At 37.4% G+C, this 72,089-nt stretch overlaps 1 protein-coding gene across 1 annotated transcript; it reads left to right on the forward strand.

Moving 5' to 3' along the window:
- The first annotated feature begins 37,411 nt into the window (after positions 1–37,411).
- LOC100713017 (arylacetamide deacetylase-like 4) lies at positions 37,412–45,892 on the forward strand. The gene is made up of 4 exons (XM_003471414.3): positions 37,412–37,579; positions 39,565–39,784; positions 42,141–42,204; positions 45,118–45,892. The coding sequence occupies exons 1-4, from the start codon at positions 37,412–37,414 to the stop codon at positions 45,890–45,892; spliced, it is 1,227 nt and encodes a 408-aa protein (XP_003471462.2).
- The last annotated feature ends 26,197 nt before the right edge of the window (positions 45,893–72,089 follow it).

Raw genomic sequence — 72,089 nt, forward strand, 5'->3', positions numbered from 1 at the left:
AGCCATACCCCACACCTTACCTCAAACTCACCCCTATTGGATTGCTGTCTCCATTGCTGTCTATGCTCTGTTAAATGTTTCTGTGTGCCTGGCCACAATCAGAGGGTGATATTTGTTTGCATTTACTGTCTATCTGCCACAATTTAGAATGTGAATTCCAAGTATGCAAGAAACACTTTTGGATTCATTTGTTCCTGGATTTCCAGTACTGACCTAGTGTGTTATTGCTTGAATGAATGAAAGAATGTATGAATCACTGGGTGAATGGATGGGTGAATGATTGTGTAAATTGATGGTTTAGCAAATGAACAGCTTTATAGGCAAGTGGATACATGAAAGAAGATGGAAATGGAGACATCAAAATTTGTCCAAATATAAAGGCAGACTTACCCAAGTTGAGTCCCTCTCTAGGGTGACCCCAGGTCTCAGGGTTTAAAATACCTAAGATGATCCAAAAATGCAGATTTCTAGTACAGATTTATGTCATACATACTGTCTTATCCGCTGAGCCCTAAGTGTGTCTGTCTCCATCTCTACTCAATCATCAGTGAACACTCCACCGATGGGGATGCCTGTGTTCCCTTACCACCTTCCCTGAAAATCATCTAGTGAGATTTAAAAGATTCTGATGTTTGAGCTCCCACACCTTGAGCAGAGGGGTTGGAGTCAGCTCAGCAGAGGATGGGGTCAGAATCCTCAGTATATTTGTATGCTGACAGCAGTACAGGAGAAAGACCAGCTTAGAGTTTTTGGTGGGCTCTGGGATCAGCATGAGGCTGAGGTGGACTGCCCACTAATGTGAAAGGGCTGTTTTCTAGAATTTGAGATGTATACAGACACATCCTGTCCAGCAATCTCTTATATTGTAAACAATATAAGTACACAAAGTTTTTAATAACCCTGGGTTGGCACATCCAATTGACCATGTAGTAGCTTCTCTCATTTTAGATCTCCAAGCCTGGTTAGTCCTCCTTTACTCCAGGGTATAATTAACCCTTACAACAGGTGAAGTATAAAGTCCACATCATCTTTGATATTGGGGAGCTTGGCCAGACATTTAGCTTTTCCAGGGAAGCACCCTGCAGGGTCACTTCAGCATATGCCAGAGTTGTTTCAGAGAGAGGACTTCAGGCAATACTTGCAGGGCAGCTGCTGTCCCTGTGACTATGGTGAGAAGTATGAGGCTCCCTCTGTGGGCCCCGGTGGGTCTGGCCTTTCCTTTGCAGCCCTGGAGATAAATTCCATGATGCTCTCAGTGTATTGAGTTCCAAAAACTTTACCTGGATTTTTGCAGGGCTAAGGAGATGAGATGACTTTGGAGCAGAGAGCAAGGCCCCAAACATGAGAGTGCTTATGTTTGGTACACAGGCACAGTAACCACTCAGAATATTTTGTAACCTCGAAAGTTACTTGCTGCAGGGGAGTACAGATGAGCAGTGTGAGTATCCATGGTACTTCCCAAGGCCCCCAGTACTGTGAAGTATGACATGGCCTTTAGTAAATAAGCCACAAGTGTGTTCCATGATGGGAATGAATCTTAGTAGTGCAATGTTACATGAAAAGACTTAATAGAGTCTGATGATTTAAAAATCAATTACTGAGGGCCAAGGGGAACCTTGAATCCCTGCAGGGCAAATAACAGAAAATAAAAAGAGAGAAACAAATCTAAGGTGCAAGGGTGGCCAGGACTGGGCTGTTACCCAGTTGGCTCTCTTTTATTGGCTAGTACAAAATGTAGACAGAGGTGTAGCAGACACTGGTAGCTGTATAAAGTGGATAGATAAGGATTAAGTTAATGAAGAACCAGGTTTTCTCTAAACCCAAATGCCTGTGTTTTTGGCAACTGTTCCTAATATGTGATACCTTGCCTCAGAAGAGCCTAGTTATCAACATCCTGTCAGTAACCAGGGGCCATGAGGGATTCCCTGTACTGAAGCATGGGAACATTGACCTCAGGATTATAGGGAGCTTAAATCTTATAGTAAGGATTCTGACATTGTATCACATAACTTGGTCTCTGACAATAAAGATAAAAATGTAATTTTTTTCTAAAAATAGATATAGACTCAGTGATGGCAAATAAACAGGAAAGAAAAGAAACAATGGCTTCAGGATCCAGGCTTAGCCTTGCTCTTAACTGGCATAGCATGAAGTTGAAGGGTTGGCTGCAGGTCATGGTCCATGTCCTGACCAGGTCTGGGAGTTAATTCTATCGGGGCTCACTGCATTGTTTAGATAATTGCCAGATGTGAGTACCATGGCACAAGCAGTGGAAGGCAGAACCAGGAGAATTACAAGTTTGAGCCCACCCTAGGCAGGGTAGCAATTTAGGGAGACCATTTTGCAAAATAAGAAATAAGAGGTATGTGCACTAGGAGAAAGGACTTTGGTTGAATCCACTAGGGGAAAACAGCATAAACCAAAAACAATACAAAATAACAACCAGTTTACCTACCTGCCTACCTACCTACTTACTGCCAGCCAAATAAAAGCAATATGGAGAATGTCTTAAGATGCAACATTTAGGCGCAGGTCAGAGATGTCTACTCCTTATACCTGGTTCTTGTTTCCACAGATGAGAACATAGCCTTAAAGGTAGGCTGAAAAATTTTATTTATGTGTTTATTTAAGAGAAAAATCAATCAGAAAGGAAAACAAAGAATAAAAGAGACAAAGAAATAACAAATCCCAAACAATGACAGTATAGAATTTCAAAACAAGATGATAAGAATTTAACAATGGTTGTAATGTTGCATATTGTTCCCTTCAAAGGGGTGGTCAGATTGTCAGATATAGACATGTATGATTGATCTAATATATGAATATTAACTGTTCTATTTGAAGAACTAATAGAATTAGTAGTACAGCCTATTTAACTGCCTTATGTATAAACACACACATAACACACACACACACACACACACACACACATACACACACACACACACATTTATGTGTTTTTCCTTTTCCCTTTCTTCTTTCCTGCTTTGCCCTATCCCAGTTACTTTTCCTGTTTGAGTAGTTTCTTACCATTACATAATATTTATTGCAGATTTTGGATCTTATTGCCTTTTCCATTTCTTACACTGGGAGACAATATGGTATTTCCACATGTGAGTTTGATTTATTGTACTTATGAATGTGGTCTCAAGTCATGTCCATTTACTAAAGTCTCAATGCAGTCTTTGTACTTGAATGGTACTCCACATGTAGAAAAACACCACATCTTTTTTATGTAATCCTCAACTAACGGGTACTTGAGTTGTTTCCAAAATTTGACTATCACAAATTGTGGTGCTATAAACGTGGGTGCACCTGTATCACTACAGTATAATGTTTCCAGTTCCTCTAGAAATATACTCAGTGGCAGGACAGCTGAGTCAATTGGAATCTGTACTCCTAGTTTTCTGAGGAATCTCCACATCGATTTCCACAGTGGTTGCATCAACCTACACTGCCAGCAAAAGTGGAGAACTGTTTCTTTTCCCCCACAACCTGTCCAGCTTTGGCTATTCTTATTGCAGTGAGAGGGAATCTCAAGGTTGTTTTAACTTGCATTTCTCCAATGAGCAATAATGCTATACATCTTTCCATGTATTTATTTCCATTTGTATTTCTTCATCTGAGAAGGCCTATTTTTGGATTGGGTATTTGAACTTCAAAGGCCAGATTATTTAAACTTATTTATAAGTTCTAGATAGAAATTCTCTCTCTGAGGGACGGTTAGCTAAGATATTTTCCCAATTTGTGAGATTTCTTTTCACTCTGTTGGAGATTTCTTTAGACAAGCACAAATATTTTAATAAGATGAGATCCAAAAAATATTTCTTAGATAGCTTGATTTTTGTTCAAGAAATCTCTGTCTACTCTTTTGTCATCAAGATTTCCACTATTTTGTCTTCCAGAAGATTTAGCGTTTCTGTTTTAATATTTAGATCTTTGATCTATTTTGACTTCAGTTTCTTGTATGGTGATAGGTATAGCTCTAGTTTTAGTTTTCAGCATATGGAAAGCCGGTTTTTACAGCACCACTTATCAAAGAGGCTACCTTTTCTTCAAGTGAACATATTTGTCCACTTTGTGAAAGATAATGTGGCTGAGTATTTTGTAGTTGTGTGTGTATCTTATAATCTATTCTATTAATTTTCAGTTCTGTTTTTATTCCAGTACCATGCTGGTTTAATACAATATCTTTGTAGTAAAATTTCAGGTTGGGTATTGTCATGGATCCTTCTTTGTTTTCCTTGATCGCTCCTGGCTTGCCTTTGTTGCCCAGAAGTGCCTATGCTATTCTAGGTCTCTTCTGGTTCTAGATAAATTTTAGGAATTATTTCCTAAATCTGTGTGGTAATGATATTTTGCTTGGTATTTTAATTGGAATTGCACTAAATGCATAAAACAATTTTGGGAGAATGTTCTGTTTCACAATGTTTGTTTTTCCTGTCAATGAACATGTACTGTCTTTCCACTTTCCAAAATCCTCTTCTATTTCCTTTTTCAGAGTAGTATAACTTTCAATGTATAGATATTTTACTTCCTTTTTTATTTTTATATTTTTTATTTTAAAGAGAGTAAAAGAAGACAAAACAAAACAAATCAGAACTAAGCAAATCAGAACAGAACAATGCAACAAACACAGGACTTGAAAACAAGACAGTAGAATAATGTCTCTTGTTTTCTTTTTTTAGTTTTATTTAAAGAGGAAAAAAAGCCAAACAGAAAAAAGGTAGAAGTAATCAAGAATTTAAAAATAAGTAGTAAGGAATCACTAGTTGATCAATTACATATTGTCCTCTTAGAAAACATTGTTCAAGTTACAAAATTAAAGCATATAAAGTGAACATTCAAACAGTAAGACTGCAAACAGTTCTGCTCCATGATCTAACAAAAACTTAGTAATATGTTTACCAATCCTGGGCAGTTAAACATACATGCACAATTATATTCTTTGGAGCACATTCTTTTCCTCTCTTTTTTACAATAGCAATTACATATTTGGGTTTTATTACTTCTGCATTTAGTATTACTTTTTACACTGAAGAGACAATATGATGTTTATAAATACGATTCTTTTTTATTTCACTTATGAGGATAGTATTAAGTTGCTTCCACTTACCTATAAAGGCCTCAAGGTCATTCTTTTTATAGCTGAGTAATATTCCAGTACATGAAAACACAACATATTTTCATATACTCTGAAGTTGATGGGCATTTTGGTTGTTTTCAAGATTTAGCTATTACAAATTGTGCTGGTATAAACATGGGTACATATACATCACTGTGACATGATCTTTTCAGTTATTGTAGAAAAATACCTGGGAGGGGAATAACTGGATTGAAGGGAATTTCCAATCATAATCTTCTGAGAAATCTCCCTACTGATTTCCATAGTGGCTGCACCAGTCCACACTCCCACCAACAGTGGAGCAGTGTTTTGTTTCTCCACAGCCTGGCTAACATTTGTTATCACTTGATGGCAGCTATTCTTTCCAGAGTGAGATGAAATCTCAATGCTATATTAATTTCAATTTCTTAAATAACCAAATGATGGTGAACATTTCTTCATGTATTTATTTACTATTTGTATATCTTCATCTCATAACTGTGTGTTCATCTCAGATGCCCATTTTTGAACAGGGTTTTTGAATTTGGGGGGCTTCATATTTTTCAATTCTTTGTATATTTTGGGTATAATGCTTTGTCTGAGGGGTTGCTGGCTAAAATTCTTTCCCATTCTGTATGTTTTCTTTTCACTTTGATAGTGATTTCTTTTGAAGTGCAGGAGCTTTTCAATAATATGAGATCCCAGTTGTTGATTCTTTGAAGTGTTTCCCATGCAATTTGCATTTTGTTCATGAAATCCCTCCCTACACCTATGTCTCCAAGACTTCTACCTACCTTGTCTTCTAGGAGATTTAGTGTTTTTGTTTCAATATTTAGATCTTTGATCCTTTTAGACTTTAGATTTGTGCATGGTGATAGGCATGAGTCAAGTTTCAGTCTTTGGCATGTGGAGAGCGAAGTTTTCCAACACCATTTTTAAGAGTCTTTTTTTCTTCCAGTGCACATGTTTAGTACCTTTGTCAAATATCTGGTGGCTGAGTGTCTGTGTAGTTGTGTTTTCAGCTTCTAATCTGTTCCATTGATCCTCAGGTATATTTCTTTGCCAACACCATGCTGATTTTATCACTGTGGCTTTGTAGTATATATTTAAATCAGGACTTGAGACGCCTCCTGCCTTGCTTTTATTGCCCAGAATTGCCTTTGCTATTCTAGGTTTTCTTCTGTTTCCAAATGAATTTTAGGAGTGTTTTCTCTAGATTTGTGAGGTATGTTAATGGTATGTATATTGGGTTACATCAAATCTGTATAACAGTTTTAGGAGTATAGCCATTTTCACAATGTTGGATCTTCCTTGCCTAGAGCAAGGAATGTCCTTCCACTTAAATGTCCTCTTCAATATTCTTCTTTACCATAGCATAATTTTCAGCATGTAGGTCTTTTACATTCTTAGGTAGATTCCTAAGTATTTCAGTTTTTTAGATGCTGTTGTGACAGGAAATATTTCCACCATTTCTTTCTCCGTGAGTTTTTTGTGTGTTTACAGGAATGCTATTGATTTTTGAGCACTGGCTTTGTATCCAGCTATACTGCTGAATTTGTTTATCACCTTTAAAAGTCTTTTAATGGAGCTTTTAGGGTCTTCTATGTAGAGTAACATGTCATCTTCAAATGATGATAATTTAACTTCTTCCTTTCCTATCTTTATTCATTTTATTTCTCTCTTTTGTCTGATTTCCCTGGCTAGTATTTCCAGAATTATATTGAAGTGGAGTGGTGATAGTGGACATCCTTGTTTTGTTCCTGATTTTAAAGTGAAAGCTTTAAGTTTTTGTCCATTTAGTATAATGTTGGCTCTTGGTTTGTCATAGATGGCGTTTTTGAGATTGAGGTAGGTACCATGTATTCTCAGTTTCTGAATGGTTTTTGTAATGAGCCTGGGTTGGACTTTATCGAAAACTTTTCCTGCATCTATTGAGATGACCACGTGTCTTTTGTTTCTGGCTATGTTGATGTGGTGTGTTACACTTATTGATCTGCATATGTTAAACCATCCTTGCATTCCTGGAATGAATATCACTTGGTCATGATGTATAATCTCCTCAATGATTTGCTGCCCTCTATTTGCCAGTATTTTATTCAGAATCTTTGCATCTATGTTCATTTGTGAGATTGGCCTATAGTTTTCCTTTTTGGTTGGGTCTTTCTCTGGTGTTGGTATCAGAGTAATACTTGCCTCCAGGAATGAATTGGGGGGATTGCTTCTTTTTCAGTTTCATTGAAGAGTTTAAGTAGTATTGGCATCAAATCTTCTCTAAGTCTCTTGTAGAATTCAGCCATGAATCCATGAGGACCTGGGTTTTTCTTTGTTGGTAAGTTTTTAATTATGTTTTCAATTTTAATAGCTCATATTGGGTTATTCCAAATTGCTATATCTTGGTGGGTGAGCTTTGGTAGTTCACATGTTTCTAGAAATCTGTCCATTTCCTCTGTGTTTTCCACTCTATGTGAGTAGAGATTTTCAAAGTATGCATTCATGATCTTTTGAATTTTCATGGTATATGTAGTAATTTCCGTCATTTCAGTCCTTATCTCATGAATTTGGATTTTTTCTTTTTCTTGATAAGTTTAGCTAGAGGATTGTCAATTTTGTTTATTCTCTCTAAAAACCAGCCTTTTGGTTGATTAACGCTTTTTTTTTAGTTTCAATTGCTGTGATTTCTACTCTAGTCTTTACCATTTCCTCTCTTCTATGACCTTTGAGTTTAACTTGTTCTTTTTTCTAGAAGCTTGAGTTGAAGCATTAGGTTGTTTATTTGTGCTCATTTTGTTCTCTTGATATGATAATTTATTGCTACATATTTCCCCGTTAAGAATGCTTTCACTGCATCCTACAGATTACAGTATGTTGTATCCACTGGTTCACTGAGTTTTAGGTATTAATTTATTTCTTCCTTATTTTCATCTGTAGCCCACTGGCTGTACAGAAGGTTGTTATTTAATTTCCATGCATTTAATCAGGTTTTGCAATTTCTTTTGCCATCAGTTGCCAACTTCATTGTACTCTGGTCAGATATTATGCGTGCAATAATTCCAATAGCTTTGCGTTTATTTAAGAATGTTTTATGGGATAATATAAGGTCTATTATTGAAAATGTCCCATGCACAGCTGACAAGAATGTGTATTCTAATGTGGTTGGGTGGAACAATGTGTAAACATCTACTCAGTCCAATTGCTCACAGGTACGGTTCAGTTCTATCATTTCTTGGCTGACTTTTTGTTTAGTTGCTCTATCTCTTTGTGACAGTGAGCTTATGTGTTAAAGTCCTCTGATATAACTGTGTTCTTGGTTTTTCATGTCCATTAATCTTTGTCTTATATAGTTGGGTATTCCTGTATTTGATGCATATATATATATATATATATATATATATATTTATAATTGTTAGTTTTTCCTCTTGAATTTTTCCACCAACAAGGATGTAGTGACCTTCTTTAACTCTTTTGATCATTTTAGCTTTGAAGTTCATATTGTCTGCAAATAGAATATTTAATCCTGCTTTTTTCTGGGTTCCTGTTTCATGAATGCTGTTTTCCATCCTTTGATTTCTAATTTATGTGTTTCCTTTTTGGTCAGGTGTGTTTCTTGTATACAACATATTGTGGGATCATGTTTATTGATCCATCCTGTCAACCTCTTTGATAGGTGAATTTAGGTCATTTACATTTATGGATATCACTGATATGTGCTGGTTTGACTTTGCCGTATTATGTTCCAGTTTTTTGTTTTCTGCTTTTCCCCCTTGTTTAATTGCTTGTCCTAGTTGATAGTTTCTTTCTGCTCTTGTTCTGGAGACTGTGGTCGTTTTTATCTCCCATTGGTATGTCTTTAAGTACTCTTTCTAGGGTTGGTTTGGTGGACATGGATTTCTTCAGTTGTTCTTCGTCGTGAAATATCTTGTTTCTCCATTAAATTTGAAAGAAAAAATTTTTTGGTTACATCAATCTGTATTAAAAGTGTTTTCTTTCAGGGCTTGAAACACCTCCCTCTAAGTTTGTGTTGACTTGAGGATTTGTGCTGAAAAGAATGCCAGGATTTCTCTAATGACCAATGATGATGAGCATTTTTTCATGTATTTATTTGCCATTTGCATTTCTTCATCTGAGAATTGCGTATTCAACTCAGATGCCCATTTTTGGATTGGATCTTTGAATTTTGGAGGTCTGAGTTTCTTTAATTCTTTATATGTTTTAGACAAGAGGCCCTTGTCTGAGAGAGAGTTCACTAAAATCTTTTCCCACCTTGTGGGTTTTCTTTTCACTATGCTGGAGATTTCTTTTGACATGCAGAAACTTTTTAATAAGAAGTGGTCCCAGTTATTGATTCTGGGAAGTATTTCCCGTGCAGTTTGAATCCTGTTCATGAATTCTTTACCTACTCCTATGTCTCCAAGGTTTCTACCTAATTTGTCTTCCAATAGATTTAGTGTTTCTGTTCTAATATTCAGATCTTTGACCCATTTAGATTTTAATTTAGTACATGGTGATAGACATGGGTCTAGCTTTATTTTTCGGCAAATAGAGAGCCAGTTTTTCCAGCACCATTTATTAAAGAGACTGTCGTTCTTCCAGTGAACCTGCTTGGCTCCTTTATCAAAGATAAGGTGGTTGAGTGTGTTCGTAGTTGTGGTTGTATCTTCTAATCTATTCCACTGATCTTCGGCTCTGTTTTGATTCCAATACCATGTTGATTTTACTACTGTTGCTTTGTAGTATAACTTCAAGTCAGGGATTGTGATGCCTCCTGCTTTGTCTTTGCTGCTTAGAATTGCCTTTGCGATTCTAGGTCTTTTCTGGTTCCAGATGAAATTTAGGAGTGATTTCTCTAGATCTATAAGGTATGTTGATGGTATTTCTATTGGGATTGCATTGAATCTGTATAACAGTTTTGGGAGAATGGCCATCTTCACAATGTTTGTTCTTCCTATCCATGAGCAAGGGATGTCTTTCCATTTTCTGAGATCATCTTCAATTTCCTTTTTCAGTGTATTATAATTTTCACTGTATAAGTCTTTCACTTCTTTCGTAAGAGTAATTCCTAAATATTTCATTTTTTTGCTTGCTAATGTGAATAGTCCAGTTTCTCTTATTTCCCTCTCTGTAATTTTGTTGTTCGTGTATAGGAATGCTATTGATTTCTGAGTATTGATGTTGTATCCAGCAACATTACTGAATTTATTTATTGTATCTAAGAGTATTTCAATGGAGTTTAGGGGGTCTTCTATGTAGAGTATCATGTCATCTGCAAACAATGATAATTTAACTTCTTCTTTTCCTATCTTTACCCCTTTTATTTCTCTTTCTTGCCTAATTGCTCTGGCTAGTACTTCCAGTACTATATTAAATAGGAGTGGTGATAAAGGACATCCTTGTCTTGTGCCCGATTTTAAAGTAAAGGCTTTCAATTTTTGGCCATTTAGTATGATGCTGGCTGTTGGTTTGTCATAAATGGCCTTTATTATATTGAGGTAAAGACCATTTATTCCAATTTTCTGTAAAGTTCTTATCATGAATAAGTGTTGGACCTTATCAAAGGCTTTTTCTGCATCTATAGAAATGATCATGTGATTCTTATTTTTGGCTTTATTGATATGGTGGATTACATTTATTGATTTGCGTATGTTGAACCATCCTTGCATTCCTGGGATGAATCCCACTTGGTCATGGTGTATAATCTTCTTGATGATTTGCTGGATCCTATTTGCCAATATTTTATTGAGGATTTTTGCATCTGTGTTCATTAGGGAGATCAGTCTATAGTTCTCTTTTATAGTTGGGTCTTTCTCAGGTTTTGGTACTAGAGTAATATTTGCTTCCAGGAATGACTTAGGAAGGATTGCTTCCCTTTCAATTTCATTGAATAGTTTGAGGAGTGTCGGCATTAGGTCTTCTTTATATTTCTTGTAGAATTCTGCAGTGAATCCATCTGGGCCTGGGCTCTTCTTGGTGGGTAAGGACTTAATTACATTTTCAATTTCATTAGCAGAGATTGGGTTATTCAACAGTTTTATATCCTCTTGATCTAGCTTTGGTACTTCATATGCTTCTAAGAATCTGTCTATTTCTTCTGTGTTATCAAACTTTTGAGAGTAGAGGTTTTCGAAATTAAAACCACACTGAGATACCATCTCACTCCTGAAAGAATGGCCAGGATCAAGAAAACCACAACAAATGCTGGAGAGGCTGTGGGGAAAAAGGAACTCTCCTGCACTGCTGGTGGGAGTGTAGACTGGTACAGCCTTTGTGGAGATCTGTCTGGAGATTTCTCAAAAAGTTGGGACTGGAAATCCCATTTATTCCAGCTATTCCACTTCTAGGCATATTCCCAGAAGAACTGAAAGCATCATACCACAGTGATATATGTGCACCTATGTTTATAGCAGCACAATTTGTAATCGCCAGATCTTGGAAACAACCCAAGTGTCCATCAACTGAGGAATGGATAAAAAAGTTGTGGTATTTCTATACAATGGAGTATTATTCAGCTATAAAGAAGGATCACATTGAGATATTTATCAATAAATGGGCGCATCTTGAGACCATACTCATAAGTGAAATAAATCAATCTCGCATGTGTGAATACCGAATAGTTTCCCTAATATAAGTAATGATTCAAATATATAAAAATATGTGGTAATCATGATTCCCCATTAGGTGGCCTTGGAGCCTTATAAAATTTTCACTCATTAATTAGAAAGGCTTTATTCTGGGCTTCTTGATATGAAAATATTTGAAGGTAGAGTATATGAAGTTTTATCCAAATATTTCAAGGAAAAAGACACTATGGTAACTACTATTAAGTCAGGTTATATGGTGGTGAAGTACTAGGTTGTTGAAAAGTCATGCTGTGACCTCTATTGATATTGTTATGTCCTGTTTTATCTCAATCTCTCCCTTATTGTTTTAAAAAAATTATTTAGTCATTTCTTATGTTTGTCTTAATTAAAGAAAAAATTCAAAAAAATTAGGATATATAAATAGTAACTTTTTTATTTCCTATTAACTTGTTTTGAAGTCCTGTAGTACTCCCACGATCTTGTTTTGACTGATTAGACTCTGTTCCATTCTATATGATTGTATCAAGTTTGAAGACATAGGCAACTACTTTGAAGACAATAAGATTCACTAAGATACCCATTCTGGTTTGACTATTTTCTTCTTTGGAAGTCCTGTAATGTTTACAATGCCTAAGTTTTATTGGTCTTGTTCTCTACTGTTTTGTCCAACTTTATAATATCTAATGAGATAGACAATTCTTTTTTAAGGAAACAAGGGACAACGTTGATAACCATTGTTGATAAACTTGTACTCTGTTCTACACCATGTGCTATGTCTATCCTTGGTATTGACTGACAGCTTTGTTTTGCCATATTTGACTGTATTCTCCCCCCCCCCCAAAAAGTAATAAGCACTAAGGAGTAATAAAATCCAAAATGTATAAATTTTGTTGTAAAAAAGAGAGGGAAAAGAAAAAAGAAAAAGAGCTCTAAGGGATATAACAGCAAGTGTGTTTAGGGGTGTTAAATAGCTGACTATATCAATGTTTTTGGATCATTGAACCCAGCTGTTTGCAGTCTCCCTGTTTGAATGTCCACCTTGTGTTCTTTGATACTGTGATTTGAGGAACTATTTTCAAGATGATAATATGTAATCTACTAACAGGTGATTTCTTACTGTTATTTTTTTTTTGTTTTTTTTTTTGTTGTTGTTGTTTGTTTTTTTTTTTTTTTTTTTTTTTGTAGTTCTGTATTACGTGTACCCTTACACCGCTTTGGTTTGTTTTGTGTTTTTCTCTTTTTCCTCTTAAATTAAAAAAAATACTAACTTTCAGCATTTGGTGAATAAATCTATGCTCTGTATAAAAAAAAAAGAATGCCATGATTCTAATTGGTTTTCCTTGTTAGTTGAGTTGTGTCTTTTCTCTAACAGCTTTTAGGGTTCTGTTTTTATGTTGTATGTCTGGGATCTTTATTATATGTCTGTGTGTATATTTATTTTGGTTGTGACTGTTTGGCATTCTCTATGCTTCACTTATCTGCATATCAGATTTTCCCCATGTTTGGGAGATTTTGTAGTATTATTTCTGTGAATGGTTTACTTATGTCATTTGCATTGACTCCTGCATCTTCATTGATGCCTATTAATCTTACGTTATTTCTTTTGGCATCATCTTGAAGCTGCTGGGTTGTCATTTTGTGCTGCTTTGTTATTTTTAAGAGTTCTATCATTTCATGATTACTAATTCAGATCCTGTCCTCAAGGTCCGAAATTCTATCCTGAGCTTCATTTAAATGATTCTGTCAGGTTTCAATAGAAATTTTTTGTTTCTTACCTGTCTCTTTGAGTTTGTTTCATGAATTTTGCTTGTTTCCTATACTGTTCATTCAAGGTTTTGAATCAGTTTTCCATGTTCCTATACTTTTTTAAAATCTATTTCTTCTCTAGTTGGGCAAAGCAACTCCTTTACTAGGGCTGTTATTTCTGTCTTTACACAAGAGATTACTTCTAATTTGATTTCTTCTATAGCCTCATGGAGTTTTTTTTTATTATTTCATTTGCTATCTTTACAGAGATTTCTGGTGTGTTACTTTTGAAATCTTCTATTTTAATGTTTCTTGTACTTGCTCCTGATGGACTAGATGTTTGAGATTGCATTTTACTTTTTCATTTTGCCATTTTCCCCTCTCAGTTTAATATTTGGTCCTTCAGTCCCACTAATGTCAACTGTTGGTAATGTGTATCTTGGGGTCCTACTGTAAGGTTGATGTTTGTCCAATTGCTGGGTCCCAGAATTAGGAGGTGGGCCAGTCAGCTGAATTCCCTCTCAGGGGCTATGGGGTGTATCCTATATTTTTCCTAGACTGACAAGCCTAGGAACATTGATGGAAATCAATGCTTAGTTCCTGCTGTTATTATGTCTTCAGGTTGTTCAGTCACCAGATCTCCCTGTTTATGTTGTTTGTCTTGGGGTGGGCCCTACTGTGTTTCTTGGTGTCTCATAGGCCCATTTAATTTTCTCGAGACATGGGAGAGGCCTTATTGGCATCATCCTCAACCTACCCAATATTCTATGTGTAGAGAAAGGACTCATCTACTCACTTGCCAAGCTTGCCAAGAGCTACTTGTGGAGGGAGCTTCACTGTTGCTCCTGTTTACCCACTGAATGTAGCCAACTCTATTTCTATTTTAGGGGCAAAGTCACCTTACTGATGGAAACTTGTTGAGTTCTTTTGTTTTGATGAGGGGTTACTGAGTCTTCCCTCAAAACTGCATGGTTTATCCACTGAAGTCCAAGGTTCTGGGGGGTTGTGTGGGATCCAATTATCAACAACAATCCTAGGTCCAGGAAGAATGGCAGTCCCTGATGGTAGTAGTGGGACATCAAGGGTGCTCCTTGTGGGCTGAAGTTTCTAGGTACTGAGGTGGGTGGCTGAGGCTGCAGGGTCATGGGAGGAGCTCAGTTCTGGCCCAGCCAGCCCTCGCCACAGGCTGGAGTTCCTGGGTCCTGCAAGGTGGTCTGCCAGGAAGGCAAAGGTCACAGGTAGAGCCTAGGTCCAGTGAAGCCCAGCGTATGTCACTGGTTGGAGTTCTCAGGTCCTGCAAGGTGGTCTGTTGGGATGGTAGGGATCATGAGAGGGTCTCAGATGTAGGCCTGCCTTGTGTGTGCTACTGGTGTGAGTTTCTGGGTCCCACAAGGTGGTCTGCCAAGAAGGCAGAGATAGAGGAGGAGCCCAGATATATCTCATCCCCGTGGGCCACACTGGCTGGGGTTCCTGGGTCCAACGAGGTGGTATGTTGGGAAGGTGGGGGTCACAGGAGGAGCCTGGGTGTAGTCCAGGCCCATGTGTGCCACTGGCTGGAGTTCCCAGGTTCTATGAAGTGTTCTGCTACTTTCTTTTTTGGGTTGATCCTGAAGTATTTCATTCTTTGGCATGCTATGGTGAAGTGTAGTTTCCATTATTTCTATCACAGTCCATTCATTGTTTTTGTACAGGAATGCAATTGATTTTTGAGCATTGACCTTGTATCCTACTACATTAATGAATTTGGTTATCATGTGTAGAATCTTCCAATGGAGTTTTGAGGGTCTTCTATGCAGAATATTACACCATATCATCTGTCAATAATGAGAATTTAACTTCTTCCTTTCCTAACATTATTCCTTTTATTTTGGTGAGAGAAATTTTTAACTGCCCTGTAGGTGTTTATCTATGTAAAGAACCTCCTCTAACCTTGACTGCTCCAAGGCTTTGGAGATGGCATGGCTGTACGACTTGAATATGGAACATAGAGCTTCTGATCTTTTCATATGCGATTGACCAAAGAAGCATGGTTCCAATACTCAGTGTTTTAATTCCAATTCATACTGTTTAGCCTGAAAGTCCATCTCTGAAGCCCAGCTGAAAGGCCTTGAGCATAATGAGGATCCACTGGATGGAAACATGCGAGTGTCCGTGTACACCTGTACCTTTTGGGAAAGGGCTAGGTTCCTTCTTCTGCCAGATACTTGCATTGAGGTGGCCTATGGGACAGAGCAGTTCCAACGGATCAGCTGGTAGAGTGAGTCAATAACAGGACTTCAGTGCATAGAGCTTAGGAGGAAAGGCTAAGAAATGTTGCCAGCCAGAGTGTCCATGTTCCCTGGTTTATATACAAGATATGAATTGAAAAATCTATTAAAAACCAGAGGAAGAATTTCAGTTCAGATCCTTTACCTCTCCATAGATTTCTTAGTCCACATGGGCTGCTCAAAGAAATTCCCATTGGCAGTGCAACTTATTTCATTAAACAGGCTTGAATCACCATAGTAAAGGCGTAAGGTAATCATGGTATGAAGAATAATGCTTTGGCCTCAGTTGTTTGGATCGATGGTAGCATGTTATTGTGGGAGAAGATGACAGAGCAGAACCACCCATATCATGGCAAAGGAGTGAAAATGAGGGGGGAGGAAAGGATAGTGCATTTCAAAGACATGCCTCAGTGACCTAGATATTTCTTATTGAAGTGCACCTCCTAAAATTTCCACTTCCTTGCAAAAACCAAACCTCTACCACATAGACATTCAGGGAACAGTTAAGACCCAAACTATGTCATTCTTACCCCCAATGGTTCATATTTTTCTCACAATGGAAGGTATGTTACATCCATCTCTGAGAGTTCTAATATTCTAAACTGATCTAGCAATGTTCATCTCTCCAAGAACAAAGTTTCTGTGAGACTCAAGGTAAACTAAATTCTGAAATCATCTATGAGTCAAAAGGAAGTTGATATCTTTGTAGATACTATGGTGACACAAACGGAAGATAAACATTCATATGACTTAAAGAAGGAAAAAATAGCAAGGATGGATCAGAATTTAAAAAGAGAGGAAACCTCAGTAGGGAAAAAATGAAATTCCACCACTCCATTTCTGGCATTTAGGGCATTCCACAGGGACATGTGGATTCTCAATGGCTTGTATTGCTCTACCCATTGTGTGTATCCCAAGGAGCCACTCTGTTGGGTCAGCCCTGTTCACAGTTCCCAAATTACTCTGACAGGTGCTTCTCACTGTATGCTTCTCTATCTTCTATGCACTGCCACACTGCACTGCATTGCACTGCACTGCCCAAGTGGATTCACCTCACAGCTAACAGTTTCCCTATCAGGAGGATCTCAGGGATTATGATCTTGCAGCACACTTTATAGCATCATAGACGTTGCTTTGAAATCTTGATGGAAAGCTTCACGATTCCACTGCGTTGATTCATAAAAGCAGTATCACATGTGCTAGACATCAGCCAAGGTCTGCTATTTGCTCATATCAAGTATAATTGTAGTACCCTTTCAGTACCTGGCTAGGGCAGGAACAGTTGGGCAAGCAAAGAACATTGGAATTCCCTTCTTAAAACACTTTTTATGATTATGTCACTATGCCTGAGGTGGCAATATCTTGGAGATTTCTGCAATTTTCTCTAGGCATTTCCTCTATTTTCCCTGTTCTGGCTTCTTCCACCTCTTCATCCCTTAAACAACGGAATATTTGTCCTTTGAGTTACATTCCCATTCCATTTTCTATTTTCTAACCTCTGGAATCAGCCACCCATAGGGCTGGGATTACATGTTTGTGCCACCACAGCAAACTTTCAGCTTCTTTTTAAAAATGACAATCATTTTATAACTGTGTTCTGTTTGGTTGCACCTTTACAAATTCTCCATTCCTGTACAAACTGCATATTTGTGACTGCTTGTTATACAAATATGGCTAAATGTCTCCTGTAATGGTTATGCTATCATCTCAAAGCTGTGAAGTCTTGAAATTTTCTTTCTGAAGATAAGTTAGTTTGTCATCTTTAGAACTGGCTTTACACAAAATGTCATGGTAGGGACAAAATGCTTTATCCTTCTTTCCAACGTGTAGTATGGTGGCCACTTTCCAATACAATCATAAATTTCCATTTGAAAACAAATCAGCATAGCCTTTACCATCCACAGTCTTATCAGGTTTCTGGTCTGCTGAGCCCACATATGATTTGCCTCCGAATATCTGATCAGAGAATTCGAGACTTTCTCTACCTTGTTCCACCAAATTTTCTGAAACTTCTGTAAACTTCCACCAAAAGCCCTTTGGCACCATTTGAAATAGCTTCAAGTATCCCAGTTCTGCTTCCAATTATCGGGCCTGTAATTTGTGGCTGACCATAAAAATTATTTGAGATAATCATATTATAATGACATTTGTTTTGGTTTACTACTTTAGAGATTTATAGCCAGTTGGCCACACTGCTTTGCGCCTGAGGCAGCTCCTCATGGCAGTAAAATGCACCAGGATAAACTTCACTTCAGGGCTGGGGAACAAAAAGCAAGACAGAGAAAGTGATAAAATTCTCTTTAAGGGTAAACTTCCAGTGACCCAAATACATGACAGTTACATAGATCTCATCTCTTCAAGTAGTGTCAGGACGAATAACAAGCCTTGAACACACAGGCATTTGTGTGAGTCATAAAATTGAACTAAAGGTCTTATTCAACAGATTTAAATTTCTCATAGTTGTGGAGGCAGGAAATTCCAGCTCAGGGATCCAGTGTGCTTGTGTGGCAGTGAGAATTCTCTTCTGGGTTGCTGATTGTGAACCAGGCAGCATACTGAGAACTCTATATATTTCCTTTCATCAGAGCACTGATTCCAAACATAAAAGCTGCAGCCTCCTGATTTAATCACAGCTCCTAGGCCCCACCTGCTAATGGGATTTCAACATCTCATGAAGTAAGAAGAAACATTTGGTGTATAACAGTATCCAAGAGAGGAAGACAGGGAGCCTAGGAACATTTCTGCCTCTTTCCAGGAAGTTGGGGATTTCCCCAATAGGAAGAGCATACTCTTCATTATTTCTTTCATAATGCTGGATTTGTATATTCAACATGTAATGCAGAGTGTTGCCTTTTAGAAATGGAAATGAAGCTGTGCTTGTTGCTTTCAAATACTGCAGTTATTTCACTGCAAACACTTTTTAGTTAGCAGGTGTATGCTTGAGTTCAAGTGGCAACTGGTGATGTTCATATTTGCTTACTTTGAACACATTGTTTGCCAAGAAGGTGGCACAAGGTTATGCTACACAATGAAACCCTATCTTTAAAAATCAGAGTGTGGAATAGTTTTGAATGTAAATTCAAAGTGTGATAGAAGACAATGGATTGGATACTTCAAGTAGTACCACGTGTTTCTTTGAGAATACGCTCACTTATTAGAATTATTTTCTCTATTGCTCTTTTGAATTCATATTTTCTATACATTGCTATCATATTTATGTATTTTTGGTGCTCCTAAGGATCAAACCCTGAGCTTTGAAAACATTATTCAAGTACGGTGAAACTGAGAAACATTCCCAGATCCTGCTAATTCTATTGTGAGAAAAAAATTGCTAGATTTCAGAGGCCTGCCTGAAAGTCATGATCCTCTTGCCTCAGTTTCCTGAGAAGCTAGGATTACAGATATGTGTCATTATGGGTAGATCAAGGGTTCTTTCAAGTGGAAACATGCTTTTGAATCCTTGTATTAAATTCACTTCTGTTATTGTGTGTTTAAATTTATGACTTCATTTTAAAAATACTTTCTAATTATTAGCTTATCTTTTTAGATGAAATGGGGTATACTATCGTAATTTTTAAGCACTATTTTCTTTCTTTAAAAATTATCTCTGTAACAGCAAGTTTGAAGTGTTCAAAGTCTTGGACTTCATTATGGCAATTTTTAATTATGTTTTCTTTATCTGATTCATACATTCTTATTCCTTTGCATGTGTCATCATTTTTGGTTTTAAAAGGGAAAATTTAAATTAGTATTGCAATTCTTAGGGATGTTTTGCTTGTTTGTGTTTGACTCAAGTTGTCTTCTTGCAGTCCAGTGGAGCCTGGATTTGAATATTCCCCTGACCCAGTCTCCTGGGTGGAGGAAGTACAGGTGTGCACTACAATACATCTTTGCAATTACTCTGGATACTAATTTCTCACTCATTCTTCTTGGTGAGTATTGCTTGCTGTTTATTTATTTGATATTTGAGTATCATATTTCAGTAGCCTATTTCCATCACATCACAATGCTTCTGGAATCTAGACTCATGTGTACAATCATCTTCATGTGATAACATTTTTGGCAAAGCTGCTTTTACCTTCTTGCCTTGCTGATTCCTTTGTCAAGGTGTCTGTCACTGTTGGTGTCATGCAGAGATGTCAGTCTGTACTACATGTGCTAATGGCTCTACTCTATTCTGTAGTGATCTGGGGACAAGATCTTTCTGTTTGCTTCCCTACATTCAGCCTCTGCATTATGTTTAGCTTTGCTAGTGCCAGGTGCATTCAGTGCATGGAGTCCAATCTTATTCACCTCTTGGGGTGTTTTCATTTTGCAATTCTAGAAAAACACATATCAATGACTGAATGTCTTCTTCAACCTTAAAAATCACATGGTATGGCTCCCACTCTGCCTTTGGACCCCAGATCTCCAGCCTGCAGGCAGACCATTTCTGTGCCTGCAGTCTGACCTAGGCTTCGGGGACCCCTAAAACTGCTGGAGTTAATAATTCTATTGATATTCAGCTGTGCCTTTTCCTCCCAGAACATTGCACAGCAGTGGATTAATCTTTCTGGGTTGGTAGGAGACTCAGTAGTGCCTAACCAAAACAAAGGACTTCAGCCATCTTCTGTCAGTGTGGTTAGTTTGCCCCTACAATTGAGATCTTCAGTGAGTAAACAAGAGCATTAGTGAACGTTCTTCTAGTTTTAGAACGTCAGCAAACATGGCAATAGTGTGAGTGCATCTGTCCTCCATATGAAGAACATTAGGTGCATTTAGAAGTGTACTGATAAGACCCCCCCCAACCTGAAGAAAATTAAAACTGCTTATGAGTCACCCAGTGACACAGTAGGGTCCCAGATGAAACAAACACTATAGACAAGGAGATCTGGTGTCCTGGAATAATCTGAAGACATAAGAACAGTGGGAACTAAGAGTTGACTTGCATCAATACTCCTAGACTAGTCAGCCCAAGGACAATATAAGACTCACCCAATGTGCCCTGAAGGAGGAATCAAGGTGACTGGCCCTCTCATCACAGTGGTACCCAGCAATCAGACAAACATCAACTACACTGTGGGACCCTAAGACACACACTACCAACAGTTGAGACTAGTGTGATTGAAAGACCAAATAATACTCTGAAATTTGAAAAGGACAAAACAATAAAGCAAAATGCAATCTGAAACATGTAGTCTATCAGGAGCATGTACAGGAAACACTGAAATAGAGGACTTTAAAAGTCAGACACCTGAAATCTCTGAAAAAATAGCAAGTAAGATAAAGAAATAAATCCACAAGACTACAAAGGAAATCAAATTAGGAATAGTTTCTCACATAAAGACAGAAATTACAACCTAAGTAAAGGCGTTGCTCAGGATAGCTAAAGAAGAAATAGATAAAAAAAGTATAGAACAATGGGAAGCAGATTGAAACTTTGAATTACCAATCTAGAAAACAAGAAGAATTCATGAAATGAATTCAGAGATATCATCTTAATAATAAAAATTTCTTTTAATAGCTGGTAAAATGATTTAAGTGAAACCAAAGAGAAAATTTTGGACTTTGAGGACAGGATTGCAGTTAGTGATCATGAAAGGAATAACTTTAAAAATGACAAAGCAGCATGAAAAGACAATTAAGCAGCTTAAAGATCATGACCAGAGAAATAATACAAAACTAATAAGCATCAGTGAAGATGCAGGAGTCAACGTGAATGATATTGTTAAACTATTTACAGAGGTAAATATACTAAATAAAATAAAATCTAAATGGATCAAAGATCTAAATATTAAAACAGAAACACTAAATCTATTGAAAGACAAATTGGGTAAAAACCTTGAGGACATAGGGGTGGATAGAAAATTCATCAACAAGACTCAAACTGCACGGGAAATACTTCCCACAGTCAATACCTGGGATCACATCTTATTAAAATGTTTCTGCACATCGAAAGAAATCTCTAACGTAGCGAAAAGAAAGCCCACAAACTGGGAAAAAATCCTAGTGAACTGTCCCTCAGACAAAGGACTTCTGTCTAAAACATACAAAGAATTAAAAAAAATAAGACCCCCAAAATTCAAAGTCCCCATCCAAAAATGGGCATCGGAGATGAATAAACAATTTTCAGATGAAGAAATACAAACAGCAAATAAATATATGAAAAAATGTTCAGCATCACTAGTCATTAGAGAAATGCAAATTAAAACCACACTGAGATTTCATCTCACTCCTGAAAGAATGGCCAAGATCAAGAAACAACCAACAACAAATGCTGGAGAGGCTGTGGGGAAAAAGGAACTCTTCTGCACTGTTGGTGGGAGTGTAGACTGGTGCAAGCATTGTGGAGGTCAGTCTGGAGATTTCTCAGAAAGCTGGGACTGGAAGCACCATTTGACCCAGCTATTCCACTCCTAGGCATATTTCCAGAAGAACTGAAAGCATCATACCACAGTGATATATGTGCACCCATGTTTATAGCAGCACAATTTGTAATAGCCAGATCTAGGAAACAACCTAAGTGTCCATCAACTGAGGAATGGATTAAAAAGTTGTGGTATTTTTATAAAATGGAGTACTACTCAGCTATAAAGAATGATCACATTGAGACATTTATAAATAAATGGACGCAGCTCAAGACCATACTCGTAAGTGAAATAAATCAAACTCACCTGTATAAATACCGAATAGTTTCCCTAGTGTAAGAAACAATAAGAATACACGAAAGTACATGGTAATCGTGATTCCCAGTCACACTGGCTTGAAGCCATAGAATGTTTTCACTCATTAATTGGAATGGTTTTAATTTGGGTGGTTTTATTTTATTGTCTGTGATACTACAAATAACTATTTTGAAGAAAATAAGAGAATAATAGCTAGCGCTGATTTAATACCATCCTGTTTTGAAGCCCCATCAAGTCATTGTTCATTTGGTTCCATTGGTTCTAACATGTGGTACCTTATTATATCTTAATGTAGCCGATAGTATAAGCAAGTTTTTTATAGACAAAGAGATAATATAGAAATTGATGTTTGGTTTCTGCTAGATGGTTCTCAATACCCTGCAATAATTTCATTCTCTTGAACGGTCTCACACTGTCTTGATAAATTTGATGCTATAGTATATGAAGTTAGATTCAAATATTTCAAGGAAAGAGTCACTATGGAAACTACTATTAATGTCAAGATATCTGGGGATGAAACACAATGATGGTTAAATTTTTTGGTTCTGACCGTTGTTGTTCTATTGATATGTTCTTTTTTTTATCTCAGTCTCCCACCTTTTTCTTTCCATTTTTTAAAAAATTAATTCATTTCTTAGTATCTTTTAACTAAGGGAAAACTAAATTAAAAATAGTGCGATAGATTATAGTAATATTTTTGTTTCCCTATTAACCTGATTTGAAACCCTGTAGTGGTCTCCACATCTTGTTCTGACTGATTTTATTATATTCTGTTTCACTTAATAGTATCAAGTTTGAAGGTATAGGCAACCATTTTGAAGGCAACCAGATATTCTATGATGCCCATTATTATTTGACTATTATCTTCTTTGGAATCCTATAAGCTCTCCAATGTGGTTTTATTGGTCTTATGTACAGTTTTTTTTTCAATTCTTTTATACTAGCTGATATAGGCTACTCTTTTTAGGATAACAAGAGGCATAATGGTAACCATTGTTGATCACCTAGTAATCCCTTTTTTTTCATTTTATGCTATGTCCATCCTCCTTATCTAACTAACACTGTTTTGCTTTGTCACATTGGGTTTTTCTTTGGTCCATCTTGTTTTGTTTTTTGGCCTTTTTAAAATCTTTTTTCTTTTTTTTTCCCTCTTCAAAGAAAAAGTTAAAAAAACTGTGGAAGTAATGATAACTAAAATGTGTGATTGTTAGCGTAAAAAAGAGAGGAAGGAAAGTGATCTAAAGGATATAACTGCAAGTTCATTTAAATGTGTAGGATAGAGAACCATATTGCTCAGTTTTTCTTGGATCATTGAACATAACTGACTGCAATCTCACTGTATTAATCTCCACTTTGTATGCTGTAATTTTGTAATCTGGACAGCTATTTGTAAGATGATAATGTGTGATCTATTAACTGGTGAACTCTTACTGTATATTTTTTCTCTTGAAATTCTGTATTACTTCTAGCCTTTTACTGTCTTGCTTCATTTAGTTTTGTTTTTCTCTTTAAAGAAAAAAAAAGAAATAATATAACTCTAATAAGCATCAATGAAGATGCGGGAGTCAACGTGAATGATATTGGTAAACTATTTACAGAAGTAAAAGCAGAAAATTTCCCAAACATGGGGAAGGAATCTGATAAACAGGTAAGTGAGGCATATAGAATGCCAAGCAGTCACAACCAACATAAATCTACATACAGACATATAATAATTAAGATCCCAGGCATACAGCATAAAACAGAATATTAAAATCTGTTAGGGAAAAGACACAAGTCACCTAACAAGGAAAGTCCATTAGAATCACAGCAGGCTTTTCAGGACAAAACCTGAAGTTAAGATGAGCTTGGAATGAGGTGTTTCAAGCTCTGAAGAAAAACAAATTTCAACACAGATTGATTTATTGTGCAAATCATTCTTTGAAATTTAATGTGAAATAAGATACTTCCATGGCAAAGAGCAACTGAAGAAATTCATGTCCACCCAACCAGCCCTAGAAATAGTACTTAAAGACATACTAGAGGGAAAAAAATGACTGCAATTTACAGAACAACAAGAGAAAGAAACCACCAGATGGGGCATGCAATTAAATAAGGGGGATACCAGAAGAGCAACTGCATGAAAATAACATGACAAAGATGAGCCAGTACCTATCAGTTATAGCCATCAATATAAATGGCCTGAATTCATCTATCAATAGAAATAGGTTGACAGAATGGATCGAGAAACAGGATCTCATAATATGCTGTATGCAAGAGATACATCTGACTCAAAAAGAAACTCATAGACTAAAAGTTAAAGGATGGAAAACAATATTTCATGCAACAGGAACCCAGAAAAAAAGCACAAGTAGCTATTGTCTTTGAAGAAATTTTGAACTTTAAACCTGAAATGATCAAAAGAGATCAAGAAGGTCACTACATATTTATTAGTGGATGCATTCAAGAAGAAGAACTAACAATTATATATATATATATATATATATATATATATATATATATATATGCACTAAATGCAGCAGCACCCAACTACGTAAGAAAAAGCCTAATGGATATGAGAAACCAAATACACAAGAACGCAGTTATAATAGTGAACCTTAATACCGATTGTCACAAAGAGATAGATCAACTAGACAAAAAGCCAACAAAGAAAAAACAGAATGAAATCAAACTTGTGAGAAAATGTACTTACTAGAAGTTTACAGAGTGTTACACCCAATCACACCCGAATACACATTCTACTCAGCTGTGCATCACATGTTCTCCAAAATAAACCATATATTAGCCCATTAAACATTCTTAAGTAAAATCAAAGGAATTGAAATTGTTCCATGCATATTATCAGAACATAGTACAATTAAATTGAAAATTAATGGCAAAAGAAATTGCAAAACCTACATAAAAACATGAAAATTAATTACAAAGCTCCTGAACAATCAATAGCTTACATGTGAAATCAAAGAAGTAGGTAAGCAATGCCTACAATTCAGTGAAAATGCAGATACAACATATTGACTCTTGTGGGATGCAATCAAAGTGATTCGAGGAAGGAAATATATAGCAATACACTGTTACATCAAGAAAGCAGAGTGAGCACAAATAAAAAACCTAATGCTACAACTCAAAAAAAGAAGAGAAAGTCAAACCCAAAGCTCATAGGAAGCAGGAAATTATAAAGATCAGAGCACAAATTAGTGCAACCGAGACAAAATAAAACCTTACAAGGAATTAATAAACCAAAGAGTTGTCTTTTGATAGAATAAATAAATTTTTAAAAAATTTTATTTAAAAGAAAAAAGAAAAAAAAAACCCAAAGCAGTTTTAAGGGTACAAGTAATACAGAACTACAAAAAAAGTGAGAAATCATCAGTAAATAGATTACACATTATCATCTTAGAGATAGTTGCTCAAGTCACAGTATCAAAGCATACAGAGTGAACATTCAAATAGTGAGACCTCAAACAGTTGTGTTCAATGATCCAACCAAAAACATTAATACTGTCATCTATTTAACACCCTTAAACACACGTGCAGTTGCATCCTTTAGAGCACTTTTTTTCCTCTATTTTTTACAACAAAACTTACACATTTTGGGTTTTATTACTCCTTAGTTCTTATTATTTTTTTTGGAAGAGAATAAAGTCAAATATGGCAAAACAAACCTGTCAGTCAAAACCAAGGATAGACATAGCACATGATGTAAAAACAGAGTACAACGTTATCTTCAATAGTTACCATAATGCCTCTTGCTTCCTTAAAAAGAATTGTCTATATCATTAGGTATTATAAAGTTGAACAAAACAGTAGAGAACAAGACCAATAAAACCTAAACACTGTAAACTTTACAGGACTTCCAAAGAAGATGATAGTCAAACCAGAATGGGCATCATAGTGCCTCTTATTGCCTTGAAAGTAGTTGCATATACCCTCAAACTTCATACTATCATACAGAACGGAACAGAGTCTAATCAGTCAAAACAAGATAGTGGGAGTATTACAGGACTTGAGATCAAGTTAATAGGAAATCAAAAAAGTTACTATAATATATCCTGCTTTTTTATTTTCCCCTTAATTAAAAAATCACTAAAAATAACTAAATTTTTTAATGAATAAGGGAGAGATTGAGATAAAAGAGGACATAACAACATAACAATACAGGTCAAAGCATTACAGTTTCAGCAACCTAGTGCTTCACCAACAAATAAGGCATGTGTCTAGCTTTAGATTTCAGCAAATGGAGAGCCAGTTTTTCCAGCACCATTTATTAAAGAGACTGTCATTCTTCCAGTGAACCTGCTTGGCTCCTTTATCAAAGATAAGATGGTTGAGTGTGTTTGTAGTTGTGGTTGTATCTTCTAATCTATTCCATTGATCTTCGGCTCTATTTTGAGTCCAATACCATGTTGCTTTTACTACTGTTGCTTTGTAGTATAACTTAAAGTCAGAGATTGTGATGTCTCCTGCCTTGCCTTTGCTCCTTAAAGTTGCCTTTGCTATTCTAGGTCTCTTCTGGTTCCAGATGAAATTTAGGAGTGATTTCTCTAGATTTATAAGGTGTGTTGATGGTATATTTATTGGGATTGCATGGAATCTGTATAACGATTTTGGGAGAATGGCCATTTTCACAATGTTGGTTCTTCATATCCATGAGCAAGGGATGTCTTTCCATTTTCTGAGATCATCTTCAATTTCTTTTTTCAGGGTATTATAATTTTCCCTGTATAGGTCTTTCACTTCTTTCGTAAGAGTAATTCCTAAATATTTCATTTTTTTGCTTGCTAATGTTCAGAGTGTGGTTTCACTTATTTCCATCTCTGTGAATTTGTTGTTTGTGTATAGGAATCCTATTGATTTCTGAGTATTTATTTTGTATCCAGCTAGATTACTGAATTTATTTATTATATCTAAGAGTCTTTCAATGGAGTTTAGGGGGTCTTCTATGTAGAGTATCATGTCATCTGCAAACAATGATTTTGTTGTTAGTGTAGTGGAATGCTATTGATTTCTGAGTATTGATTTTGTATCCAGCCACATTACTGAATTTATTTATTATATGTAAGAGTCTTTCAATGGAGTTTAGGGGATCTTCAATGTAGAGTATCATGTCATCTGCACACAATGATAATTTAACTTCTTCTTTTCCTGTATTTACCCCTTTTATTTCTCTCTCTTGTATAATTGCTCTGGCTAGTACTTCCAGTACTGTATTAGATAGCAGTGGTGATAAAGGACATCCTTGTCTTTTTCCTGATTTTAAAGTAAAGGCTTTCAATTTTTGGCCATTTAGTATGATGCTGGCTGTTGATTTGTCATAAATGGCCTTTATTATATTGAGGTAAAGACCATCTATTCCAATTTTCTGTAAAGTTCTTATCATGAATGAATGTTGGACCTTATCGAAGGCTTTTTCTGCATTAATAGAAATGATCATGTGATTCTTACTTTTGGCTTTATTGGTATGGTGGATTACATTTATTGATTTATGTATGATGAACCATCCCTGCATTCCTTGGTTGAACCCCACTTGGTCATGGTTTATAATCTTCTTGATGATTTGTTGCATCCTATTTTTCAATATTTTAGTGAGGACTTTTGCATCTGTGTTCATTAGGGACATTGGTCTATAGTTCTGTGTTTTAGTTGGATCTTTCTCAGGTTTTGGTACTAGAGTAATATTTGCTTCCTGGAATGACTTAGGAAGGATTGCTTCCCTTTCAATTTCATTGAATAGTTTGAGGAGTGTCGGCATTAGGTCTTCTTTCTATTTCTTGTAGAATTCTGCAGTGAATCCATCTGGGCCTGTGTTCTTTGTAGATAAGGGCTTATTTACATTTTCAATTTCATTAATAGAGATTGGGTTATTCAGCAGTTTTAAATCCTCTTGATCTGGCTTTGGTACTTCGTATTTTTTAGGAATCTTTGTATTTCTTCTGTGTTATAAAACCTTTGAGAGTAGAGGTTTTCAAAATAGGTGTTGATGATCTTCTGTATTTGTGTAGAGTCTGTAGTGATTTCACCTTTTTCATTTCTTATTGTATGAATTTGAGCTTTTTCTTCCTTTTTTAATAATGTTGGCTAGAAACTTATTGATTTTATTCTTTCAAAGAACCAACTCTTTGATTCATTGATTCTCTGGATTGTTTTCTTCATCTCTATTGCATTGATTTCTGCTTTCATTTTTATAATTTATTCCTGCTTTTGGCTTTGGGCTTGACTTGCTCTTCTTTTTCTAGCTGTTTGAGGTGTAGCATCAGGTTATTTATTTGTATTTTTTCTGTTTTCCTGTTGTGGGAACTCAGTGCAATAAATTTTCCTCTAAGGATGGTTTCATTGCATCCCACAGATTCCGGTAAGTTGTATCTGTATTTTCATTTCATTTATGTTGTTGGGTGGAACATTCTGTATATGTCTATCAAGTCCATTTTTTTACAGGTGTGGTTCAGTTTTGTTATTCCTTTGCTCAATTTCTGTCTGGTTGATCTGTCCCTTGGTGTCAATGGCATATTAAGGTCTCCTGTTACAATTGTTTTACTGATAATACGAGTTTTCATTTCTGTTAATAGTTGTTTAATATAACTGGGTGCCCTGGAGTTTGGTGCATATATATTTAAGATAATTATGTCTTTCTCTTTGAATTTTCCCCTAACGAGTATGTAGTGACCTTCTTTGTCCTTTATGATCATTGTTGGTTTAAAGTTCATGTTGTCTGCAAACAGAATGGCTATTCCTGCTTTTTTTTTTTTTTTTTTGGATTCCTGTTGTGTGAAGTATTTTTTCCATCCTTTGACATTCAGTCTGTGAGTATCCTTCTGGGTTAGATGGGTTTCCTGTAAACAGCACGTGGTTGAATTTTGTTTCTTGATCCATTCTGCTAGTCTGCTTCTTTTGATTGGCGCATTGAGACCATTTACATTAATGGTTATTACTATTATATGCTGGTTTATTGTGGACATGTTATCTCCCTGCTGTTGCATGTTTATCTTTCTGTTCTGTTTAATTATCTGCTTTGCTTAGTGGTATTTTTCCTTTGTGTATCTGAACTGTCTCTCAATATTTTTTGCAGGGTTGGCTTGCTGTTCCTGAAGTTCTTCAGCTGTTCTTTGTAATGGAATTATCATATTTCACCATCTATTTTGAATGATAGTTTTGCAGGCTACGTCAGTCTAGTTTGGAAATCATTTTGCTTTAGTACATGGAATAGCTCACTCCATGCTCTTCTTGACTTTTTGGTTTATGCTGAGAAGTCTGCTGTGATTCTGATAGGTTTTGCTTTATAAGTGATCTGTCTTTTCTCTCTGACAGCTTTTAATGATCTATACTTGTGTTGGATTTCTGGGATGGTGATTATTATATGTCTGGGCGTAGTGTTATTTTGGTTATGACTATTTGGAGTTCTATAGGCTTCACTAATCCTGATGATGGTTTCTGATCTCATGCTTGGGAAATTTTCAGCTATTGCTTCTCTAAATATCCTCTTGACATCCTTTATGTTGTCCCCTTCTTTTTCATTAATCCCTATAAATCTTATGTTGTTTTTCTTTGCATCATCTTGCAGTTGTTGAATTGCTATTTCCTGATTTTTTCTTATTTTAAAAAGATCTTTCCTTTCCTGTTCACTAGGTGCAATCCTGTCTTCAAGGTCTGAAATTCTATCTTTACTTTCATTGAGGCAGTTTGTACAGCTTTCAGTAGAGTTTTTGATTTCCTGTATATCTCTTTGGATTTGCTTTATGTATTGTCTTTGTTTCTTATATTGCTCATCTAGGGATTCTTTTGGTTTAGTTCCTTGAATTTTTAACTGTGTTTTCTTTAGATATATTTAGTATCTCTTTCATTTCTTTTATCATTTCTTCTTTTACCTGGGAGATTATTTTGAGTTTGAATTCCTTTAAAGCTTTCTAGAGTTGCTTGTTTATTTTGGTAGCTATTATGTCCAATATTTGAGGTGTATGGCACATATTTTCTTCTATATACATCGCTCCTAGGGTTTCTTGAGATGGGCTGGAAGTTTAAGGTTATAATTTGGTCTTTCATTTTGTCATTTTCCTATATTTCTGTTTTTCAAGTGTTATTCAAAAGCTTCCTCAGGGTCTGTTGAAAATCCACTTGTATGCCCTCAGGTCCTGGGACTCTGGCACCCAGTTCCCTTAGGCTGCTGGGCCTCTAGAACCAGTGGCCATCTTCTGCCTTTTTGGAACTCCATGGTTCCAGATAAACTGAGCTCCAGGGACACTGTGTGCCTGCCTGCTTGCTGGAAACTCTACAGTTCTCCGAGTGCAGCCAAAATGGGGAGGCAGATGTAGGTGCCTGGGGTCCACTGAGCCACTTCACTGCACCCATAAGGCTCAAGGGTCCCAAACAGTTTGGGCTTGGGACAGAATGCACTTGGGCACTTAGCACAGGCCATGGGGCCTCTGGAACTGGTGATGTTCGCCTGCTTACTGAGAAATCCACAGTACTCCAGACACATGGGGAGGTGGATGCAGGTGCCCCAGATCTGCCCAGCCCTTACTCTGCACCCAGACGGTGCAAGAGTCCCAAATAGGGTGGGCTCCGGGGATAGTGTGTGCCCGCCTGCTTGCTGGAAACTCCACAGTTCTCTGAGTGCAGAAAAAACAAAATTAATAACAGAATTGATATGGGATGAAAAGAAAGAAATTACTACAGATCCCATGGAAATTCAAAGATTATAAATACCTGCTTTGAAAATCATTATGCACAAAGGGTGGGAAACACAGCAAATATGAACAGATTTTTAGAAGCACATGAACTACCAAAGCTCAATCAAGGAGACATAACAATTTTGAATAATGCAATATCAGCTATTAAAATTGAGAACATGATTTAAAAACTTACCAGCGAAAAAGCCCAGGTCCTGATGTATTCATGGCTGAATTCTATAAGATATTAAGAGAAGATTTAATGTCAATACTCCTCAAATTCTTCAGTGAAATTTAAAGGGAAGCAGTCCTCCCCAATTGATTCCTGGAAGCCAATATTACTCTGATACCAAAACCAGAGAAAGACCCAACTGAAAAGGAGCATTAGAAACCAACCTACCAATGAACACTGATGCAAAAATTCTCAACAAAATACTGGCAAATAGAATGCAGCAAATCATCAAGAAGTTTATACACCATAACCAAGTGAGATTTATCCCAAGAATGCAGGGGTAGTTTAATATATGCAAATAAATGAATATAATAAACCACACAACATATTCTCCAAACTAGGACCCAAACTGCATAATTACAGCCACTTGCCTGAGGTCACACAAAGATCACATCATCATCTCAACAGATTCAGAAAAAATTTTGATAAAGTTCAACACTTGTTTATGATAAAATCCCTACAGAAACTGAGACTATGTGGTAAATATCTAAATCTGATAAAGGCCTTATACAACAAAGCAACAGTCAACATTATACTAAATGAAAAAAACTAAAAGATTTCAATGTAAAATCAGAAACAAGACAAGGATGACCACTATCACATTCTTATTCAATATGCTTCTAGAAATATAAGCCAGAGCAATCAGACAAGAGTGAGAAGTAAAAGGAATAAGGATAGGAAAAGAATAAGTTAAATTATCATATTTGCAAATGACATGAGTCTCTACATGTAAGACCCCAGAAACTCCATTAAAAGACTACAACAGGTAATAAAGAAATTCAACTGTGCAGCAGGATACAAAGTCAAAACTCAAAAATCAATAGCATTCCTGTATAAAAACAAAAACTCACTAAGAGAGAAATTATGGAAATGTAGCCTTTCAGAATAGCATCTAAAAACATGAAATACTTAGGAATCAACCTAAACAAGAATGTAAAAGGCCTATATGCTTAAACTTATAGTACTCTAAAGAAAGATATTGAAGACGGTATTAGAAAATGGAGTGATATTCCTTGCTCCTGGTTAAGAAGAATGAATATTATGAAACTGACTAAACCCACAAAACAGTTATATTGATTTAATAATCCCAAACAAAATGCCATTAACATAACTTATGGATCTGGAGAAAAAAATGTTAAATTAATTTGGAAACAGAAGAAACCTAGAATAGCAAAGGCAATTCTAGGCAAAAAAGGCAAGACAGAAGGCATCTCCTTTCCTGACTTGACATTATACTGCAAAGTGACACAGATAAAATCATAGTGGTACTGGCAAAGAAATAGACCTGAGGATCAATGGAACAAATTAAAAGATGCAAACATAACTACAAAGACACTCAGCTACCTTATATAGGACAGAGATACTAAACATGTTCACTGGAAGAAGTATAGCCTCTTTAATAAATAAGGTCAGAAACATGAGTTTTCCACATGCTGAAGACTGGAACTAGATCCCCGGAGCCCAACCTGTTTCGGACTGCCGCGCCTAGCCATCAGTGTGCAGAGGAGGGGCTGGGCAGATCTGGGGCGCCTGCATCAGCCTCCCTGTATGTCTGGAAGATTGTGCATATCTCAGCAAGCAGGGAGGGATCCCAGGTTCCTGAGGCACTGCGGCTTGTGGTGAGTGCTCAGCGCACTCTGCCCAAATCCCAGCCTAAATGGCCAAAAACTGAAAGCCTTTACTTTAAAATCAGGCACAAGACAAGGATGTCCTTTATCACCACTCCTATTTAATATAGTACTGGAAGTACTAGCCAGAGCAATTAGGCAAGAGAGAGAAATAAAGGGGGTAAAGGTAGGAAAAGAAAAAGTTAAATTATCATTGCTTGCAGATGACATGATACTCTACATAGAAGACCCCCTAAACTCCATTGAAAGACTCTTAGATACAATAAATGAATTCAGTAATGTGGCTGGATACAAAATCAATACTCAGATATCAATAGCATTCCTATACATGAACAACAAAATCACAGAGAGGGAAATAAGAGAAACTGCACTCTGAACATTAGCAAGCAAAAAAATGAAATATTTAGGAATTACTCTTATGAAAGAAGTGAAAGACTTATACAGTGAAAATTATAATACACTGAAAAAACAAATTGAAGATGATCTCAGAAAATGGAAAGACATTCCTTGCTCATGGATAGGAAGAACAAACTTTGTGAAAATGGCCATTCTCCCAAAACTGTTATACAGATTCAATGCAATCCCAATAATAATACTCTCAACATACCTTATATTCTAGAGAAATCACTCCTAAATTTCATCTGGAACCAGAAGAGACCTAGAATAGCAAAGACAATTCTAAGCAGCAAAGACAAAGCAGGAGGCATCACAATACCTGACTTGAAGTTATACTACAAAGCAGCAGTAGTAAAAGCAACATGGTATTGGACTCAAAATAGAGCTGAAGATCAATGGAATAGATTAGAAGATACAACCACAACTACAAACACACTCAACCACCTTATCTTTGATAAAGGAGCCAAGCAGGTTCACTGGAAGAACGACAGTCTCTTTAATAAATGGTGCTGGAAAAACTGGCTCTCCATTTGCCGAAAACTAAAGCTAGACCCATGTCTATCACCATGTACTAAATTAAAATCTAAATGGGTCAAAGATCTGAATATTAAAATAGAAACACTAAATCTATTGGAAGACAAATTGGGTAGAAACCTTGAAGACATAGGAGTACATAGAGAATTCATGAACAGGACTCAAACCGCACAGGAAATATTTCCCAGAATCAATAACTGGGACCACTTCTTATTAAAAAGTTTCTGCATACCAAAAGAAATCTCCAGCATAGTGAAAAGAAAACCCACAAACTGGGAAAAGATTTTAGTGAACTCTCTCTCAGACAAGGGACTCTTGTCTAAAACATATAAAGAATTAAAAAAAAAAACTCAGACCCCCAAAATTCAAAGATCCAATCCAAAAACGGGCATCTGAGATGAACACATATTTCTCAGATGCATATATACAAATGGCAAATAAATGCATGAAGAAATGTTCACCATCACTGGCCATTTCAGAAATGCAAATTAAAACAGCATTGACATTTCATCTCACTTCAGAAAGATGAGCTGCCATCATGAAATCAACGCATACCAAATGTTGTCGAGGCTGTGGAGTAAAAGGAACACTTCTCCACTGTTGGTGGGCATGTACACAGATGCAGTGACTATGAAAATCAGAACAGAGATTTCTCAGAAGACTAGGATTGGAATTTCCATTCAATCTAGCTATTTTTCTTCCTGCATATTTACCCAGAAAAATCGAAAAGTCAAGTCTGAGCAATGTACGTGCACCCATGTTTTTAGCACTGTAATTTGTAATAGCTAAATCTTGAAAACAAGCAAAATGCCCACCAACTACACAAATGATAAAAAAGTGGTAGTTTTATACAGTGGAATATTACTTGTGTATAAAAAAGCATGATCTTGAGTATTTCATAAGTAAATGGAGGCAAATTGAGACTATTCTCATAAGTGAAATATATCACACTGACATTTGCAAATATTGTATCATCTCTCTAGTATAAAAATAATAATAAAAAACTGAATGAGTAATAAGATCCAAAATATATAATAGATATTATGATAATCAAAGGGAAAGAAAGTTCTCTAAAAGATATAACTGTATGTTTAAGTGTGCAAGAAAGAAAACCATACTACTAAGTTTTTGTACTATATCAAACTGAATGGTTTGTACTGTGATTGTTTGATTGTCTACTTTTTGCTTTGATTTTGTGATGTGAGCAACTACTTCTAAGATAACAATATGTAATGTATCAACTAGTAATTTATTACTTTTTTTAAAGTCTGTATTATTTTTATCCTTTTTTCTCTAAATAAAAAAATAAAAAACTTCACATGGTGTGGCATCAGATCATAATATTTGAAAGGGAGGGTGTCTTTTGTGCCCCTTCTAAGACGGTTGTGATTATAGCCCTTTCCCATGGAAAATGCAATCTCCTTGCGGTTCTGCCTCTGCCGCACAGATAGAGGTTGTTACTTATATCTGACACTTGGATGTTCATTTGATGTCTTCTGCTTCTACCTTGCCAATTCCTTTTACCCCAAAACCCTGCTAATATTTATAATTTCTTTATAGTAAATGTTTCCTCTTACCCTGCAAAAGCTGGATGCTGGCCAAAGTTGCCATAATGCAGAAGTATGTTGTATGAGTACCAGCAACCAATAAACTGAATGTTCTTTGCTGCAATATCCTATTGTAAACCCAAGTATAAAGCATTGTAATCCTTTTCCAGTCTTCCTCACAATCCCAAAAGTTGTACTTATCACTCCATCAAGATGTTATTGGAATCCCAGCAAATTAATTCCTATCTACCACCTCCAGTGCAACCCATGGCAAGAGTAAAGACATTAAGACATATTCAAAATTAATGATAGCCAATCCCCAGGAGAATGTGCAGACAAAGGCACTGATCCACGATATCTCCTAAAAATTATTGTCTTGTGAGGAAGGGAGTGGCTCGAGGATGAGTAATACAGAAGATAGTGGGACCTAGGTGAGTAACTTGAGCTGGCTAGCCAAGTAGGGAGAAAAGCACTTTGCAAATGCAAAGAAAATGACATGGAGAGCACCAGTGTGCATAATTCAATTAAGGAAGTGCCATGGTTTGTGTCATTGGCCACCAAACCTCATGAATTATGGACTCGACCAAATCTAGCGTTTGTGATTGGTTCATTGTCTAACACTCGGATTGGTGGTGTGATTGCTACACCTGCCTAGGTGTGGAGTCAGCATACTATATAATAGCAGGAAGAAAGTGTGTCTCTCCCTTTTCAGTTCCTGCCTTGCTGTTTATGGCTGCCATAGACTGTATCCACACCACACCACCATGCCTTGGTGCCAACTGAGAATGAACTGAAACCTCCAAGAACTGTAAGAAATAAAGGTTTCCTTCCTTCATTGTGGACTTCAGATGTTTTGTTTAAGCAACAACTAAAAATCAAGTAAGACAAAAATTGGTACCAGGAAATTGGGGTGTTTGCTGTGTTGTTATCTCGCCATGTGATTTAAGAGCCTTGGAAATTAATTTGGAAAGTTTTTGAGAGACTGGCCAAAAAGACAGACCTTCAATGCTGTCAGCTACATTAAAGACTCAGACAGAGCCTGGAAAATCAAGAAGACTGATGGAGACGCTGCCAGTTAAGATGAAGCTTGGGAGGCTTGTGTTGAGAAGGACTGCAGCCTCTGCCATGGGTAGTATATTGTAGGTAGTATGTTGTGCTGCAGCTGAAAGTTGGTCTTCCTTTTGTTTGTCTTTAGAGATATTACCTGGAGGCAGGAAAATTCCAGTGCAGTCTACTGTTGGGATGGTAGCACAGTTACTTCAGAGAGCTTTTGACAAGATTCAGTTGCTGAGGATGACTCTGGTGCATTTTAGGGAAGCCCTGTTTCTTACTTTGAGTGTGACTTCTCAGCTACCCCATAGAACACTCAACTGATGAGAACAGCTCCTTCACCTCACTAGCATGGACTTGTTTGCTTCTGCAGCTGACCTTTGGGCCTTCCCAGCATGGATCTATAAAACACACTGATGGGAGTCCATCTCCTGGGTTCTAGACCTCCAGCTGGATTTGAGACATGTTATATTAGGTTTTCATCTGAACTCCTGCAGAATATTACTGTGTGATTCAGGCTTTTAACTGAATACTTTCTGTCTTTAGTGTTGTGGACAGATTACAACAGGTAGAAATTGAGGTTTTTTGGAGGCTGTTGCTTCACTGTTTGAAATGTAAACTTTTGTTACCTGGGTACTCACAGGCTCTTCATTTTGAGGCTCATACCCAGATTCCATCTATAATGAGTCAGAAGCTCAGCATAGGTGACCCTCTATGACCTACATGAGATCACCCAGGAGCTGAAATACCTTGTGGGCCCATTCCCTTCTGATCTGTGGGAAGGCCTCATGTTTGACTTCCCCTGGGGTTTCCTGGACACTGTGTTCCTTGTGGAGCAGGTTTCTTGAGCTCCCTTTGTGTAGCTGACTTCTATGAGGTCATGTCACTCCACTGTGTCAGCTAAAACTAGAAAATGTGGGTGGAGCTGGAGCCTTATAATCAGTCAAGTTCTCTTCAGCCTGTTTCCTCGCTGGTTTCTCCGGGAGCAGCTCCTTGCACACTCAAACATGAGTGTCCTATTACTGGTGCTGCTACTGGGCCTCTCCACCTTTCTCCTAGGACTCCTTGTCTGGAGCATCTGTAAGCACTTGCTCACCACAGATGTCCCCTCTGCCTTGAAACATCCTCTCAAGCTCAGAATTATGCATTGCATGTTTATATATGCGATCACCTTGGTGAGTGTTCTTTCAGGTTCCACCATGAATCGGGGTGCAGTCACTCTACCTCCCTCTCTTCTCTTTTCATTTCCTTTTCCTCTCTTTCCAGATTCCCCCAAGACAGACAAAGTAGGATTTGCTACACAGTTTTGTATCCATTTTTATGTTTTTCCCTTTTTAGTGCTTCCCTCCCTTCTTTTTTCTGTATTTGTTATGCTTTTGTCTTCATTTCCATGTCTGTTTGAATCTTTCCTTTCCTGCTTTCATTGTTTATACTCTTTTTTCTCTTCATCTTTCCTCTTTTCCCTTTCTTCCCTTTTTCTATATTTCTTACCTTTGTTTCCTCTGACCTACCTACATTCTATACTTTAATCCTTTTCATATTTCTTGTTTCTTTTCTTCTCTCCCTCTCTCCACTTTCCCTTTCTTTGTTTCCTTCCTCCTTGCTTTTTCTTACTGTTTTTCCTTCACAGCTTCTTTCACTCTCTCTTTCCATGTTTTTGTACTTCCTTCTTTCCTTCCATCTGTTTCTTTCAGTAATTTTCTTTGATTTCTTTTCTTTTCATCCTCTCCTTCCTATCCTCTGCCATTTCTTCTCTCACTAACTCTATCCCTCTATTCTTTCAGTGTCAAATAATTCAGAAATATAATCTGTGAACTCTTTCCTGAGGACTGAAACTCAGTCCTTGTCCACCAAAGGCATGATGGGGATGGATGCCTTCTTCAGTTTGGTATTTTTCTCCCTCTATGCACTTATCTTTCCACAGAGGTTTTTTCCTACAACATTAAGTTCCTCAAAGGTAGAGTTGCTGTAGTCAGCTTCAAACAGGGCTCTAAGCACAAGGTCAAGGACCTCACAAGTTTTCTTCATTTATGAAATCTTAAGTAAATTCAGCCACCATTTCAGGGTGGCCATACCTGCCAGTCTCTTCATAGCACTTCAGGGTGATATGGTGATAGCACATCAAAACCTGCCTAGAGTTGCATAAGGGGATAGAAGGATTTTCTCCATATAGGAGGCAGACAAAGTGAGTTAAGTCCAATTTCACAACTCTGGGCACCTAGGAATGGACAAACAGTTCACACTGATTATCTGTGAGTGCAACTGTACAGGAGGTGAGGAAATCTAATAGCAAGAAGTATCAACTGCAGCCAGTGTACATTTTTTATACTGCCTCTTACTAGCTTTATAATCATGGGCCATTTGCAAGACTTCTTCTTTCACAGTTTCATGTGGGAAATGGGATGATGAGATCTGTCACCTTAGTTTGGTAACTATATTAGATGATGTGTGACAGAGATGAATAGTTTTAGGAATGTTGGATTAAAGATTCTGTCTCTGAAATGTTGGTGGATTTTTTTTGTTTGTTTTACTATTGACATGAATCACTTCAAGTCTGAACTTAAGGCATGGAACAACGTAGAGTTCCAACCCCAGCCTTGTCTCTGCTGCTCTAACACAGAGCATGTAACTTATAAACAAAAATGTTTTGGTTCACACTTAAAGGGTTTGGGAAGGACAGGAATATGGCAAAAGCAATGGGTACTTTGCAATATGACCTGGCAAAAAGGCAAGCACGCCTATAGTTGCAAGACAGCAAACAGAGTGAACTCATCCTTTTATTTAAGGAACTCACTGCAGAGATAACTAATCGATTTCCTTCACAGCAGATTGTGTGAATCTTGAGAGGACATTGCCAAATCACTCAGAAAGATTTTTACTTCTATGATGTCAATGAAATTTCAACATGAGCTTTGAAGAAGACAGAGTTTTCAGTCATATCAATATCATTATACAATCAAGACCATGTACCTGCGGGACATGAAAACCCAGCTCTCTACTGCTCTATGTTATCCAAAGTCCACAAAGATGCAATGAGTGAAATAAACATGCAGAGGCAGGAGAGAAACCTGGGATGCCTTAGCAGGGGTGGTGTTGGGGAGCCTGCACTCTGGATTCTAATCCCACCTCTACTTTATTTTCCTTCTCTTGCCTTCCACAGGGAAACATACTAGAGAAGCTGAGCATTTGCTCCATGCTCAGCTTTCTCCGTTTTGTACAGAACAGATTGGTTCAAAAGACAAAGAACCCTAAAGTGGTGGTGACAGACCTGCACTTTGGAACAATCCCTGTGAGGCTTTTTGAGCCCAAGACAATGTCGTGCAGCCCAAGGAGAGGCATCATCTTCTACCATGGTGGAGGTGGGGTGTTGGGCAGCCTGGGTAAGGAGCCTGCCTGATGTGTGGAAGAGGAAGGGTGGGTCACATGGATGATTTTGTGTGAGATCACAGAAGACTCTCATGGAGTGATTCAAAGGAATCGGCCATAGGAGTTTCTTCAGAGGAGCTTGTTGGGGCTCACATCATTTAAAGGCATTGCTACCTCCAGTAATGGTCTCCATTTGTGTGATAGTTTGAGCCCCTTCATCACTGATCAGATTTTGACTCCTGCTTTTCTTACTTACAATATGGCTGTTGGCCCATTTTGTTTGGCCCAGAGTGATTTTCAACTGGTACATTGTCCTCAGTTCTGCAAGGCCATAGGGATACAAACCCCCCTGCTCATGCTTACACCTTTTACCTCCAGGAGAATTCTTCTAACTGGTTCTGAGCCCTTGTAGCTCTCTCAGCCTCACAGATCTTCCTAAGGCTGTGGATGTATTCCAATGGTGGAACATTTACTAACATGAGTGAAATCCTGGGTTCCAGCCTCAACACTACCAAAAAAATTCTTGAGACATGAACTGAGAACTCATCCCATCTGTCAGTCTTATCTTTGTGAATAGCTTTCACTTTCAGAATCCCCAACACTCCTGCCCCAGATTCTGTCCAGAGATCAGTGACAATGAAATTTCAAAACTTAAAGCAACATGGGACAGCAAATAGTTCCTAAGCACTTACTGTGAGGCCCTTTCCACACATGGGGCACTCAGAATGCAAGAAATACCCAGGCCTTCATCTCAAGTGCCTGTCAATCAGTAGGGAGCTGGACAATGCAAGCAGTAGAATTCACACGGTGAGAGCTTCATATGGTGGTATACTAGGATGCGAGAATAGAGAGTGTCTCAGAGTCAGTGGACTGGGTTCCTCTAATTAAATCAAGTTTCTTTTAGAAGTTAACATTGGAGCCCAGCCCCAGCTGATGATGAGGAGTAGGCACTAGTCATGGGTAGCAGGTCATTCTGAGCTGGGTGGGGACCTAAGGCATCTCAGCCAAACAGGTGCCTTAGGCTCTAAAATGACAGACAGAAAAACCCTCAGTTATCAGGATAGTACTGTACATCAGAGGAATATTTAAAAGAACAACACAAATGTAACAGAGTAAATCGACTTAATATCAAAGAATTAGTAGGTAAGGTTGAGAGACTTTTACAAGTGCAAAGTAGAAACCTGTTTAGAACTTTATTTTGCTCATTGCAGCATGTTTAGCATTAGTTTTGGTTTGTAATAGTTTGCATCAATACATTGTCTATCAGAAAGATTTTGCACCCAATTGGATGCCTCACTTGCTCCTTCTAACCTGGCCTTATTCCGTCTAGGCTACAGGGTTTCAGGAGCAGAGCAGTACCAGCTGATTAGGCCCTGATGGCAGAAGATCAGGGTGGCAGAGTGGTTGATCAAGCTGGTTAGGGCTTCATGGCCCAGGCCATGGCTTGCAGCGGTTTTGACATTGGCTATCTTTAACCTCCCTTGGGAGCTTTAAGGTCCAACTAATCCAAGCTCAGCTCCAGGCTTACTACTGAGTCTCTATGTAGGGTGGCCACAGGTCTTAGGATGGTAAAATTTCCTAGACCACCTGTTGTACAATGGGTCTGAGAAGTGAAGGTCTCATATGTGCCGATCCTCAGTTCAGCTGGCCATACAGGATGTCTGCTTCCCTTGTGCACTGTCATCTCTATTACGTGCCACCGTTCCCAGCTGCTTTCTGGATCTGCACATGGGAATCATATGATGTGATTTAGAAAATCTCAGTTTCCAAGCCTTCATCAAGAGATCCTGATACCATGATTTGAAGTCAGCCCTTCAGAGGATGTGGATGGGCTCCCTGGTGCCTCTGTCTGAGAGCAGGGGCTGGGAAGGGCTGAACAGAAGCACGTTTGGCAGAATCTGAGACCCATAGTGGGCTACTATGGGTCTACTCAAAGTGCAGCCTACTCAAATCAGTGGATCTTCTGTTTAGAACTTCAGATGATTCGCCTTCTTCATAATATATCCCATCCAGCCATTGCTTATTTCTCCATGAATATAAATACACCATATGGTTAATCTTTCCAGGAGCCATGCTCAGCTTGACTTTCCCTGGTTTTGTCAATTTCTGATCCCTAAGCCTTCCTGGTTCCCAGTATAAAATTAATTGATATAAGTGAACCCCAAAGTCTCCTTCCTCCTTGACAGTAGGGAGATTGGGGATGATGTCTTAATTTTCCAAGTCTGTGCCTATCAAAGTAGGAGGATCCCAGAATAGGAACAGAGATAGGACATACCCAATGCCTACCTACCATGTGCTCTGCCTGAGGCATTTGGGGAGTGCTGGGCCCTTCTCACTAGCCACCTTGTGTTTGGCTTTTTTTTATTGCAGATTCTTACCACAACCTGTGCCTTTTCCTTGCCCTGGAGACCAATTCTGTGCTGTTGTCTGTGGGGTGAGTTTCTGACACAGTTTTATGTTTTTCCATGGGATGAAGAATGTGGCAGGGAGTTGCTGGATGATTGTAGAGTGGAGAGGAATCCTCAAACCAACAGATGCTCATGGACACACACCCAGGACACAGTTGCAGCTCCATGCAGAGTGGCACAAGCCTGGAAAGATGCCAGCTTCAGGGGAGTGCACAGATCAGCCCAGTGAGTGTGAATAGGATATTACAGTGCCTGAGCTGCCAAAGACTATTACATGGTGAACTGGTTAACAGTATCGCAGGATGTATTATGACATGAATGAACTTTTTTATTTTAAAGTGTATAAAACCAAGGAAAATAAATCAGAATAAAACCAATCTAATCTAACCAGTCTAAGTGATACAGGACTTCAAAGCAATACATAATCAACAATCCTTACCATATTGCCTCTTGTTGTCTACCAAATAGCTGCAGATATCTTCAGACATAGTAAAAATCCAGCAGAACAAAACAGAATGGAACCAATAAAAAATAACGAATGCAAATAAAGGACCTCAAAAAACAATAGTAAATCCAAAGTGGGTTCCATAATATATCTTGCTATCTGTGAAATAGCTGCTTATGCCATTGAATATAACAAAATCAAACAAAGGAAAATAGAACAAAACCCAACCTGACAAAACAATGAAAATGATATAGGACTTCAAAACAAGATAATAAGGAAATAACAATGGCCACCACCTTCTTAAAGTCATCTCCTTAGATGCTACAATGTGTACCGCTTTCCTCTGAAAAAAATGATCAAGCCCCCAGTCCTAGACTTGCAAGGTCAGTGAAACACAAAAACACCACAGGCATGCAATTGGGTTTCACCTCAATAGGTGTCATCGCAGCCTGTATTTCTCTGAATCAGATGGTTGCTTATGGTGGTGGAGAGGGTATGGACTGGCTCTTCTTGTTTGCCAGATCGTGCATGGGAAGAGCTGGATCTGGCTGTCCCACTGATAGAGGAGGTGCAGGGAGTGCTTGCTTCTTGGTCATTCCTTATCCTCTCCCCCCACACTCTGCCAAAGGCACTGACTCATGGGAAAAGGCTTGGGTCTGGCTACCTCCTGCCCACAGTGGTCTGCATGTGGTTGTTATGAATGAATCGTAGTAGAGCATTCATAAGGAAAATGATAAAAAATTATAGACAGCCTAATGCCTTAAAAATAGTGTTATGATAATTTAAATCAAACTAATACTTCTAAGGATTCTCATGGTTAAAACCAAAAAATTTAGAAAGGAAATGGGAAGGGTGATGTATCCAGAACTTCAGCAAAACCTCTTCTGGGCAGGGGAAGAACTGAGGTGAGAGAAGATAATGAGGTGCTCAAAGTTAGTTGAAGGTCTCAGTCTAGGTTCTGGGTGTGGTTGCGATGATGGTTCAGTAGATTCTTATTGTCTCTTTAAGTGACTTCCTACTTATCTACCCACAAAGCAAGGCTACTACAGGACAAAGGTGGAGAGTGTCTTAAAACACAATCCTGAATCTCTGGATGCAAGGACAGTGGGGGTAAATCATGAGAATTCTGCTCCTTTTCCCAAGAGATCTCAACAAGGAAGAGAACACAGTTCAGACAGGGTAGGAGAGAGAAGCAGAAAACTGCCCCTTTGCAGTGTGAATAGCTGATGTCCCCCACTAATCTTGGTTTCTCCTACTGTGAGTATAGAGTGTAGCTGTGTGACTCCAGCAGGCCTTTTTGCACCACTGACTTTCTGTGGAGAGACTTGGACCGTGGAGTCCTAGTCAGTTTTGTGTAGGCATCATTCTCAAGTACAAGCAACCTGACCCTGTACTTGATGGGTGAAAAGAGGCTCAACACTGCCTAGGAGCTTCTGGGTTACTTTTCCATTTCTCTGCACATATTCTAATATGGATAAAGGCCTTTCACTACTTGATGGCTGAAGAAACAACATGGTGGTTAGAAAAGACACATAACAGTTCTAAGGGACAATAGGCAAGCAAATTTTGTGTCATATCCTCGATCTAAGCATTTCTTAAATAATCAGTATTTAAGACCTCTATATGCATTTTTCTATGAGATCTGTTTGTGATCTGTCTATGAGACAGATCACTAGGTAGGATATGTCTCAGGAATAGGTTAAAGCATCGGAGATAAAATGTGAAGAACAAGGCCCCATGTCTTTTATTCCACTGTAGTAACTCAAAAATATCTGCAGTCTGAAGGGAAGAGTCCATGTTCTCAGTAAAGCAGCCTTCAGGTCTATGGCTATACCCCACAGCTGTTTCTGTAATCCAGGCAGTGGAAGTGGGGTCAACAGCAAAGCTACTAGGAAACTAGCAATGTATACCCCAGACGTATGAACTCCACAATTAGTTTTGTCAAATAGTCTCAGGGAAAGGGAAGGCGAGATCTTATTTAGGACATTTTTCTAGGTGAGAATTTCACAATTTTTACAACACTGTGCCTCTGCAGCTTTATGTGAGTTTCAGCTTGAGTCTGTTAGAATGGGTCCAGCTACAAACAGAAATAGTTTATTGCAGTGGTTTGTCTTCTCTTTCCAGGCTTTTGTCTTGGCACGTGGTGCCATGGTTGTTCCTAAATGTCTGAGGACCAGCAGGAGGCTCATATTGCCATTTCTCTGGCATTGCTGCTTGTTCCTCTTCCAAAACAAGTAGCTTTCCACTCCTATGGGTCTCTGCATGCATGGAAAATGGAGCCTGCACCAAGAATGTAGATTCCTGCAGAGCCAGATTTTGGACATACACTTTCTATTATCATAGGAAATCAGTGGGGATGCCCACAGTTACTTCTGAGAGGCTTCATGAAAATGTGACTGAGGAAGGTCTCCTAAGTACTGTAGAGGATGCTAAAGATAAGATGACCTGCAGGACACCTGTGAACAGGGTTCTTTCTTTCCTCCTTACACTTTAGGTACCGGAAGCTTCCCTACTACCATTACCCTGTCATTGCCAGTGACTGCCTGAATGCCACCATCCACTTCCTGAAGAGGCTGAAAACCTATGGTGTAGACCCTTCCCAAGTTCTGGTCTGTGGAGAAAGCGTTGGAGGAGGGGCTGCTGCCCTGGTCACTCAGGCCTTGGTGGGTCACAAAGATCTCCCCCAAATCCGGGCTCAAGTCCTGATTTATCCAGTTATCCAGGGTAACAATTTCCAGTTACCATCTACTCAGCAGAACCAAAATATTCCATTTCTCAACTTGGACTTCCTAATAACATGCATTTGTAAATATATGGCCATTGACATCTCCTGGAAAGATGCCATGCTGAAAGGCTATTGTATACCCCCAGAAACCTGGGAGAAGTACAGGAAATGGCTCAGCTCTGACAATATCCCTGAGAGATTCAAGAATACATACCAAGAACCCCAGTTTCCTGGGACTTTAAATGAGGCTGCCTATCTTGAAACCAAACATATGTTAGATGTACAAAATTCCCCCCTCTTAGCTGATGATGAAACCATTGCTCAGCTCCCTGAGGCCTTCCTGGTGAGCTGTGAGCATGATATCCTCCGTGATGACACCTTGCTCTACAAGAAGCGCTTGGAAGACCAAGGAGTCCCTGTGAGCTGGCACAATGTGGAAGATGGCTTTCATGGATGCATACTTCTATTTGACTGGAAGTCTTTCTCTTTCCCCTGCTCTGAGAAAATTTTAAATGCTGTGGTCAGTTATATAAAGGCTTTATGACAATTATACTGTGCCATGAGTAGTGTGAGACCAGGATATCTCTGCTACAGCTGGTGGTTATGCTGAGTTTTACTTTCCAGAAGAGATGCTAATACATCATGGCCAAGGCAAGGAGAATACAATGGAGTACAGAGTTCTCCAGCTGTAACTTCAACAAAATAAAAAGTCTGTTTCCTTTTACTGTTACGAGAGTTTAGTTTTGCTTGGAGCCAAATTATATTGTGTTTAGAAATAAATATCATTGGAATAGAAAATCGTCTTGCAATTTTTCTTGAAACCTTAAAGCAGAAGATCTCTACACCTGACACCACCATCCATGGAGGGCCTATATCTGCGATGATTAAAAATTGCTGGGTTGAACTCTGCTGGAAGGAGGAGGTGGTCACCACACAGTCCTTGGAGTCAAGGTCACTGATCACATGCCAGCTCAGAATATCTTCAAACTGGCCTGAGAAATATTTCTTCAACTAATCATGGCTTGTATCAAGCCAGCCTGAAGGTAGATTTAGAAAAATTTTTGCCAAAGATATACACAGGGCAGAGTCCGGGTAAGGGGCAAGAGGAGACAAGTAGTATATTCTGGGGAGTGAGGAGGTTTATCTGGACCCAAGACTTTCGCAGAAATCCCCAAAACAAATCTCTGGCTGCCATAGGGAATTTCTCAGAGGCTAGGCTGTGTTGGAAAGCTGTGGATGCTATGTGGATGTGGAACGTGCATTAATTCTATGAGGGAGGAGATGTTGCCTCTTTTCTCTGGTAAGTTTCTCTGTTCTTCCAACTTCTATATAGCACTTTCTCTAGATGGTCAGTCTCGGTGTCTGTGCTCATAGGGATAAGGATTCTCTATTTCTCATGCTGCTAAGGCCCATGGTAGCTACACACGGCAATGTTGATACAATGCATCTGAAAGAGCCCTATGTACCATTATGGTCCAGACTCATCCAATCGATGAAGGTGGACTTCCTTCCATCTATGAAAACAATCTGGTGGGGTACCAACCCTCTCACTTGTGATTGACAAAGGAAGGTTCCTATGTTGGCCCTTGATCTTTGGATTGAGCACTGATATTCCACAGACATCTGTGAAATATCAGCTGCTGGGTTTTTGGAACCATAGTTGGCATCATGATTATATGTTATATTTTAGGATCTTTCATAGCAGGAGTTTTCAATTTTTTGTTTCCTCTAATGGTAGCACTACAAATGTCCTAGTGTATCAGTACACATCTAGTACCTCATAGTTTGAAAGGGCCAGGGTTCTGCATATAACTTAGGTGGGCACTTAGATTCATGGGACATGATATCACGGTGTCAGATACCATCACATTTGAGGTTCAAATGGGAAGGCTCTGCATCAAATGTTGTCAGGTTGGTAGGAGGAAGGTAGCCTCTTCACATTGGAGACTGATGTAATCAGTGGCCCATCAGAGTTCTCCACACTGATTTTTATGGACATTCAGTGTCATATCATATCACTTTAAAAGGTTAAAGCAGTCAAAGAGAACAGATGGGACCTAGTGTCCCACATATCTGATATAATCAGTGCAATAGAGTCAGGTACACAAATCTCATCTGATTTGACACCTTTGCAAGATCTCATCTGAAGGAAACCATGGATCTTCTTCAGACGTGGGGATCATAAAGCTTGTAACAGCACAAGTAAAGGCCAGGGATCATTGCAAAATCTGCCATATGCAGAAAGATACAGAAGATGACAGGAAGACCAGTAAAACTGACAAATCAGCCTAGAATAAAAAAGTTATTGTGCACCCATGAGCTCCACGTTCTGATGCAAGTGACAGCTCATTTCCCCAGGAGGGATCCTCTCACCTTCTTTAGCTCTACTTCCCTTCTGTGAAAAAAAATCCCTCTCTGATTTTTCCCAGGGGTCCTCAAAATCTTCCTGCAGCCTCTTACTGTAGAGATCTCTCTCCTGTCCTTGCTAGGATCCAAGAAGTTTGTATTTGCAATCCCTTGGAAACGTTATTGGAATTCTACCACTCTATAACTTAGAGTGATTCCAGTTCACCACTTTCTGTGCAATGCACAAATGAGAATGAAGGCACTAACACATATTTATAATTGCGGTAGGCCAAGAGATACTAAGTCCAGCCAGGATGATGGTTCATCAGAACAAAGTCTTCAACCCAGAGATTAACCCAGATTTTTTTAATTCATGAAAAATGTGGTGTGAGGATGAGTGACTGTGACAATGTTGGGACATACATGAGTACTGTGAGCTGGGATATGTAGGAGGCCTTAAAGCACCTCTTCAATATGTAGAGAGAATGATATGCAGAAAGACCAACCTGCAAAACATAATTGAGATACCATTTAGTGTTTAGTGACACAAGGCTTTGACTATGATATGCAAACTTTTCTGTCCTGAAAAGTCATAGTCTCTTATCATGTGGCAAGAACCTAGGTGACAATTTTAGCTCTATATCCTGCTGGGTGCAACCATGTTTTGATGTGAGTCACAGGGTGCCAAACAGCTACTGTCAACTAACTTCAAAGATTTTGCACCAGCACCTCAGATAACCTTATTTACACAGCTTTGAGCCAGTTGAAGGGAAGAGGAAATGACTTAGCCAGCCCTGTACATAACTGTACTTGGAGACAGGGCCAGGTTTAGCTGAAGTGTACATAATTGCTCTTTGTTCAAGGAGAGTCTTCCATCCTCCAAATCTACCGATTATTTCTGACACTCTGCTCTCAGGCCAGTCAAGGTCTCATCAGAACAGAGAGGAACAGATGGTTTTGTTCTTGTTCTCTCAGACTCGAAAGATAGCAGAGTGCTCTTGAAATTTCTGAATTCCATGGATCGGGCTAAATCTTAATCCAGGACCTGTAAGAAATCTTGGAAATGAATCAGTGACCCAGACAACTTAAAGTCACAATGGAAAATTGGATTAGCAAACCCAGAGCTGTAGTGAGTGCCAGAGGAGAGTTCAAGACCAGCTCATGTAGCCTTCACTGCTGATGCTCAGAGACCTGTAACCAGTGGGAAGTCCAGCAGCATATAAGGCCTCCAGCTAGAGTGCACAGGCTGGAGAGGTTGGACTACTGATATGTAAAATCTGAAGCAAAATAACAATATGAACTAACAGGTGGTAAGTAAGGTGAACCAGTCATGTGCTTGTGGACAAAGACATGTGGAGCAGAAGTAAGCAGGTAGGGTGCTTCCTTCTGTTTTATTTAGTGTTTTCTTGTCTTGCTTTTCTTTATTAAACAGCTGAGGAGAACTCCAACTGATCCGCCCCACGTTGCGCGCCACTTGATGCCGCCTGCAGACCAATCCGTGGGTCTCTGGACCATGGAGAGGGGATAGGGATGGGGGCGGGGCAAGAGAAAAGAGAGATGGAGACAGGATGCGTTTCCAATCGAGGCTCGTTTATTTTTAAAATGGCTACAACTTATATAGGGTGGAGGCGGGCCAATGGGGGAGGAAGAGGGCACAGAGTGTTATCTGATAGGTCATCATCACATCCGGATAGATGAAGTAAGCAGGAGAGGATTATGGGTAATGTAGGTGGACATGAGGCTCATGGGAAATGTAGGCTGACACACAAAATGCCCTCAGGCAGGAGGGGCAGGGCAGCAGCAGCTATTGGAAACCGCTCCCTACATCCAACCACAGAAAACTAGTCCCATATCACAAATCCAGAGACAAACAACAAACCCAAACCTATTTCAAATTCAACTGCAGTCTTGGCTAGAGTACACATTATGGGATCAGACTTGGACCAACCCAGATTTGTAAACTCTAGAGGAATCTTGCTATTTTTATTGTTCTCTCTCTGAGAGATTTTTATCTTTGTAGTGAACTGGTTACTCTGTTTTATTTTGTCTTTGTTTGTGTTTTTTCCTTTCGTTTTCTCCTTTCCTTACTGCTTTGCTTTGCTTTGTTTTACTTTCCATATACTTGTTTATATTTCCCATGTTTCAAGATTTTCTGTTTTTTGTTTTACCTTTTCCTTTTTTATTACTGCTTTTTATCTTCCTTTCTTGTTCATGATTTAAATCTCTAATCTTTCAATCTGTACTAGTCTTCAGTGTCTCTTTCATCCATTACCTTGCTTGACTTTGTGAGTCATTCATGTGAGTAAATACTCTCTCTACTCTTTCTGGTTCACTTGATTACCCCTAGGATTTCTCTTCCTATCCCTGGCTCTTGTGTTCTACAATTACCTAAAACTTGGATGATCATCCTTGTACATCACTCTTACTATTAATATATTTAATCAACCTCTCCATCCATACTACTCTTTACTCCTCATCTCATAAAGGGTAATATCACTCTAATAACTGTAAAAATATTGCATACAAATTTCTAGTAATCATTGTATTAAATTATACAATTGTAGAACTTGCTCCTATGCTTAAGGAAATCAAGCTAATAGTTACCACAGTCAGTTGGTAGTCAAGTTATTCTTGATTCTATGATTATTGCTAATTTTGATACTTTAATCAGGATGCCATACCTGTTATAATTATTCTTTCTGCCTGTATGACAATACTGTGTTTACAAGGGGTTCATAACCATCACCATAGCCCAATACCAAAAGGACAGGCCTTGAGTCAAGTTCATAGTGACTCCGCATGCTTAATATTTTGGAACAGTTCAGTCATGGGATAGCTAAAAAGATCAAGAACTATTTATAGCTAAAAGAAACCTTGAGGAGCAGACATCTTATAGCAAAACCTAGGCATAAGTGATAAAACTATCTAACATAAGAAATCTACAAGCATCAACACAAAAGCAAAAGTAAATAAAAAAATAGTAAGTGACAAGAGGAAGAAGCAAAATGCAAACCCAAACTTCTAGTCCTTCCAGGACAAATCCAGAGCCTAAACAGATTCAAGAAATCTGAAGTCAAATACTGGAATTTGCTGTAAAGATATTAGCAAAGATGGAAAAACAAATGGAAGAGGCTACAAGAAACATAATATCTAAGGTACAAAAGAAAAAAAAGACATTCAAAATGCATTAAATCAGACACAGATGAAAAATACAGGACGTTAGGAAAATGATTTAAGTCATGAATATCCAATACAAATGAGAAATAGAACCATTTAAATACATTCAAACAGGAATCCAGGAAATTAAACTCTTCACTAAAATTTACATAACATGTGGAATGTAGAGTGGGGATAACATCAGATGTAGAAGACAAGGATGTGACTAGAAACAAGGAAAACAAACATCTTAAAAATAGCAAGTAACAGCAACAAAAATCAATACAATAGCTACAGGATGAAGCAAGGAAGAACAACAGCACAAGACTGATTGGAGTCAGTGAGAAAGCTGGAGAGAGCGCAAAAGTGACTAAAAACCTCTTCACAGAAATAATTGCATAAAACTTCCCAAACATTAATAAGAAATTTGACATACAATGAAATGTAAGATAGAGAAATTCAGTAGTCACACCCAAAATAAATACATATAAATGAATATAGTAATCAAGATTCTGAAAATTCTAATAAGTTAAAAGTAGTGAGGGAAAAGAAAAATTTGTCTACAAGGGAAACCCCATTAGAATTAGAGCAGACTTCCTATCACAGACTGCTAAATCAATAAGACCCTGGAGTGAGGTATTTCAAGCCCTAAAAGCAAGCAATCTTCAACCAAGATTAATGTACTCTGTAAAACAACTTTCATAATCAATTGAAAAGTAAGACACTTCCATGATAAAGAAAAACTGAAGAAATTCCTGACCTAAAACCAGATGTAAAAATTTTTCTGAGGATATGTTAGAAAGACATACTGAAGACCACAAACAAATGAACACCAATATAAAGAAACTGTTGATCATGCCTAGCAATTAAACAGAGGAGAAAGCCAGAGAACCAACAACAGAAGTGTAATGTGAAAAAGATAAGACAATACAGATTAGTCATAACTTTCAATGTAATGGTATCAATTCATCAGTGAAAGAGACTGGTGGAATGGAACAAGAAACAAGACTCAAAATTATGCTGCATTCAAGAAACACATTAAAAGCTAAAAAGAAATTCATATATTAAAAAATCAAATTATGAAAAAAATTCTCTGTGTACAGGAACACAGAGAAAATCAGAGGTACCAACTGTATTTGTTGATGATGTAAACTTCAAGCAATAACTGATCAAAAGAGACAAGGAAAGTCACTATATATTTGTTAAGGAAATCTCCAAGAATAAGAGATAACAATCATAGATATATATGCACCAACCACTGGTGCACTCAACTACATAAAACAAACCTGAACAGACATGAAAAAGATATAGCCTAATAGAAGAGTAGTGAGGATCCTTAGTACTGCCTGCCACAAGTAGATAAATCAACTAGATAGAAAATCACAAAGAAATATCAGAATTTTACCAACCGTGTGCACAAAAGCACGTGGTGGGTGCTGACAGTGTTCCACTTTAAAACTTCTGAAGACACAATCTTCTCAGCTGTAGATGGGAATTTCTCCAATTTGCATCATACATTAGCCCACAAAAGGTGTTTAAGTAAATGTAGAGGAACTGAAATCATCCCACGCCAATGATCTGACAATTGCACAATGAAGATGGAAATCAATGACAAAAGGAATCACAAAAACTTCATAAACCCATGGAAATTATATGAAACAATTCTAAACAATTAAAGGATCACAGAGGAAATTAAGAATGACATAAAACAGTATGTAAAATAAGATATTAATTTTAATACCACATACTGAACCTTATGTGATTAAATGAAAGTATTCCTAAGAGGGAAATTTATAACAAAAAATCTCACATCAGGGAAACAGAATGAATACAAATAAACACCCTAATATTGAACATCAAGCTTCCAGAAAAAGAAAAACAAATCAAATCCATATCTCACATGAGGGAGGGTATTATAAAGATAAGAGCAGAAATTAGAGCAAGTAAGTCTAAGAAAATACTACAAAGAACCAATGAATCATAAAGTTGGTTGTGAGAGTTAATAAATTTGAGAAATCATTAACCACCCTCATCAAAAGGAGGAAAGAAAAAAACTCCACATATTCAGGCAATTAGGAATGAAAAGGGGAAATCACAACAGATTCTATAGAAATTTGAAAGATCATCAATAAATGTTATAAGAACCTAGATTCTAATAAGATGGAAAACAGCAAAGATGAAGAGAATTCTAGATACAACTCAATTACAAAAACTAAATCAACAAGATATAAAAATTCTATATAACCCAATATGAAATTGAAAATATAATTTGCAATCTATAAACCAGGAACAGTCCAGGCCCTGAAAGATTCACTGTTGAATTCTTCAAGAAATTTAGAAAAGAACTAATGCTGAAACACTTTAAGGAAATTGAAAGGGAAGCAATACTTCTACAATCATTTCAGAATGCAAGAATAACCCTGATTCCAAAACCAGAGAAGAGCCCAACCAAAAAAGAAAACTACAGGCCAATTGCAATAAAGTGTCTTTACCTTCATCTGACAAAAGCTATCTATGATAAATTAACAGCTAATGTAGTACTCATTGGTCAAAACGTGCAAGCTTCCATTCTAAAATTAGGAACAGGACAAAGATGTCCATCATCACCTCTCTTATTCAGTGTAGTTATTTAGACAATAGTAAAGAAAAAAAAAGTATAGGAAAGAAAGGACATAAATTATCATTACTTGAAGATGACATGATAATCTATACAGAAAACCCCAAAAGTTTCACTAAGAGATTTTACATTTAATAACCTAATTCTGTAATATAGATGTATATAATCAGTACACAAAAATCAATATCATTCAAGTACACAAACAACACACTCCCTGAGGGAGAAATCATGGAAACAATTAGTTTTATAACAGCATCGAGTAAAGTGAAATGCTTAAGAATAAACACAACAAAGGATGTAAAAGACCTCTCCATTTAAAACCACAGTAATATGAAAAAAGCAGTTTGAAGAGGACATGAGAAAATGAAAATTTATCCTTTGCATTTGGGATGGAAGAAGCAATATACTGAAATGGCCATACTTGCAAAACTGTTATACAGATTTAATGCACTTTTAATAAAAATTCTAATGCCACATCTCACAGAAATAGAGAAAACAAGCCTAAAATCCATTTGGAACAAGAGAGATCTAAAATAGCAAAGATAATTCCGGGCAACGAAAGCAAGGCAGGGGCACTAGAATTCAAATTCATGATGTTTGAAATAATATTGTAATGCTCCTGTGATAGAAGCAGTGTGGTACTGTCAATGAAAAGGGATCTGAATATCAGTAGAACAGATTCAAAGATGCAAAAACAACTACAGACACATGAAGCCACCTTACCTTTGATAAAGGTTCCAAACACATTCACTGGAAGAAAGATTACCACTTTAATAAATGCTGCTGAAAACCTGGCTCTGTACATGCTGATGATTAGAATTGCCCCATAGCTTTTAGCATGCACTAACTGAATTTGAAATGTACCAAAGATCTAAATATTAAAACAGAAATATTAAATCTGTTGGGAGGTAGAATAGGTAAAACTCTTCAAGACATTATTGTAAAAAAACATTATGAACAAAACCTTGATTGTACAGGAACTATGACAATGAAACAACAACCGGGATCTCAAGTTAGTAAAAAGCTTTTACAAAACAATAAAAACCCCCAATATGGTTAAGAGACAACTCACAATTTGGGAAAAATGTTTCCCAGTGTTTCCTCAGTCAAAGTATTACAGTTGAGAACATATATGAAACTCAAAAAAAGAATCAGATCTCCCAAATGTAAAGATCTAATCCAAAAATTGGCATCAGAAATGACCACACACTTCTCATATGAAGATACCACCAGCAAACAAATATATGAGCACACTCCCTCTTCCCATTTGAATTTGGACAGCACCCTAGGACTCTTCCTCCTTTGTCTTAAGAGTAGAGAATTAGAACAAAAATCCAAGAAATCATCGAAGCTTTAGCTGAGAGAACGTGTACACTGGGTCTCCTGGTTTCAACTCCAATCAATTTTACCCTACCCAAACTTAAAGAGTTTTAATTCTGTGGCAGGCATGTGTGTTGAAAGCCTAGAGATAATTCAGCATTTTGTTAAGTGTTAGTGTGAATCATACTTAAAAACTCAGTGGGAGGCACCTAGGCTGGGATGTATATCATTTAACTTCCAAATTCTTGATTTATTTGTGTACTCTGTTGTACAGGCAGTGCTGTGTGCTCCTCACTTTCCTGTTACTCTGACACCACTTTTCTACTTGTACCATGTTTCTGTGGGCATTTACTTGTACTGAGCACATCTTCCTGTGATCCCATATAAATGTAGCTGGCTTTCACCTGCTCTAGAATGGACACTTGTGATTTATTTCTTGTTTTACACAAGAGCCTGGGACTTACCAGCTGAATTCGTGCTATGGTAACAAAGGTGTTATGTACCATAATTTCCGGTAAATTATAGCAAAATGCTGTTTTATAAAATAGAGTCACCAGTGTAAAACGCGGCCTGAAAGCCACTATTCTATACAGCACAGAGTAACTTCAGTAGGAAACAGCCTACTGTATGCACCAGTACTGAGACTAGTGCTGGAAAAATCTGTGTGGGTTTGAATGAAGGTCTGAGGCATTATGAGGGACATTCCTTTGAAGTTAAACCCCACCAAGTTTCCACCTAGGCACAACTGCCTCATCACTGTCTCACTTGGCTCCAAGAGAAGATCACATCTTGGGATAGTTTTTGGGCTGCAAATTTGCTCAAGCTGTTTGTAGCCAACCGTGTCGGAGACTGTTGGGAAGTGCATGAATATATTGGTTCTGATTGCACCTTCTTTTCTCTCAGAAGGATGAGAGCAGCTTTATAATCCTTCCAAGACAGGGATGGAAATTGATCCAAACATGTGGACATATTATTTATGTAATTTAAAAAGAAGGAGTTCTTCAAAACATTAGGGTAGAAGCACACCAGAAGTTCTGAGACTCTGAGTTCACTGTTCCTTCCCCTAAAATTCAAGCACTAGGACAGATAAACTGATAGGCAACCATAGCTGTTTCTTTGGTGAACCCATTCTTTTACAGACCATTCATACAAAAAGCCACTTACTAGGCATATTCCATGATCCAGAAACTACACTTTAATTGAACCATTGAAACTGCATGACAAGCAGTATGTTTGGCTGACAGAAAGGAGGTCTTCAGCGTCATCTCCAGCCTTTCTAAAGTGTGGATCCAAAATTACATTAACTCCACTATCTGGGCATAAATTACTTTCTCTGTTAAACAAGGATACCAAACTGGCAGAATCCTTTAAAGTAGGCCACACTTAATGGCATTCATGCCTATGTACCAAACCATATGATCAAAAAAGCACACATACAGGAAGTATTCCTAACAGCATTAGTTGTAACAACACAAAGGAGAAAGAAAATTCCAGCACTGCACTTGGAGTTAAATGAATGACTTTCAGTGTGCTTGAAGTTAAATAAATGACTTGTACGGCACTTGGAGTTAAATGAATGACTTGCAGTGCACCTGTACTAGGAAATACTAGACAGCAATGAAATTTAACCATGAAACACATCATGAACACAGGAAGCCAGGTGAAAAAAGTATACACTGTGATCTCTCAATTACATGTAGTTCAAATTGGCAAAACAAGTGTACTGTATAGGGAGTTAAGTTAGAGTTTTTATCCTTGCTGAGAAAAGAGATGACAAGGTGGGAATACCCTGATTGCTGTTGACAGGTTTTCCTCTACTTCATGAGCTGATTATTGGTTACACAGGTGTTCTTCCCTCAATGCATAATAATTCCATTAATACATTAGTGGCTAGAACAAATTTAGAGATCAAAATATTAAATATTTCACAGTAGGAATCAAGAACCCCTGAACGTCCTGTGTCAGCATATACTTATTAACAGACATTACTAAACATTATGCAGTATTATGTACCTGATGTGATAGGAGGAACAGTGTTAAAAATAAAACTAGGTAAGGTGTAGGCCCTTTCTTGGGAAATGAGAGGATACAAAGACGGTAAGTGTGAGATATCCAAGCTCCTGACAAGGGAGAGCAAGAATCTGGTAGATCTTTGACTAGAGAGTTTTAGGGGAATGCGATTCTAGGGGAAGACAAGATGAGAGAAGATGGGGGTGACTTGGGAGGGACTCAGATAGAGGGGCACACATAAATGCAGAGGAGATTCTGGAAGGCAAACATGAAAATGGTGTGTAATTGGGCAGGTGCAGTGTGTAGGGAGGTCTGACAATAAACAACAGGAAAAAAAAGCTGAAGACCACAGGTAGTCCATACATACAGAATAAGCTTACAGAAGGAACTATTTAAAATCAGACCTTCAGCTCAAGCAGGGCTAAGGGCTCGGACATTACATAACCTCTCCTTCTTGTTTCCTTGTATTAAACTGACTACTTCCCAGCTGACTTCTTTCAGAACAAACAAGATACATGAATATACATTTGGCACACTGTGGTAAAATAGAAGCATATGCCACCTTGCTAGAGAGGGCCTCCTGAAAATCTTGCAGGTAGAAAAAGGCAATCTCCAAGGAATGAGGGGAACTACCTACCACAAAAGGACATTGCTCAGTAAGTACACAAGATGCTCATCAGCTTTTCAGAGGAATTCACTCATCCTTGTTTCTTGAGGAATAGGTAACTATTTTATTCTTGGTTTTTTTCTTAGCACTTTTCATAGAGACATGGTTATAAAGCAGTGTTTCTTTACTTCAGTAATAACCTCAATGTCAAAACGATAACAAACACCACCACTTCAACAAAAAAAAGGGAGGGGTGGAGTAAGATTGGGATAGCTGACTACATATATTTTTCTCCAATGATACATCATTATGTAATTCTTGACAAAATATGACAGCACATAAATGTCCAATGGGAAGTAAAAGTCTAAGAAAGTGCTCTAGTTTATTTATGTCACAAGTATTTAAAGACCTACACTGTGCCATTTGTAAATCTTTACCATGAAGATGTCTGAACAAGAAAGATACAAGGATTATGCATGTCGTGATCCATTTTCTTTTGCTATGCTAGGATACTTGGCAGTGAGTAAACTTATATGGTTAAGATCTATATTTTGACCCATGATTCTTGAGGTCAAGAAGTTCAAGATTATGTGACTACATCTGGACGAATGCTCATTGTGCTTCCAATCACTATGCAAAGCAGAAAGGGAAGTGAGCATATGCTGAAAAGACAAAACAGGAATGAAGGACTCACTGTATAACAAAACTGCTTTACAAAAAGTCACTCATTCTCCTCAACAGTGACAACATCACAAGATGAAGACTTTCATCCATTCTTGCAATCTCCAGGCAGGCTGGCTCCAGAAGCTGCACAATGTGTCATTACTGCTGGATAAGCTTTGCATAATTTCTAGTTTATTTTTCACATTGTTTGTGGCCCCACGTGCATAAAATGGGCTAACATTTTTTTAAAAATTGTGGGGGAGGAGCAAAGATGGTGGATAGATAACAGCAGGTTACAGAGGCTCCTTGAGATAGTCAACTTAGGATTCAACATAATACAGTGTGGTGAGTCCTGAACAGAAGGAGATGAATTCTCTCATCCCAAGAAGAAACTACGGTGAGAAAAACCAATCAAACATACAGTCCAGGTGCTACTATTGGAACAGCTACTTTCAGGGCTCGAGCTGCAGCACCCAAATCCGAGTGGTAGTGACTTACCAAGCCATCCAAAATCCTGTCACTTCAACTCACTGCAAACACAGTCACACTGAGGTCAGGGGTCAGCAAGCTGAACAGAGAACTGAGCTAGTAGATAACCTCTCAATGTGGTGAGTGATGGGAATAAAACCATTCCACAGAGAAGGGGGCTCCAGTAGATGACATTCTGGGATTGGGCAGGACTGGCAGGAACAAGGGGCAGCAGTGACTTCAGTCAGTTGTTCCCTTCTCAAATGGGATTGATGGAATCAACTTGGGCTAGGTCACGTGACCTGAATGAGATGCAATAGGTTTCCAAAATCAATTTCCTATGGTGCAGGTGCACACTAAGGCAGTGAAAACCTCAGCAGGTTGACTAACCCAGGTGGGAGGTGGCACACACTAATACAGTGAAGGCCTCAGCAGGTTGAATGATCTGAAGGGGTGGGGCCAGCGTACACTGCCCCTGTTTGCAACTCACTAGCACACTGCAGTTGGAAGGATCACCTACTCAGCGTGTTTCAGAAAAATTGAAAGCAACAAAGAAAGAAACTGAGACCTCCTGGAAAAAACAAAAACAATGGGAAGAGGAAGCAACAAGAAAAGTCCCCGGGTCCCAACCCTGAACACATTGATCCAGGACAGGTAAATACAAAGGAGAATGAGAACAGCAAACATGCAGTATCAGACATGGCACCACTGGCCATGAAGAGATATCTTCAGGACCACATAGACAAGTTAAAAAGTGAAATATTTAGCCAAGTAAAGCAAGATATAAGAAGATTAATAAAAGAGATGCTAAGCAACACTCAAGAAGACACAGACGGAAGAATGGAGGAACTCAAAGGAGAGAACCATTTTATGAAGAATGTAAGGAAAATATAGAATACATGAAGCAAACTCAAAGAGATTACCATGAAGTTAAAAATTTATGGATGGCAAAACTGCTTGAAAGAAACTAAGGACAGATTACCCAAACTGGCAAACAGTTTGCAGTGTGGGATTATGAAAAGAAAAAAATTTAAAAATAACAAGGAAACAAGCAGGAACAATACAAAGGCTAGAAGATGACAAGAGTATCCATTACTTGAGAATAAAAAATGTGAATGAAGAAGCAGAGGTACAAAGGAACTGCCATGGCTATTCACAGAAATAATTGAGGATAACTTCCCAAACATAGGAAAAGGAAATGATACGCAGACATATGAGACATACAGAACTCCAGCCACATAAAACCAAAACAGAGCCACACCCAGGCATATAATAATCAAGATCCCAGAAATTCAATATAAGAACAGAATATTAAAAGCTGCTAGAGACAAGAAACAGACCACTTATAAAGGAAGGCCCATCAGAATAGTAGCAGATTTCTAGACACAACCATCAAGTCAAGAAGAACCTGGGGTGAAATATTCAAAGCCCTGAAAGAAAATACCCTCCAGCCCAGATTGATATACCCTAAATTCTGTCTCTAGAACTTAATAGAGAAACAAGATGCTTTCAAGAGAAAGAGGAACTTGTGAAATTTGCGACCACCAATCCAACTCTACAGAGAATACCGTAGGACATTCTAGAGAGAGAGAAAAGTACTAGGATTCCAGAAACAGTGGCAGAGAGGCCTCAATGAATGGAGCATAAAACAGAATGAAGAAGACAAGCACATAACTGATGGCAAAAAAAAAGAGCATAACAGAAAGGAGGCAGAGAAGGTTGGATATAATCTCTAATATAGATGGCCTTGATGCACTAAATTTAAAAAAAAAGAACCACACATAGAGTAGATCGGAAGGTAAGGCCCACCAAGATGCCACTTTTTGGAAATACAATTAACGTGAAAAAGAGAACATGGGCTAAAAATCAAATACAAGAAAACAATGCTCTGTGTGACAGAGAACCAGAGAGTAATAGAGGCAACTAGGCCAGTATTTGTGGATTTGTTGCAAAGACAGGCACTAATAGGTAAAGGAATACAATTGAGATCAACTCCAGGAGAGAGAAGGTTTGAAACACTCAGGTAATTAGCAGGTTGCCCCCACCACCACCATTTAAAACCAAGGGTCGTGGTGAGATCCAAAGGTGCACAGTGTACCCTGAGGAAGTGAAAGGGGAGGGAGAGTCTTAAAAAATGGCAGACAATATTGTTAATAGTTTATCTGGATTTAAAACTGACATTACTTGCATCACTCTTTCCCAGTTTGTGTACTTGCATTAGATTTGAGGGTATAGACAGCTACCCCAAAAACATCAGGATATAGTGCAGTAATCATTTTTAATTTTTTATTTACTTAATATGGAGCCCTGTATGACTTTTTCTGTTTTATAATGGCTGATCTTAGTTAAATCTGGTTTGTTTGATTGGTGTTTGGTATAAACAGATTTTATTCAAAGCTGATATGATTGATAGTATCAAGTCTGAGAGTATAGGCAACTACACTGAAGATGACAAAACTCACTATGATACAGATTCTGATTTGATTACTGTCTGTTTTTGAAGTTTTAAACAATATACAAAGTTGGGTTTTTATTAATACTGTTATGTACTGATTTATTCAATTATACCATGTCTGATGATATCGCCAATTCTATTGAAGATAACAAGAGACAACAAAGAAACTATGGTATAACTCCTTGTACAATGGTCTTACATATCTTTTTCATTTCATGTATTTATAGGAATATATTTTTGTCTTGTTTTGTTTTGTTTCTCCCTCTAATACAGAAAGGATAGAAATACATGTTAAGAGTCATGCATGTGTAGAACCTATAAACAGTTTATGAGAACTGATCTTATGACACATGATGAGATGAACAAATAATTTGAAGAAAAAGAACACTAAAGTACCCAGTGCTGATCCTGGAGTGTCATAATGTAAAACCCAGCAATAGTATTATTCTTTGTTCAGAGAGATATTAGCCTGCTTGTGTTTGTTCAGTCTCAAAGTAATTGAAGATATGGATAACCGCACGTATGTCTAAGTGATTAGGATTGATAACCATACTTCTAAGCTTTTGTTGGATCATTAAACAGAATTGTTTGCAGTGTCACTGTTTGAATCCCCACTTTATATGCTCCATTTTAGTATCTTGAATAACTCTTTGTAAGAGGATAATCTGTAACCCTCAACTAGTGATTTCTAACTGTTTATTTTTTTCTTTGAAAGTGTGTATTATTTCTCCTCCTTTTCTGTTTTGTTTATTCGTTCTTTAAATAAAAGTTTTAAAAAGGACACTACAGTACCCAGTGCTGATCCTGGAGTGATATGATGTGAAATTCAGCAATGCTATTATTCTTTGTTCAGAATGATTTTAGCCTGCTTTAGTTAGTTTAATCTCCATGTAAATAAAGATATGGATAACTGCATGTATGTTTAAGTGTATAGGATTGATAACTGTATTACTAAGTTTTTATTGGATAGTCGAATAGAACTGTTTTCAGTGTTGCTGTTTGAATTTCCACTTCATATGTTCCACTTTTGTATCTTGAACAACTATTTGTAAGACACCAGTGTGTAAACACCAACTAGTGATTTCTTACTGTTTATTTTTTCTTTGAGTGTATGTATTATTTCTACCCATTTTTTGCTTTGTTTCGTTTTCTTTAAATAAAATTTTTAAAAATTGGGTCTTTTGGTTCCCACTCTCCATCCAGCTAAGAGGGAAGCCATTGCCTTTCCCAGTTTCCCCATGTTTCTTCACCTTATTTCTGAGAAAAAGCAGCACTTACATGGAGGCCTTGAGATCCTCAGTCAGGTCTTTGCTTTTCACAGAACAATGGCACTAGAAGTGATAACTCAGGCTTATGTCTTATGAAGCAGTTTATAAGTGCATACCTCTATAATTGTTTATGACCCATGGATCAGTAGAAAATCTCAATGTTCAATTATTATGAAGAAAGGAAAAGACTTGAACTACGTCGTGTATTGTCCTACAGTATGTAGAGAGAGCAGATAATGTAACTTGGCATTTTCCCGCTGAATTAGATTTCATATGGATATTTGAATATTTGTATCTGAGTCATGTATAAATTGCCTATTGTATCTGCTTTGTAGTTTTCAGTATTTTTATTAGTATGCATTTGCCGTAAGGAATGATTATATTCCTTATGTGCAACAACAGAGCTTAGTACATTTCCATAACATATTTTTAGTCCCTCTTTGCACTGTATTTTCCCACTTCCATCTCTAGATCCCTCCCTTCTTTTTGAACCATCAATCTCCCTACTTCTTATTGCTTACCTTTTATATTGCTCTGTATTTATAATTAGAGTTTTTCACATAGAGAAGCCATGTGATGTTTGTCTTTGTGTCTGATTCATAGCCTTTAACATTATTGTACAAAGGGTATCAGTTTTCTCACAAATGACTCAAGTTTATCTTCTTTTAAGTTAAAGTAGTACACTGGTGTTCAAACATTACATTGGGTTTTTTTTTACCAACTTTTAAAATTTATTTATACTATTTGTAGTTGATCCTGTTTTTCCTAGACAATGATAGGCCTGTTTTTATTTTTTTATTTATTTGTCTTGTTTATTTTGAAGAGAATAAAACCAGATGAAATAAAACTGAATATAATAAATCAATATAACACTATGAACATGGTACATGAGTTTAAAACAAAATACAAGGCAATCAAGATTGGCTACCATAATGCCTCTTGTTATAAAAAAATGACCCAAGCCATCAGGCATAATAAAATCAAGCAAAATAGTACAGAATAAAAGCAATCAATTCAGAACAATCAGGACTTCACAATAAGATAATAGTAGAAAAACAATGGCTACCATGATGTGTGTTGTTATCTTCAAAATAGTTGCCTATAATGTCAGACATGATACAATCAAACAATAAAAATAGAATAAAATCTGTTACAATAAAACAATGTAAGCAATACAGGGCTTCAAAACAAGCTAATAGGAAATCAACAATGGCTTCCATTATTCATTTTGATATAGCTGTCCATACCATCAAATATAATAAAATTGGACAAACCAAGGCAGAAAAAAACCAAATTAAGAAGAACAATGAAAATAATATGGGTTTAAAATCACAATTGTAGATTAACAATGGCCACTGTCTCCCTTTTTAGATTTTCTTTCTTCCCTGTGATGTTCACAGTATGTATTGTGCATTTTGGATCCCACTAAGTTCTTAGGATTTTATACTAGGTGAAGCAACACGTATTCAGCCATGTGCCTCTGAACCATTTCATCCATGAGCATGATCTCTAGTTGTATCATTACCTACCAGATTCAAGGTTATCTTTCTTTATAGTTCAATAGATTTCCACTGTGTAAACGTGCCATGTTTTTCTAACCAATCTGCAGCTGATGGACAAGCTACCTCCACTTATTTCTGGTTCCCTGTCACATAAAAGCATTGTTCTCTTTCCTTTGACTTTCAGTCTAAGAACCGCATTTGGGTTAAATGTATTTCTTGTATAAAGCATATTGATGGGTTCTGCCTCCTGATCCATCCTGTCTGTGTCTTTTTTTGTGAATTGAAGCCATCTATATTATTGATTATGCCCAACCTGCTCTGTCTCATGTGTGCCATGCTATTTTCCTGCCGTTGGTTATCTATTTTTCCCCTCAATTCCATTGTCTGCCCCAGTCAATGATTCCCCTCTGCTGCTGTCCCTGGAACCAGGATCTTTTTTTTTATATGTATCTAAAATTCCTTCAGTACTCTTTGTAGGATTGGTTTGGTGGTTATGAATGCCTTCAGTTACTCTTTATCATGAAAGCATCTTGTTTCTTCATTAATTTTGAAAGGTAACTTTGCAGGGTACATCAATCTGAGCTGGAAGTTATTTTCTTTTAGGACTTGAAATATTTCAGTCCAAGCTCTTCTTGATTTGATGGTTTGTGTTGAGAAGTCTGTCATGATTGTAATAGATTTTGTTTTATACGTGATCTGTTTCTTTTCTCTGGCAGCTTTAAATATTCTGTTCTTGTATTGAATTTCTGAGATGTTGATTACTACATGTCTGGGTGTAGATTTGTTTTTGTTATGGCTAGCTGGATGCTATATGCCTCACTTATCTGAATGTCACTTCCTTTTCCTATGCTTGGAAACGTTTGTGATATTGTTTCTGTAAGTAGACTTAATGCCATTTGTGTTTGTCCCTGCATTTTCACTCACACTTATTATTCTTAAGTTATGTTTCTTTGGGCTGTCTTGCAGCCATTGAATTGTTACTTCCTCTTTCCTTGTCACTTTAAAGAGAGTTTTCCTTTTCCAGTCAAAAGGAAACCTGTCTTTAAGGTTTGAAAGCCTAAATCTAGTTCCTTTTCAGTGGATTTGCAAGCTTTCAATGGAGCATAATACTGGATTCCTCTTTGAATGTTTCATGTATTCTAAATCTTTCTTACATTGTTCATTCAAGGTCTTGCTTATTTTTCTATGTGCCTCTGTTCCTCAATCTGTGCCTTTTTAGAGGTGCTTAGCAATTCTTTCACTATAGTTTTCATTTTTTCTTTTAGCTGAGATAGTATTTCTGTTCTAATTTCTTTTATAGCCTCATGAAATTGTTTCTTTAATTCACTTGCCATCATTTCAGAAACTTCAGGTGTGTGACTCCCGATCTCTTCTGAGTTTACCTCTTCTGGACTTATTCTCCTTTGGTTGGAAGCCAGAGTCTGCCTTTTGTTTCTTCAGCTTGACATTTTCCTGGGTTCTTCCAGACAAGTGGTAGTGATGTCCTATACACTTCCTGCATTGGTTACAACTCCTCTGAAGCAAGACTGTTTGATTCTTCTAATCAGTGCTGGCTTCGGGTATCTGATGGTGGCCATATGATGTGCTGCTACAGGGATGTGTGCTGCTTTTCCCAGCCTGATTTAGCTCACAGATGCCTGGTGGAGTGCATGTGGGGGCAGGGCTGGCTACTGCCTCCTTGGTGCTTACCAGTGGGAATCTTTGATGAGGGCTGCCAGAGTACATGGGAGGCAGGGGGCTGCAACTGTGTCTGGACTGAGCTGGTTAGTGGGAAACTGGACTGGAGGACACGGGTTCAGTCTGAACAGTTTCCACCAGTGTGCTCCCAGCTAGGAGGTGCTGGACAGTACCGATTACTGTTCTGGTTCTAGGCAATCCTGCTCAACTCTAAAATGTCTCTAGGTCAGTCATTTTTTAAAAAATTTTATTTAAAAGGAAAAAGAAAAAACAAAACAAAACAAAGCAGTTTAAGGGTACAATTAATACAGAATTACAAAAAAAAACAGTAAGAAATCACTGGGGATTTAGCTCAGCAGCATAAGCACCTGTCTTGCAAGCAGGTGGTCGTGAGTTCGATCCCCGGTCCCGATAAAAATGAAAAAGACAAAAAAAAATCACCAATTAATAGATTACAATTATCATCCTAGAGACAGTTGCTCAAGTCACAGTATCAAAGCCTACAAAGTGGACATTCAAACAGTGAGGCTGCAAACAGTTGTGTTCAATGGTCCAACCAAAAACATTAATATGGGCATCTATTTAACACCCCTAAACACACTTGCAGTTGTATACTTTAGAGCACTTTTTCCCCTCTCTTTTTTACAACAAAATTTATACATTTTGGGTTTTATTACTCTTTAGTTCTTATTACATCTTTTGGAAGAGAATAAATTCAAATATGGCAAAATAAAGCTGTCAATCAAAACCAAGGATAGACATCGCACATGATGTAAAAACAAAGTACAAGGTTATCGACGATGGTTACCATAATGCCTCTTGCTTCCTTAAAAAGAATTGTCTATCTCATTAGGTATTATAAAGTTGAAGAAAACAGTAGAGGACAAGACCAATAAAACCTAAACCTTGTAAACACTACAGGACTTCCAAAGAAGATAATAGTCAAACCACAATGGGCATCATAGTGAATCTTATTGCCTTGAAAGTAGTTGCCTATACCCTCAAAGTTGATACTATCATACAGAATGGAACAGAGTCTAATCAGTCAAAACAAGATAGTGGAAGTATTACAGGACTTCAAATCAAGTTAATAGGAAATCAAATGTTTCCATAATATATCCTGCTAATTTTTTTATTTTTCCCCTAATTAAAAAATCATTAAAAATAACTAAATAATTTTATAATGGATAAGGAAGAGATTGAAATAAAAGAGGACATAACATCATAACACTACAGGTCAAAGCATGACAGTTTCACCAACCTAGTGCTTCACCACCAAATAACCCGGCTTAATAGTAGTTAGCATAGGGTCTTTTTCCTTGAAATATTTGAATATAACTTCATATACTATAGCTTCATACACATCAAGTCAGTGTAAAACCATTCAAGTGGATGAAAGCTTTGTAGGATTTTTAGAACCAAATAACAGAAAATAAACAATGGTTTTATATTATCTCTTTGCCTATAACAATTTTTTATACTATCACAGATAATAAAATCCAGCAAGATACATCATGATAAAACCAATGGAGACAGAAGAGCCATAGTTTTGTGGGGCTTCAAAACAAGATGATAGTAAATTAGTACTAGCTATTATGATGACTTATTTTCTTCAAAATAGCTATTCATTTCATCACAGGAAATAATATCAAGCTGCTCAGAATAAAGCCTTTACAATTAATAAGTGAAAATTTTATAAGGCTTCAAGGCCACAAATGGGGAATCATGATTACCACATACTTTTATATATTTGAATCATTAGTTACATTAGGGAAACTGTTCGGTATTCACAGATGCGAGATTGATTTATTTCTCTTATGAGTATGGTCTCAAGGAGCACCCATTTATTGATAAATTTATCAATGTGATCTTTCTTTATAACTGAGTAATACTCCATTGTATAGAAATTCCACAACTTTTTTATCCATTTCTCATTTGATGGACACTTGGGTTGTTTCCAAGATCAGGCAATTACAAATTGTGCTGCTATAAACATAGGTGCACATATATCACTGTGGTATGATGCTTCAGTTCTTCTGGGACTATGCCTAGAAGTGGAATAGCTTGAACAAATGGGATTTCCAATCCCAGCTTTTTGAGAAATCTCCACACTGACGTCCACAAAGGTTGTACCAGTCTACACTCCCACCAACAGTGTAGGAGAGTTCATTTTCCCCCACCGCCTCTCCAGCATTTGTTTTCATTGGTTTGCTTGATCCTGGCCATTCTTTCAGGGGTGGGATGGAATCTCAGTATGGTGTTAATTTGCATTTCTTTAATGACCAATGATGATGAACATTTTTTCATGTATTTATTTGCCATTTGTATTTCTTCTTCTGAGAATTGCATATTCAACTCAGATGCCCATTTTTCGGTTGGATCTTTGAATTTTGAGTATCTCAATTTTTAAAATTCTTTATATGTTTTAGACAAAAGTCCTTTGTCTGAGGGGGAGTTCACTAACATCTTTTCCCAGTTTGTGGGTTTTCTTTTCACTATGCTGGAGATTTCTTTTGACATGCAGAAACTTTTTAATAAGAAGTGGTCCCAGTTATTAATTCTGGGAAGTATTTCCCATGTGGTTTGAGTTCTGTGGATGAATTCTCTACCTATCCCTATGTCTTCAATGTTTCTACCCAATTTGTCTTCCAATAGATTTAGTGTTTCTGTTTTAATATTCAGATCTTTGATCCATTTAGATTTTAATTTAGTACATGGTGATAGGCATGTGTCTAGCTTTAGATTTCAACAAATGGAGAGCCAGTTTTTCCAGCACCATTTATTAAAGAGACTATCCTTCCTCCAGTGAACCTGCTTGGCTCCTTTATCAAAGATAAGGTGGATGAGTGTGTTTGCAGTTTTGGTTGTATCTTCTAATCTATTCCATTGATCTTCGGCTCTGTTTTGATTCCAGTACCATGTTGATTTTACTACTGTTGATTTGTAGTATAGCTTCAAGTCAGGAATTGTGATGCCTCCTGCCTTGCCTTTGCTGCTTAGAATTGCCTTTGCTATTCTAGGTTACTTCTGGTTCTAGATGAATTTTAGGAGTGATTTCTCTAGATTTATAAGGTGTGTTGATGGTTTTTTTATTGGTATTGCATTGAATCTGTATAACAGCTTCGGGAGATTGGCCACTTTCACAATGTTTGTTCTTCCTATCCATGAGCAAGGGATGTTATTCCATTTTCTGTGATCGTCTTCAATTTCTTTTTTCAGTGTATTTTAATTTTCCCTGTGTAGACCTTTTACTTCTTTCATAAGAGTAATTCCTAAATATTTCTTCTTTTTTTTTTTTTTTTGCTTACTAGTGTGAAGAATGTGATTTCTCTTATTTCCCTCTTTGTGATTTTGCTGTTAGTGTATAGGAATGGTATTGATTTCTGAGTACTAATTTTCTATCCAGCTACATTACTGAATTTATTTATTATATCTAAGAGTCTTCCAATGGAGTTTAAGGGGTCTTCTATGTAGAGTATCATGTCATCTGTAAACAATGATAATTTAACTTCTTTTTTTCCTATCTTTATCCCTTTTATTTCTCTCTCTTATATAATTGCTCTGGCTAGTGTTTCCAATGCTATATTAAATAGGAGCATTATTAAAGGACATCCTTGTCTTGTGCCTGATTTTAAAGTAAAGGCTTTCAATTATTGGTCATTTCGTATGATGCTGGCTGTTGGTTTGTCATAAATGGCCTTTATTATATTAAGTTAAAGACCATCTATTCCAACTTTCTGTAAAGTTCTTATCATGCATGAATGTTGGAACTTATCAAAGGCTTTTTCTGCATCTATAGAAATGATGTGATTCTTACTTTTGGCTTTATTGATATGGTGGATTACATTTATTGATTTACATATGTTGAACCATCCCTGCATTCCTGGGATGAATCCCACTTGGTCATGGTGTATAATCTTCTTGATGATTTGCTGCATCCTATTTGCCGATAATTTATTGAGGATTTTTGCATTTGTGTTCATTAGGGAGGCTGGTCTATAGATCTCTTATTTAGTTGGATCTTCCTCAGGTTTTGGTACTAGAGTAATATTTGCTTCCTGGAATGACTTAGGAAGTATTGCTTCCCTTTAAATTTCATTGAATATTTTGAGGAGTGTCAGCAATAGGTCTTCTTTGTATTTCTTGTAAAATTCTGCAGTGAATCCATCTGGGCCTCGTCTCTTCTTTGTAGGTAAGGACTTAATTACATTTTCAATTTCATCAATAGAGATTGGGTTATTCAGCAGCTTTACATCCTCTTGATCTAGCTTTGGTATTTCATATGTTTCTAAGAATCTGTCTATTTCTTCTGTGTTATCAAACCTTTGAGAGTATAGGTTTTTGAAATAGGTGTTGATCTTCTGCATTTCTGTAGAATCTGTAGTGATTTCACCTTTTTAATTTCTTTTGCATGAATTTGATCTTTTTCTTCCTTTTTAAAATAAGGTTGGCTAGGGGCTTATCAATTTTATTTATTCTTTCAAAGAACCATCTCTTTGATTCGTTGATTCTTTGGATTGTTTTCTTAGTCTCTATTGCATTGATTTCTGCTCTGATTTTTATAATTTCCTCCCTTCCTTTGCTTTGGGCTTGACTTGCACTTCTTTTTTTTTTTTTTTTTTTTTTTTGTCTTTTTCCTTTTTATTGGTACCGGGGATCGAACTCACGACTGCCTGCTTGCAAGGCAGGCACTTATGCCGCTGAGCTAAACCTCCAGCCCCGCTCTTCTTTTTCAAGATGTTTGAGGTGTAGCATCAAGTTATTTATTTGTATTCATTCTGTTTTCCTGATGTGGGAACTCTGTGCAATAAATTTTCCTCTGAGGATGGCTTTCATTGCATCCCAGAGATTTCGGTAAGTTGTGTCTGTATTTTTGTTTTCTTGTAGGTATTGTTTAATTTCTTCTTTAATTTCCTCAATAGTGTGTTATGCAGTTTCCATGTTTTCAGGGAATTTTTGCAGTATCTTTTATCATTAATTTCTAATTTCAAAGCGCTGTGATCTGATAACATGCAAGGGATGATTTCAATTCCTTTGCATTTGTTTAAATATGTTTTCTGAGCCAATATATGGTCTATTTTAGAGAATGACCCATGTACTGCTGAAATGAATGTGTATTCTGATGTTGTTGGGTGGAACATTCTGTAAATGTCTATCAAGTCCATTTGTTTACAGGTGTGATTTGTTTCTGTTATTTCTTTGCTCATTTCTGTCTTGTTGATCTGTCCCTTGGTGTCTAAGGCATGTTAAGGTCTCCTGTTACAATTGTGTTACTGGTGGTGCTGAGAACTTTGGGGCTGGGGATTTAGCTCAGGGGCATAAGCACCTGCCTTGCAAGCAGGCAGTCGCGAGTTTGATCCCCGGTACCAATAAAAAAAAAGAGAGACAAAAAAATTACAATTGTGTTACTGGAAATTGAATTTTCATTTCTGTTAATCATTGTTTTATATAACTGGGTGCTCTGGAGTTTGGTGCGTATATATTTAAGATAGTTATCTCTTCCTCTTGGAGTTTTCCCCTAACGAGTATGTCGTGACTTTCTTTGTCCTTTCTGATCAATGTTGGTTTAAAGTTCATGTTGTCTGCAAACAGAATTGCTACTCCTGGTTTTTTTTTTTTTTTTTTGAATTCCTGTTGCGTGAAGTATTGTCTTCCATCCTTTGACATTCAGTCTGCGAGTATCCTTCTGTGTTAGATGGGATTCCTAGAAACAGCATATGGTTGGATTTTGTTTGTTGATCCATTCTGGTAGTCTGTTTCTTTTGATTGGTGCATTGAGACCATTTACATTAATGGTTATAACTGTTATATGCTAGTTTAGTATTGACATGTTATCTCTCTGCTGTTGTGTCTTTATCTTTCTGTTCTGTTTAATTATCTGCTTTGCTTAGTCATTTTATTCTGTGTATCTAAACTGTCTCTCAATATTTTTTGCATATAGTTCTTTGTTCATATAGTTCTTCAGCTGTTCTTTGTCATGGAATTTTCGTATTTCACCATCGATTTTGAATGATAGTTTTGCAGGGTACATCAGTCTAGGTTGGAAACCATTTTGCTTTAGGATTTGGAATACTTCACTCCATGCTCTTCTTGACTTTATTGCTTGTGCTGAGAAGTCTGCTGTGATTCTGATAGGTTTTCCTTTATAAGCGATCTGTCTTTTCTCTCTGACAGCTTTTAATAGTCTATTCTTGTGTTGGATTTCTGGGATGGTGATTATTATATGTCTGGGTGTAGTTATATTTTGTTTATGACTATTTGGAGTTCTCAGAAACCTGATGTCCGTTTCTGATCTCACGCTTGGGAAATTTTCAGATATTACATCTCTAAATATCCTCCCGAAATTCTTTATGTTGTCCTCTTCTTTTTCATTAATCCCTATCAATCTTATGTTTTTTTTCTTTGCATCACCTTGCAGTTGTTGAATTGTTATTTCCTGATTCCTTGTTGTTTAAAAAGTTCTTTCCTTTCCTGTTCACTAGCTGCAAACCTGTCTTCAAGGTCTGTAGTTCTATCTTCACTTCCGTTGAGGCGATTTTTACAGTGGAGTTTTTTATTTCCTGTATACCTCTTTGCGTCTGCTTTATGTATTCTGTTTGTTTCTTATATTGCTCATCCAGGCAATGTTTTCTTTAGATATCTTCAGAATCTC

Source organism: Cavia porcellus, unplaced genomic scaffold, assembly GCF_034190915.1.
Source record: "Cavia porcellus strain 051 isolate PalLab524CR breed Dunkin Hartley unplaced genomic scaffold, mCavPor4.1 scaffold_25, whole genome shotgun sequence".
Lineage (NCBI taxonomy): Eukaryota > Metazoa > Chordata > Mammalia > Rodentia > Caviidae > Cavia > Cavia porcellus.

Bases quoted from the DNA above. Each gene is read 5' to 3' on its own strand.
- LOC100713017 (XM_003471414.3), top strand. From the start codon at position 37,412: ATGAGTGTCCTATTACTGGTGCTGCTACTGGGCCTCTCCACCTTTCTC. The intron at 39,785-42,140 runs GTAAGGAGCCTG...TTTTTATTGCAG, and splicing joins TGGGGTGTTGGGCAGCCTGG to ATTCTTACCACAACCTGTGC. The intron at 42,205-45,117 runs GTGAGTTTCTGA...CTTACACTTTAG, and splicing joins TCTGTGCTGTTGTCTGTGGG to GTACCGGAAGCTTCCCTACT.